The 72,089-nt window shown below is 32.3% G+C and overlaps 2 protein-coding genes across 2 annotated transcripts; one reads left to right on the top strand and one right to left on the bottom strand.

The window, feature by feature from the left end:
* The first annotated feature begins 7,923 nt into the window (after positions 1-7,923).
* LOC123689539 lies at positions 7,924-15,327 on the top strand. Its single transcript, XM_045629969.1, has 2 exons — positions 7,924-9,387; positions 15,205-15,327. The coding sequence occupies exons 1-2, from the start codon at positions 7,924-7,926 to the stop codon at positions 15,325-15,327; spliced, it is 1,587 nt and encodes a 528-aa protein (XP_045485925.1).
* Positions 15,328-35,067: 19,740 nt separating this feature from the next.
* On the bottom strand, positions 35,068-61,852 carry LOC110994147. The gene is made up of 4 exons (XM_045629968.1): positions 61,835-61,852; positions 60,931-61,104; positions 41,808-41,865; positions 35,068-35,342 (listed from the first exon to the last, which is right to left on the bottom strand). Exons 1-4 carry the CDS (start codon positions 61,850-61,852, stop codon positions 35,227-35,229), a joined length of 366 nt encoding a protein of 121 aa, XP_045485924.1. The 3' UTR covers positions 35,068-35,226.
* Positions 61,853-72,089: the final 10,237 nt, after the last annotated feature.

The following is a 72,089-nucleotide window of genomic DNA, read 5'->3' as shown; positions in this document are numbered from 1 at the left end:
TCTTAAGCGGCAATAAATTTTAGGCATTAATGCCGTGAATATTTATTATACAAAAATACATTTAATGGTATCGCACTTACGACAATATCTAGTATACGCAAACAATATAATATTTTAAACAGATTTAATGATAGTACAGCTGTGGAAGAGAGGTGTTATCAAAATTTTAGTATTTGAAATATATTTTACTAAAACACACAGATCAGTATAACACGTGCGCGATAAGTTGGGACCTTCTAGGGATGCGGCTTCCCGCCCGCTTCCCCTGCACTTCCCTGATGGCGCCCGTATTGAACCGTTCGCATCGCAAGTTTTTTACTACTAAATAATAGATACGAGTAAAATAAATGTAAAAACTTAAACATTGTATTTTTATTCATTACAAAACGTTACCTTCCTTCACTTTCTGTGATACATTATTAAATCTATTGTATTCAAATAGTGTTAAAAAAAATAAAGATAAGATAAAAAGCAGCATCATCCCTGAGTAACATAATAAATTAGGTTAAAAAAAACAAAGACGAAGCCGCGGCGGCTGCTCGTTGTGTTCGCTTTTTTGCGGACGGTACAAACACGCCACTGTGACGTCACCGCGCTCAGGTCCCAACTTATCGCGCATGGGTTGTGAAACTACGAGACCTATACCAGCCATGTGTAAATTGGTGAATACTGTAAGTGTGAACCGAGAGCATTGTTAAACAAAAGACAAAACAATGACGCAGTCCAAACACAGATACTACACGACATTCCGTCTGACATTAAATGAAATGCACAATCTCTTTAGTTTTAGAATTTCACTCACCCGTTTGATTTACAATTGGCTTGGTGAATTTTCGATAATATATTAAACAAAAGCTATCATGGTATGTAAGACTACACGGTATGTATTTTACAACAAAATGAAAAAAAAAAGTCTTTCAATTCACACTAAAATGTATAAGTTGATTATACAAAACATTTCGATGTATATATTATAATATATATAAGTTACAATGTTCATAGCTGACTGGAATCTGCAGTTTATGGTTTTCCTCCCAGCGAATTAGGTGTTCTTTGCGCATTTAGCCATTTTAAAATAACGTGCGTACAATATTTGTGGATAATCTTACTAAACTAACTAAAATCCATTGACAAGTACTATTTGACAAGATATTAAATATCATTTTAGATTTTGTCATATATTATAATAGACATACCTTTCTTGGACTCTATTCCACAACACCCCTGCCACTCGTTTCGTGGTAATAATTTTTGTTGTTATTTCCATTCCAAGGTTGGAGGAGGCCTATGCCGTCTGGCAAACAGATCTGCAAAAAACCAGCAAGATACAAATATAAGAATAGATATTTTCTTATCTTTTTAATACTTAGTTTCATTGTAATCTATGTATATATGTGTACCTAAAAAGTTGATCTGAATAAAAAGGTTATATGTATTATTATTTAATAGTCAGTCAACGGATAGTAATTGTTTGTAGTACAAAAACAGTTTAATATATAAAACAAATATATTTTATCTGTGGTATCAAATTAAGCTATGCAAATGAGACCTAACCGCGCGCATTAACAAATGGTTTTACATTTGAATACGATATTTAATCGACACTGGCATCGGCTTCATTACAGTTATGCTTGTTATATTGTTACACAGTCATCTAATAAATTTATAATATACTGTAGATTGTCAATAGTATTACATATTTCAATAAGATTAGACGAAAAGCGCAACCAACATGCTAACGTTGTTAATTCCTAGAATAATATAAATTAAAACTGATCATAAAGAGTTATTGTTTGCAAAAAAAGTCCATAGACAACCCCTGCATGTTTCGAACTCGTAACAAATAATAGTGGTAAACCAACTCTGTTACATTAGGCACTATTCCCTAGAAAGATACTTGGCAAATATCTTCCAAAACAATTAAAATTAGGCGGATGTTTTCAAGAAGGCTCCGATGGCAAACAGCCAGTAGATGCGCGATGCCAAACTCGAAATTCGTGCCTTAAATATTTAAGTGTGGTCAAAAAACCTTTATTAACATAAATTTGAATTCTAATTTTGTGAATTCTCTGGGTGGCGTTAAATATGGATAAAGGGAAAACATAAATTAAGGCGTCTTTCGTCGGAAAACTTTTCGTACTGAGATACCATGTACAATATAAATTAAGACTATTGTAGATTAGTTAAGGATTTATTCTAAGAGCTTCTTTTCGCAGCTTCAACTAAGTATATTATGACATTTTTTTGCAACCATTTTACCAATAATTAGTCATTATATTTCAAAATACAATTTACCCAATATACATTAGCTAAATCGGGGGCACGACATTAATCTGGCGGTCACGCTTTTTTGCTCCACTTTTTTTTTAACTAGGGGAAAATGCATTGCGCATACCTCCCCTGTGCTCCCAATAACTTAACCCTACGAAGACGTTCATTTTTCCATGCGACGAATAGAATGCAATCTCTTCGATCTTTATACCCATAATTGATAATCAATATAAACCAAATAAGTAGTAAATAAAACCGTACAAATAATATTAAAATATACATGTTTATGTTTAAAACAAATCACATAGTTTTTTAATTATTTTAAAAACTATTGAAAGTTAAAATATTAAATAGGATATTGTCACAATTGAACTGAAAAACTAAAAAAAATTTTTGAAATAAAAAAATAATTAATTTTAATTTAGGGTCCTTCAAGAAAAGAGCGTACCAATTCTTAAAAGGCCGGCAACGCACATTGGCGGCGGTATCACTTTACATCAGGTGAGCCTCCTGCCCGTTTGCCCCCTGTTCTATATAAAAAAAAGAAGTCTATCTCAGATGGTCAAAAATGGATTAAGATAGGATATTGGGTATGGACGTTATGGAACAAATAAATACATATATATACAGATACATTTTTACAAGTTATGTTTTCGATATTACATTGTGTTTATTCCAGATAAAAATATAAAAGTCATCATGGGTCTGTTTCACAATGTATGGATAAAGTACCAAATAGCAATGCAACACATAAATTATTCGAAAGATAAAAGTTGCGAAGAAATTTCGCGTACCTGACAGTCCTGAAACGCAACAATAGTGTTTATCCTACCAATTAGTAATAAATAGCTTATTTGGAACTTCTCCGGACATTATGAAACAGACCCTTACGGTGCTAATTATTAAATTTCAATTTTAATAATTTTATACTCAGTCCCATACAAAAGGTGGTATCTTTTGTATGGGACTGACGACATCGTTAAGGAGGCTAGCTCCCAGAGGGTACAGATAGGAATGAGGAAATGGAGAACGCCTATATCCAGAAATGGATCAAGTAAAAAGGCTGACAATGAAGAACTTTTAAATTGTATGTAGTATGTACGATGTACTGAATAATTAAAAAAAGTAAATTTACATGTATATATACAAATAACTAATAGTATAGTGGCCAATTTTGTTCCGGCGTTATTATTGCGTATTTTATACTAAGACATGTTATCGCATACTTTTTTGTTGGTATTAATGTACTTTCAAAACCATTAGTCACTACATTATTCACATCACTAGAGCAAAGTGTTGGTCAGTAGTCAAATATTTCCTCTTTATAACTACTTACTGTAGACTTCAATCCTTCCTCTTTATGTAACACAGGGTAAACGGGTAGGAGGCTCATCTCATGTTTAATGATACCGCCGCCCATGGAGACTGACATTGCTAGTGAGCTTGCAAGTGCGTTGCGTTTAAGAATTGATACGCTATTTTCTTTTAAAAAAAATACGTTTATTTTGGAACATAAGATCATCTAGGTATCACTTATTCCACGTCAATCAATTCGAACTTGTAGGCATCCCTACTCATCGGCAAAGAAGACAGAGGGTGTAGGTCGAGAGAAAAAGCCGGCGTAAAAAACTCTCGGTACTCTTTTAAAAAAGCAAATCATCAAACAATATTTAAAACAAATATATCAAATTAATTAGAGGTTCTTGAAGGACCCTAAGTTGAATTGGTTCGGAAATACAATGGTGGGCAGCTGGTTCCACATAGTGCGACATAAACTATCTTAAGAAACGCTCAGTTGTGGAACGACGGACGTCGAGCTAATACGGGTGGAATTTCGTATTTTGTCTTAACGTCCGATGGAACTCATCTGCAAGTAATAATCATAACACCTCTTCAATCACTACGTGGTAAATGCGGTAGAAGATGCAGAGAGACCTGACATCGCTACGCAACGAAATGGGATCAAGTCGCTCGGAAAGTCTGAAAGACTGGTCGTCTACGTTACAAATAAATCTATAAAACTATATACGTATAACATCAACCGATGTCAGAATCAACGTATGTATGTAGCACATATAAATATTTAAAACTATAAAAATCTTAATAAATGTTTTACATTTTTATTTGTCTCAGTATTTCAATTTATGAAAATATCCTTAATTAAAACTCTAGTTAATTTTTACTTTAACAACATTTACACTGTCATTGTAAAAGTCGAAATATACTACCTCTTAATACTTTTAGAGTTCTCACGAAATAGTAATAAAGATATATTAACGTATAAAAATTCGTGCCCACTGGTCGACGTACGTGCATAATTCTGCCTCTAGAGACATAGGTATAGTAGAATCAGTATTTTTGTTATAAAAACGCTACTTTTTACCGACTGGCTCTAAGATTAGGTTTAATAATACGTACAATTAATAATTACAAACTTATGGAGCCTAAATATAACATCTTTTCAAACTGCCCTATGCAGAAACAAAAAAATATTCTTATAGTGCATTAATAGTTTTTTGCTTGCGCTTGTTTTATATAAAAATAATAATCATATATCGTGGAGTTGTAACACTGTCTTATATTGGATACTGTAACGATCAAAATAGGCCCTACTACTATGGTTTTACACTGTGCATATGGTGTTCAATTTGGCACGTCGCCAACGTGTCAGGTGCCACGCTACACTGCCTATTATAACGGTTTTATCACAGAGGAGATAATTGCGAATTCATATATTTATTGCAACGCATACATTGTACTAATAAATTAAATTTTAACGTTGTTATTCAATCATTACGTAGATTACATATTAACAATTCATTGAGGTAACAAATATAAAGGGAATTATAAATCCATCAAACTAGTGCTTTAGGAGGTTTTAGTTTGAGGTTTGTGCTTTAGTTTTAGGAGGAGATGTGATACAATACGGTTTAAAAGACTTTCGTTTCTGGAAGAACCTTTCAGTCGGGGAAAAAGCCTCAGAGCTTATACTTAGTAGCTTTATCTGTGAAGATTTATAATCGGCAATGGCAGTACAGGACCTAGTATGACTGCTTTAATACACCAAAAAAATACGCATTCACCACATCGATACGAATCTTAATCCTAATCCGAATCCGATTCCTTATTCTAATGCTAAGAACCTTCACTCAATTTTATAACTGGCTTCGAAATCTGTGGGAAGGAAAAGATGCCTCTGGAGTGAGGGAGGAGGATGTTTAGACGAAAGGTCTGCATGTATTAAAACTGATGGGATTATGACAATTATTATATAATTTTTATTTAAGAGTATCAATGAACGATACAAGAAATGATGGAGTTTCGGGAACCAGTTCTATTTGTCTTGAACTGGATTTTTTTAAATTTGAAAGTAAAGTTATGGTCTGGTGTCGGTGTAGGTGGTCAGGTGAAAGAACGCTGTGAATATTTTAGTGTCTTTGTGTATCTTTGTTTTATGTATTGTTAATCCTCGGATTGTAATAAAACAGTTTTAACATAAGTCACAAGTTACTTATCCATGCAATATAGATATTATGCACTCCGCGATGACTCCGCGATTATAAATAGCACCAAATAAAAACACTTAAAATAGGATAACAAAATAGAAATAAACATCTGCTCAAAAATGCATCAATAAAAGAACTATGGATAAGCAAGCGCAAAGAAAAAATAGCTTTAAATAAAAAACGTAATCCTGATTCGAAGTAGGTATTTAGTAGGTATCTAACCTTGGGGGAGTGTATTTTTTAATACACTCCCCCAAGGTTAGAAATGGCACGTCTTAGGGAAGTGCTGAAATACAGTCTTTTAGGGACTGCTACCACATACATGCCTTTGTTCTATTTCTCCAACTTACTCTGATAAATATAAATTCGATTTATTATTTAGAGCATAAATTATGTCTTTCGATAAATTTTAAGCAACGTGTCCCCGCATTTTCTCAGCTAATTAGCGGCTTACTGCAGCGGAAAAAACGCCGACCGTAATTTTTCATTTAAGCTGTGATTAAACAACGCAAAAAAATTTGAAGAGAAAAATTTATTGAATTATAATTTTATGTGTTGAAACTGAAATCTTGTTACCCTCTAGTCTACAGGCACTTAGCAGATATTCTATTTTATCGAAATTAGTAGTATGAATGATAGTTAGAATTAGTTATACATTATTTAAATTTTCGTGCAAATTTCATTCAAATTTAGTTTGATGAAGTCAGCTACAAGTAGGAAACTACTTTTTCGACACTGAAGGCTCTTGTCGCGCACCACCACTACGGAACCAGCTTCTCCCAGTCCTTCAAAAAAAAGAGTTTACCAAATGTGTTGATGTTGTTACCATGAGTTTACATGGACATCTTTTAACATCAAGTGAGCCTATTGCCCCTTCTAGAAACACTTGTAAGAAATAGTTGGATAAGGCTTTTTTAGAATTTAAAGTGCCTGGTTATTTTGTACCTAAAATTTAATATATTAAATTAATTAGTAAAAAAGGATTGTTTATAAAAGTAAAGTATTATATACATTATATATGTATAATAATGTATATTATCTGTTTGTATTTAAAGAATGCTTACGCTTTCCTAGATATGGCAATTTAATATTATTAATATTTAGAAGCGTACTGGAGCATATTTTGCGGATTTTCACAGGACATCCTCAGGGGATGCAGGCTTAGTCTGTCTACGTACTTGGCAACTTAGATGCATACTCCGAATTAGTTCATAAATATGCAATACAATCGGTATTACAAATAAAGTATTACGACGTTTCAAATTATGTATGTCTCATTTCCTACGGTACGATCCTCAAAGCTCCCATCATAGCGAAAAACGATTATCGTTATTATTAAAGATTGAGCCTGCTCAATTCTGAATTACAGATTAATTGAATGACGAACGATGTCTCCTTCAGGGAAATATTATATATTTTGTACTACACTGATCAAAGCTTGTTGAAGCTACATCAAGTGGCTAGCATGTATACAGTGTGGTGGTTTTAATGGTCAGAAAGGTAATAAGGTAAGGTAAGATGGTAGGGTTAATCACACGTCCGTCGCGCTCAAGAACCCGAATGGTACGGAATAGAATTGGTAAAGCATGTGAGGTTGTCAGCTCGCAATATCCCATCGTGTCAAAGTCGAAGTATTCTGCAGGCCATCGTCCCTTCCCATCAAAAATGACAACAGTGGATGTAGTCAGCACACAAAACTTATATAGTAGATATTAAACAGGAAAGGTAGGAAATAGGACTTTAAAAACAAAATACTATCGAGACAAACAATCATCTAATTCGGGACAGACGTTACACAGCATAACACATACGCCATAATTCATAAAAACTGAATCTGTGTTCATTACCATTTTCCTCCTATCCTGTATCCGTCAATGTGTATTTACGCTATGATAAAAATAATCATTTTATTTACCTTGTAGGCCAGTATAATTCAGACGGCGTCGGGCGCTCGACCAGATAAGACGTGTTGCCGGTTGAGCGCTGCGAGCGAGTGAGCGTGAAAATATTGCGTTGAGTACGCGTATTAATTAGTGAGTGTTTTAAAAATGTCGGTAGGCGTTAGCTACCGTCATTTATTAATGAAGGTGAATTAGTTGGAAAACTATTGTTGTTTTCCTTGTGTTATACCACACAATTATTAAAAATGGAAGACTTACAAATGAGTGACGGAACCCGGGAGATGACAGGTTCAGACACGGAAACAGAGGAGACACAATGGAGAAAAACTATCCAAGTTGCTACTGTAGGCTTGAGTAAGGCACGTGAAGCATTAAAAGCGACACAGGAATCAGATGTACAGGAAGAATCTTCGGTGGAGGAAATAAAGGAATGGGTTTTTCGACTTTCTGAAAGAATTGGCGTGCTTGCATTAAAATCGGGAAACACAAAACCAAAGTATGTAAAGGAAATGAAAGCAGCAGCGAGGGATATCAAAGAATTAGCTACATATCTTCCTCTACAAAATCAATCGGAGGAAGTTATTCGCCTAAAAGCGAAGTATACTGGGGTAAAGATGCGCTTGGAGGAATCAAAGAAAGAGATAGAGGTACTTAAGAAGGAGCTTCTAGCCCGGTCTGATAATGGTGCTGAAGGGCTAACGGAGGTTTTAAAATCATTTGGGAAAGATCTGAAAAGCGAAATTATGCATTCAACTGAGGAACTTTTGAAGAAAAAATTGGCGAATATAGAAAATAGGCTTTTACCTAAACAGTTAAAGTCGAAGTCGGACCAAACAGTAGTTGATCAATCGATAAAGACGTTGGATCTACAGACCTCACCGGAGGGAACTACACGCCCAGGTTGTTGGGCTAGTGTTGTTTCGAGGAAAGTAAATAAAAAGAAAGTGCAACATGAGGCGATCCCACCCAAAGGAGGGGCATTGCTCACTGTACCCCGGTCAGCAGCAGTACTAGTGACATTAGAAAAGGAAGCTGAGGAAAATGGTGTTACATATGCTGAGGTTATTAAGAAAGCAAGGAAGAGTGTAGCTTTACCTGAGTTAGGCATAAGTCACATAAACATCAGGCGGGCAGCTGCAGGTGGGCGTCTTATTGAAATAGAAGGCGAGGCATATAAAGAAAAGGCAGATTTACTCGCCAGTAAATTAAAAGCTGCGCTTCTTACAATGGCGAGAGTTAGTAGGCCAGAAAAAATGGTGTGTCTCAGGGTTAAAGGCCTTGACGATGCAGTTACTGCCGAGGACGTAATTGCTGCCCTGTCGAAAAAGGCAAACTGCGCAGCAGATTTAATAAGGTGTAAAGACATTGAAAGGCGATACAGAATAAGAAGTGTGCTTGTTCATTGCCCAGTTGCAATAGCAAAAATAATTCTTGAAGGAGAGTGCATAATAGGATGGAGTTTGGTGGAGGTAGTTCTTTTAAAAGTACCCCCATTGCGCTGTTATAAATGTTTGGAATTAGGACACACACGTTCGTCATGTACATCCACGGAGGACCGTAGCAATGTGTGCTATAGGTGCGGAAAAGCTGGACACAAATCTGTCAGATGTGACGAAGCACCACATTGTGTTATATGTGCAAGCGAGAACATGGTGGCGAATCACGTGTTAGGTGCAAGAAATTGCAACCCTACTGCAAAGACTTCTCAGGTGATGTCAATGTAATGGAAGATGGTTGCTACAGCAGCCAGTCACGGGGTCTCTTGGTAGAATGCTTACGCGAGCCCAAGTTACCCCAACAGTGACTTGATTGGTGGGAGGGGTTTAGTGGGTAGGGCTTTTAGAGCGAGTCCCACACTCTGTGCGGAAGTGCATTCCCCTCAATAAACAAAAAAAAAAAAAAAAGGCCAGTATAATTAAGTGAAATATTTTTTTAATATAATAATCTTTATTTATTTTCTCACAAAACTTCATACATGATAAGTTACAACTATTTATTAATGTATGTAAATAATTGTCATTCTTCTTTTGAGGGATAAATTATTGTCATTATAGTCAGAAATAAACAATAATTCAATTTTAGTTTGTGATCTCAAGTAGGCTCTTTTCCGCAATCGTACTTCGGGGTCATTCGTTTGTTTTCTGTAAAATAATATTATTTAAAGTACCCAAAATGTAGAGTGAAGTTGTTCAGATCGTCAACAGCCTTAGTGGTTGTTGTGTAATCAAAAAGTTTTCAACTAGCCTCATTATGCAGTCTCCCAAAAGCGTAATGGCAAGAATAAATTAAAGCAACTTATGCTACGACATCTTTTATTGTCGTATGGAGACTAGTTTTTATTTGACTTTAAAATACGCATCAGCTTTTCCTACAGTTTATGTATAATAATAAAACTCAGGAAATAAATATGTGCATGTAACACAAATAATAGTATATGAAAAAGAGTGATGTTGCTTTACATCCAAACTCTGTCGGCTTATCGAAGATGACCACAATACAAAATAACGAAGGTAGTCGAAGAAAGAGGCTTACAGAAAATGAGCTTATGTTTTGAAATCATAAAGCAAGCTTGTGATGATAAGGTTACATCGACTTTCGACGTATGCCGTAGGTTTTAATCAAGATTTCAAACTATAATATACCAAAAAAACCGCACAATTTAAAGAAGTGAAAATGGCGTAGTACAGACGACTTTATCACTAATTAATGATCACCTTTCCGATACGAAGGGTCGATCGCTTATGAATAAATTACTTTGTATTTATGCGTCTATAAAAACGCCAAAAATCTGTCAATTTACGTTTACATTGTTTAGCTATATTAAGAAAAAAAAGCAAGCATCACCATCTTAAATTAATGACGTATAATTAGAACATCTTTTATCGCTTTTAAAACTTATATTACTAAATCACCGTGTTATATGAGTATATTATGCATGTGTGTACTTTAAACACGTAATGAACCTTTTCAAATAAAGTATTAGATGGCGTAAAAATAACAAGCGTCTTCATTATATGTTGCTTGAAGGAGATGCGATTATTTTCGTAGTTATAAAAATATTGAGCACTTATAATGAGGCCAGCAAACTTTCTGTATCCGAGAATCGTAGCGTTTAATACAACGATATTTCTAGATAACAAGTGCAATTTAATTTTAAAAAATACCTATAGTAATATAAAAACAAGTTTTTTAAATTCTTTCGTCTCATATATCAATCAGTTCCGTGACAATGAATAAATATATCGACGGAAAAAATATATCCTAAGAAGAGAACGATATAGAATATTTAATTCTAAGTTAGTGAGTTCGCGGTGCGTGGCATGGTGCCATGTCAAGCAGTTTAGTTCAACAAAGCCGTTTATATGAAATAAGTATAAATAGAAATCATTTTAGGGTGCGATGAATCAAGCTTGTGATTAGTGCGATCTCCAATGTAATACGTGACGTTGCAGATGTATGAGATGTTGAAAACCTTGTTGTTTTCTGTAAGGAGAGTGTGTTTGAAATTTAAGCTTTATCCGAGAGACAGAGACCGAGAATTAGTTGAAAGAAAAATGGTCTGAGAAACAAATGCATGAACGCTTAATTATTTTCTTTAAAAATAGACGTCCAGTAAAGTCCTCACAAAATGAATACTAATCTAAAAGTAAAATAGTGATAAATATACTAAAATTGAACAAACGCACAATGTCAATAGTCGGAACAAACGCAGGCTGCAATTTCCCCGTATTAGTAAAGTTAGTCATTATTTTTTGGGAGAAGGGATACTCTTTTTTAATAAATCCCAGAGGATCTTTTAACTCTGCCTTTTAAAAATTTAAGAAATGTATTAAAGAATAGGCTTACAAAGTTAGCGATTATCTAGTTGATAAAAGGGTCTGGGACTAGTGCTGGGCAGGCTACTTCTAATTAATTTGCTTTATTTGTTTTATATGTTGTAGTATTGTTTGATGATTTGCTTTTTTAAAAGAGTATCGAGAGTTTTTTACACCGGCTTTTTCTTTCAGCCAATCAATTAATTTTAATCAAGTTATTTAATACGTAATGAAGATACATATAATTACGTATTATGTAATGATATTCTGTACAAACAGTTTCACATCATTTTTAAACATAGTGTTGTCTTTTATTAATATAACTTTTACAGATTTAAAGAAAAACTTTTTGAACGGATTAAAGTTATGTAAAAGATGTAGGATATAGGGATGTATCTAAAGGATGTTGCTGCAGAAATTGGTCACGGTGTCCTCCATTTTCGCGAATGGAGGAAACCGTGAGCAATTATGTATAAAAAATAATAAGTTTACAATAATACATAACTTTAATCCGTTAAAAAAGTGTTTTCTTTAAATCATTTTTAAACCTACTCTGTGTGAAAAACACGACAACTTTTACTTTATTAAAGATGAACTTTAATAAAGTAAAAGTTGATATAATTAGTACACAGAACAGCTTTAATTTCTAAAGCCAAGTCTTATACAAATTTAAACTGTACTTGTTTGTATTATATATTTAAATCACTCCTATTATTAACTCCTATTATCAAAATGGAAAGTTCATAACCATTACTGAGAGTCCCACCTGCAAACTGTATAGCGGAGGTTCCATTTGTCGAATTAGAGCGAGGTAGTTTACCGGACAGCCTCAAAGCCTTTCAATAAGCCTGTGATGAAATGGACTTTATTCTGTTTTATTTCAGAAGCTAATATTTTAGTGAGGAAATTAATATATTTGCCTTCATTGAAGATTACATACTTATCTTACGTATAAAATAAACATCGTTATATATTTCTAAATAAATATTTTGAAATGAATTTATTATGTGATTATTAGTACAGTATATTTATAATAATAAATTATCACCATTGCTACATAAACACAATAAGAATAATATTAGAGAAAAAGATTTGTCATTTTTCAAAACTATACAACACTAGAAAACTGCATTTCGTCAATGAAACGAATTACTAACTTGTATCCGGAAAGTTAAGGAGGCATTTTTGTGGTTTTAAACTTTTACGCAGTTTCCGTGAACTCCAAGAGTTAACTTTTTATTGTTTTTAAATAGTTCTTTGTAAGGCAAAAGACAGTTTGGTAAAAAAAAAACATTTTTAGCTTTAATTTAAAGCTGGGTTTTAATATTGACTATTGAGTAGTCATTTAAATAACCATAATCCCTTAATATTACTCCGAGTGTGACTTGTAACTAACAACTCTTCAAGGTTTTAGCATAATATATTCATCACAAATATTAATTATGGTATATTTCAATTTTGTAAAACAAAATACTTATATCATATCTTTTAAAAGTCAGTAATGTACTTGCAAGCTTTCTAATAGTGTGTTCATGGGTATGTCACAGGTCTTACCTGTTCGTACTGTTCTACATATAAAAATCAAGTATCTGAAGGAAACCATCATTTATTTCGTGAGATCATAAGTATCCTGAATAAGTAATGTTATTTTAATGATCAATTATTATCGTTAGTTTTATAAACCAGTGCTTTATCCGTTAATTGATTAATACGCTTAATTTTACGTTAATTTAAATTATGTAATCATACCAACAGTCAAAAATTGTAAATAGAATACTAAAATAACTATTTAATTAAAACGAGTGAATAGTGTTGATATGAAAAGCTGAAGTCCAAACAACTGATTTACATAATACTACTTTGAGGGTTTCTATATGAGTAGGCTGTTTAAACACGAGCGTTATGCAATTATAAAATCTTTCTCTTGTCATATATACGCATATAAAAACAAATAATTATGTTTAAGACAAACCTAAGTAATGCAATATGAAGACGTTAAAGTTCAGCCAATATATTTGAATTACACATTAACATAAGAACATCTTAGTTGATTATTTACGTTATTCAAACATTTCTCATATACAGGAGGCAAACGGACAGTATCACCTAATGTTAAGTCCGCCGCCCATGGAAACACATGCCAGAAGGCTCGTAAGGCATGGAGGATGGCAAGAGTTGGTAGGGCTATTTTCAGTAAGGACCCTTAGTCAAATTGGTTGGGAAATACTTCAGTAAGCAGCTGGTTCCACATAAGTGGTACGCAGCAAGATCTGTCTTAATTGACGCTCAGTTGTGGAACAACGTCGAGGCGATACAGATGGTATTTTGTATTCTGACTCGATGTCCGAAAATAAAAAAATAAAAGTCTCGTGATAAAAATACAGTTTTGTTACATTTGCCTCCCATTCGTTGGACAGATGACCTGGTAAGGGTGGAGGAAAGCGTAGGGGAGAATCCAGCAGTGAATGTCAACATGCTGTAACAAGGATTTTTAAAGGCGTTAAAATTGTAAAATAAATAATACTAATATTAATGTATGAATTTTGTCATAATGTTTTCTCAGAAAACTAGTTTACCAAGTCTTAATTAAAGATCATTCTTTAATAAACATTTGTATGAAGTGTAATTGATATCCACTAAAAGCGCTGTTTGTATTCAACCTAAGTATTATTTTAGTCTATACGAAGTGTTGAGGCTTAACACGAGACGTAATGAATCCCATCACCAGACACTGAGATTCATTACAAACTTCTAGCTAAATTAATGAAGGTAGAAAATAAATTATATATTCACATTTTTTGTAAATAATTCTTACTTTGATTTAATAAAGGGTTTTTTTACTTCAACAAAAATATTGATTTATAATTGAGATATCGACTTTACCAATCGTTTAAACACAGAGTTGAATTTGTATGATATGTTAATTTGGCGACGCGAAGAACATCGCAAGGAAAACAGAAAACAAAACTTTTTATTTGTGTTCTGTATTAAAGACGCCGAGAGGAAGAGAGATTGATATTTAATCGAATTAGATGTTTAGCAAATCAAATTTAATATTCTAAACTTACATTTATGTAATTACAATTTCAAAAAAAGCTGTATATTTATTTGCTCAGATGAGTGTTGTCAGTTTGTCTATGGTATATTTAGCCTATAAAGAGCCACCAAGTATACAACGCATGACGTATAATACAAGCTTAATTAATATTGTTTAAGCTGCTTATAAACAATTGCTAATTACATTACGCTCAGTAATAACACCTGTGTACTAATTAAATCAAATAGCTATCTAATACCAGCCAAGTCGATCTAGATATGATCTCTTATTTTTGTGTTAGGAATAAAAATGCACACATCCCACTTTAATCGATTAAATGTTGTAATGATAATGACAAGCCTGTTCGTACCAAAAAAAACATTTCAGTAAAAAAATATTCTAAACCAACAAGTACTTGTAATTTGTCACTAGATCTGGTTATATATTTCCGAATATTATGTTTCCTTTGCCTAACGCACACCGTCGAATTTTTAAGTCTAAAGCAAGCCAGTTTCCTCACGATGTTTCCTTTACCGTTTGAGCGAATGTTAAATGCTCACATATAAAGAAATTCCATTGGTACACAGCTGGGGATAAAACCTACAACCTCTGAGTTGAGAGTCGCACACTGAAGCCATTAAGCCAACTAAACTAAATGAATTAAATTTTCATAGAACAACGCTGTTAACTCATGCTCATACAGTGATGTTGAACGTTGTGACGATAAGAAGGCTCTACCAGAAGGCTTTACAAGAAGGCAGGCAGACAGACACTTAGGAAGTAAGCAAAGTAAGTAAAATTATAACGTCTCCTAGGGTTTACTATGGTAAACTATTGCAATTGAATATCTAAAAGAATACTTTATTGTTGTAAATTATCTATAAATAACGCTAAAATTATTTATAAAATATCAAAAACATTTCCATATGAAAATATCATTTTTCCTTATCAGAATCTATCTAGCTAAGTTTCATAATCGCAGCTTCGTTCTATTTGCTTTATAGTTGGCACTCTCAGGTCATGTTATAGTTTAATTATACTTTTAATTTTTCTCTAATCTATCTATTGTCAGGCGTATAAAATTAAAATGTATGAGTACATAATATACAACACTGCTGACACGATCCACAGGGGACAGTGGTTAGACTGCTTTTCCATTTGCCTTTAGGTTAAAAGAAGAGCATCATTTTTTTCCTACTCTAACTTTCGGTGCCCCTCCGCCCAATCCCCACCAGGCTCTGTACCTACACACTAACCAGCTCACATCACACACTACACGATACTTATAAAGATCTCTCTAGGACAAACATAGGTAAGTAGCTGGCACACCCACAGACCGAATACACTATCGACCTGTGGACATAATGTTACATATGAACTATTTAAATAAACAGCTTTCTATTCTGTTTATTCACATCTATTCCCCACCAGGTGGCCTTATTTGAAATTAAACATAAACTAATACATTGTTAGAATAGAATCCGTGTAGTAAATGTATGGTTATGTATCTGACAGACACCTCAATATTGAGATATCAACGTGTAGCTAACTATAAACGAATACATGACTAAAAAAATTTGTAGTGGAAATAGTAATACTGATTTAATTGTTCTGAATAAAGGGATAAGTTGTGTAAGCCTTGTGATTCAACGTCTCCGTTAATGGAATTGTCAAAATTATCCTAATAATAAATATCTTTGACGTCGTAGGTATATTATGTTTTATTAATTTTATTAACAACAAGTTTAACGAGACGTTTGCTTGAAATTTAAGTTAAACTGTAACATGAGTGCTTTCGGTATTTCTGTACTATTCTGTGTATACTTTGCACTCACAGATGTGATAGAAAGGATTTTTATACTCCATGACTTTTGGAAATGCTGCTCTGAATTATTCAGGTGTAAATGGCCAAGTCCCGCCATTGGCTTTCTTCGCTCGCTTGGTGCCAAAGCCTGCAAAATATATCTGAAATGAGAAGAAAAGTGAACGTAGTAAACTAAGTTCATTAGTACGGTTAAGAGATTTAAATATTTATTTTATATTTTAAGGTATATTTTCTTTTATCACAAGATATGTTTTTTTAATTTCTAAGATGTTTATTTACATATTAAAACAACACTGCATTTGCAGTGAAAGCAATTTGAATAAGAAATGATTGACGATTTTTTGTTAGTCTCACCTTGGATAGCGTTTATCAAGTCATATTAGTCTTTATTACATAGGAGTAAGGTTGATACTCCTATTAATTTCTATCTCTTTATATTCCATGATAAATGACGAATAATGTTGGCAAAAAATTTTCTTATAGAGATTTATTATGTGCGAAAATAAGGGTTCGTTTCAGTTCTATTTTGTTGTAAATGTATCGAATTCTACTCCACTACTCTATGTATTCCACTCTTTACGACGGATTATAAAAATAATGCTTATATTTTTTTACCAAAACTATTGTAATAATGAAAATAGATTGATCTAACATTTTAGCTATGTACCAGTACGGTTCATAATTTCAAAAAATCTTTTTTTGAACAGCAAATAGTATGTTTTTCGTTTCGTAGTGAGTCGAAAAAATACATATACTGCATGTAGTGGAATTATATTGCTGTTCGTCTGTCCCGCTGAAACTCGAGAATAGCTGGACGGATTTGGTTAATTATGACCTTGAAATATTTGTTGGAAGTTCAAAAGGGAAACTAACAATATATAATAAGTAAAAAAAATATAGCGACAGTTGAATTTTCCAAAAAAAACTATTCGTAGCTGGAAAATATTTTTAAGAATTTATGTTTTTAGAAATAAAAAAATGTCACTTGTTTACCAGATATTTATGGATCATATCTGTAATATGAGGAGCGAACGCTATGGTGTATTTTAAAAATTTAGTTACCTATATGAAGTTCGTTAGTCTATACTAATATTATAAAGAGGAAAGGTTTGATTTTTTGTTTGTTTGTATGAATTGAATAGGCTCATAAACTACTGGACCGATTTTAAAAATTCTTTCACCATTCGAAAGCTACATTATCCACGAGTAATATAGGCTATATTTAATTTTGAACAAAAATAGGGTTCCGTAAGATATTAGGGTTTTTCGGACACAAGGTGTAAAAAATCAACCAAAAAGTTACTTATTTTGAGTACCCTGCCTAAACTATTAAAGATAGAATCATAAAATGTTCTAAGTAACTGTAGATCTTATAAATACCTACAAAAAAGTCCGCGACACACTATACCTATCTATGTCGAGTGAGGCACAATAACCATAAATGATATATATGGCAAAACGACGTTTGCCAGTTCATAAGCAATAAAAGTCTAAAATATATGTTCTCCGAATGTCAACCGTGTTCAATTCTAACCGGTTGTCGACAACCGTGTGCTTTTTTAACAGGCAAATTTACTGTTAAAGGCAGACGTTTTTTTATTATGATTGATTGCTTCAATAATCCCTAGGGCAACTGACATCGAATTTTCGCTCGATGTGAATATCTGCATGAACATTTGTTTGTTGCTCACAACACTTGAATATTCCCATCCACAGTTGCAGTCAAAATGGCGGACGTAGGGATGGTGGTGACTGACTTGTAATGTCACATAATATATTCAAAGGGATTCGCCAAAAAACTGACAGCCGAGTGGAGGTGCTCGGCTGGATGTACTGATATGCCGAATATTCAACTTATTAATTAAGAAAAGAGAAGGCGGAGAGCCTCGTGCCAGATCATATTAATTTAAAAATTGGTAGTAATTATATAAATAATAATAATAATAGCCTTTTTTATCGGACATTGAGACACAATGAGATACTAAAGCAAACGAAAGTAACAGTGGCCCCGATACTCACAGAAATTTTCAACTACGTGATCAACACAGAAACCATCCCAAAACAGTGGACTGAATCCATCAATTATATAAATAAATCATGTTTTAATATTCACTCAAGTTTCCCCGTCATATTTTTTTCACTTACAAAAACTTAGGTATTTTGTAACGATCACAAGTTAATTCAAGTAAGTCTAGTTTCTACACTAACTTAGTTGTAAGAAATACGAAAAAGCACCGGTGGTTTTATATACGTAGGTATATGAATATCATATGTACTGCGAAAGCCATGTGTAGATTTCAAATAAAACTTTTTCGTGGAGCAGCAAAATATAAAGCTTTGTTTGTTATTTTTTATTTCAATATGCCTCAATATTTTTTTGTTTTCATTTTACACAGACGACTGATTGCCAAAGATTTAAATTGCTTTTTACTTTTTGTAAATTTTAAATAGTCATATGTGTGACTTGATTTCTTTTGTAAGTATACAATATTCAGAACCGTATTTAGTCAAAGAGAAAATTATATATTTTTTGCGAATTCAACCTCTTATACAAAAATGTACCTTTTGGTAGTATTTCACATGTGTTTACGATCTTGGGCACCGACATCTAATCAAGTTAAGCTGTTCTTAGGTATTTTCAGAGCTTGTGAAAATTCATACACAATTTTTAGGAAAATGAATATTTTACTCACGGGAAATCTCCTGTTCATATTAGATTAGTGATCAACCTAGTTTAATTACCTAAAATCAGGATATACGTTTATAGAAGACGATTCATACTCCTACCAAAAAAAAATTTGTCACTTGCACACTCAACATTTTCACTTTCACTACTAGACGGCTGTGATAAAGATAATTTACCATCTATTTGAGGTTAATTATGCTGTTATAATTGCGTATTAACTAGATTTATGGACTTGCGTCTTTATGGTCGTTATTTTTATTACAATTATTACGGTTCTTAAATCAAATTGCAAAACTCATGTGAAAGTCTATCTAACCATATATAGATGATAGATATTATGTCATTAAGTACTATCCCCTCATAAAGTTTCAGAATACGTAATCTGTTTTTCACTTTGTTAATAGCATTCACTTCGGAAACAAACAATTCATTATTACGTAAGATATTATTGTTAAAACAAAATAAACTTGATTACCATAAAAACACATATACGTATCTCAACTGAAAACGGCTTTTATTTTTACGTAATACATTAATAATAGAATTATTAAAGTTAATAAAAAAAATGAAAAACATAATAAAAATGATATTTTTTTTAACTCCCTGTGTCGTTGGCAGCTGGTTTCTTCCTATTGGGACGTAAATGGTATGTCACAATAATTTCTGCGTAATACTTTCATTTAAAAATAAAACTATTTGATTGATTAGAAAAATTTAATTTTAATTTCGTCATAGGACAGATTGAGAATGTTGTTTATGTTTTTTAGTGTATGTGTAATGCTTTGAATCGATATAAAACTTATTCTTTGTAAGAAAGTGGTTTAAAATGAATTGGCATCTGGAGGAGGTACAAAGGCTTAAATAGTTACCTACATACCTTTTCAGTCGTCGATCGTCAACGATTATTTAAGAAGTTTTGCATATATTTAAGAATCACCAATTCCAGTAAACTAAAAGTGGTAGTCGTATCACACTTTATTATATTTGCAACTTCAGACCTGTATCAGGTAACATTATGATAATTATTATTAAAGATAAATGAAATACAAAAATTAAAATATACGCAAATTGATTGTATTGCTACAAATGGTTTATGATAATAAGATGTAATTTAGTGAATTAGAAAAGTTTCCCAGAACATTTCACGAATTAATACAACAATAATTCCTTTATGATCACTAGAACCAAGTATACTTGTACCACATTTTGAAACCTCCAATATCTATTAACTATTTATTAAGAAAACAAATACTCCATGTAAATATTAAAAACCTTTATGATAGTAAAAAGTGCAAAGCATTCATTTCATATAAATTATAATATGGGCTTATATAACAAGTCGTCGTCGTCGTCGACGCGTAGTTTAAATCGGAAAATTAGGTCACTTATCAGTGGCACTAAAACCGTTTTAGGTCTGGGGCTCAAATTTATGTAACTGTTTCACGATCTGTCACTCTAATAGGCAAGTGATCAGCCTCCTGTGCCTGAGACACGCGGTCGACTTTGGGTCTAAGGCAAGCCGGCATAAATAAAGCAATATCAATATCACCAATACATTAAATCAATTTCACTCAATAAAATGCATAATGCATCAAACAAGATAATATTTACATAACCGGTGGCTTAACTATATTTATTTAACCTACATGCAAGCGGCTTATATGCAACGTTAGCGAGGGTTGATAGGACTTATGTAAATGAACTATTGTACTCATGTTAATATAAAGCCAAGTCTAGGTTTATCATGGGATTTGAATAGACGGTACTACGGTTTCTTTTTATAGTTTAGTATTGTAAAAAAATGTTATGAGTATAGTAACAAGTAAACAGAAAAAATATTTTACGATTAGATGTGTGAATAACATGTGCTTATTTCGAAGCAATAAAAAAAATGTCAGAACAAAGCCCTTATTTTAATACTTCTAACAGAGACAATAATGAGTTGCGAATCTTGGAATCGCGCGGTACAACATCAGCACAAAGGCTTTTGAGAGGACTACATGGAACCTGCATATAAAAACGTCTGTATCGGAAAGGCGATCACTACCAGCAAAACTACGCTCGCTAAAGCAGCCCGATCTGAGCTGTCAAAGACCTTCAGATAAAAACCAAAAACGTTACTGGAAGTTACAGAGTCTTAGGTATAGATACTGAAATGCACGAAGACGCGCCCCACTATTCCTCCTAACGGTTTATATGTGTGCAAGCTTTCGTTAATGTTTGAGTGTTATCGATACACACGCACACTACAATGAATAGACTAAGTGAAGGTCATAGTCAAAGTAAAAGATGCTCTCTGACGGTTTGCAACTGACGCTCGGAGCAAACTCCCCGCACCCCGCGATCCCCTCAACCAAAAATTGGTGGGGCGCGTCTTCGTGAATTGCACTATCTATAGTGTCGACCACTCACTACCTGTCTACTTTGGTAGTATATTTACTGAATTCTATAATCGAAAAATTGGCATTAGCTGTGTAACAAACAATACATAAAATGAATGAGTTAAGAAAAAACATTTTCACAATAGATATTGTAAGGTACACTTGAGCTAAAACTTTTTGCAGTAAAATTTTACAAATTGAATAGAAAATGGATGCGTTCAAGCTGTCAAAAACTGACATTATTAAGTTACGTATAGTAAAAGTGTTTTCTTGTTGTGTTTTTTTGTTAAGTGAAATAGGCAATTTCAAAAACGTTTTAATACTTGGTTGAGAACTAGTATGTATGAGAAAAACAAATAGTACTTAGATTTAAAAGTATGGATTAAATAATGTGTTATTTACATAAAGATAAATTAAACAAAACGGAACGGAAAGATTCGTACCTGGGCCACGCGTTGCGCCATGCCCGCTACCACCTCCTTGTATTCAATATTAGTGGCATTTTGAACTGAATGGTTTATCACTTTAATATCCATAATTTTTAAACTGAATATAATGTAATCTTTAAAAGAAATCTTTCTAAAAACATTAAAAAGATATCTAATCTATTACACCTTGTCTAACTTTATTACCTCTCAAACTCCGTTGAGGATACAAGGAAAAGGATTACTGACATAAAACAAATGGAGACCCCGAAAGGTTCAATCTCTAAAACCCTCAGGGGTAAAAGAATCCTTCTAAATTAATTCTTTAAACTCAAGCCTATGTTTTGATTACCTAAATAAAATATGATATTCTAAAGTAGTTGCAGGTATTTTGCTAATCAGCTCCACCTATAGCTAAAAAGGTCATTAGATTGGATAGGAATTTTAAATAAAAATTGTCAAAGTTTTTTAATTTATTATCGTCGTAAGTACACAGATAAATTTAACATCATTTTATTAATTATTAACAGATACAGTTTATTATATTATATACATTTTATGTGTTCGATCTTTATTATTTTCAATGATCTTCTATTACATAGTCTAAGTCCAAGAAGTAATCGTCATCATAGGGATATACTGCAAAAATAAACTTATAAGAAACGAAATTATATTTTAATTATTTTAATATATTTAAATGTGAATCTTACATAAATATTCTGTTAGGGGTGTAATATTGAAACATGGTCCCATGTGAACAACTTGCCATACTGTAAAAATATAATTTTTCAAATTTAGTAGAATAATAAATGAGCAAGACTGTAGTTTTAGCAGAAAATCAATACCGTTAGATAAAGGTTGCCTATAAAAATAAATGAAGCAGATACAAGAATCTCAGCCCAACATTTATATGATAGAGTATTTTATTTGGGATAGAAGTATTAAAGTGCAAGACCAGTTCTTGCTGCTTCAAGAAATCTTTATTATTTGAATATTACTATATTTACTAAATTATAACAAAAACAATAACATTTGTGCCTTTTATCTTACGAAAGGAACAAAACTCTCCCAAAACAAAGTATTTTGGGATGGAAGGCACTTAAACGTATTTATCTTAGTATGCTATTTATCTTAAAAATCAAGGAAAAGGCCTTAGAGATGCCCTGTTCTTTCTAACCCTCACAAAGGGTATCCCATTAATTAATTCCCGCTACATTTAAATAAAATATTTAATATAAGTTTATAATAACCTTCATAACGCTCCATGCAATTAACGAAATCCATAAGACAATAGTTTTTAAATGTATAGTATGTATAGAATAACGTCCGAGCGCATAATGTTCCGGTCCTGTGGGGTACAAATTTTATTACAATATAAATTCTTAATCAATACATATATTTTTAATTTATTAATATTTAAACAGATGTACGTCACTTATAAGATTCATATTACGTTACAGTTCTTTACTATAAACTGCTGCATTAATGCAATCAATCTTAGGTTAATTTGAGGAGGTTTTTGAGATTTGAGATTTCACTACCCTCCATAACTGCAAAAGAATTTCATACGGCGAATTTTGATTAAGTAAATATAAGTAAGTATATACTTATTTATTTTTATTAAAAAAAATGTTTATCGGATCCGAGTATTCGGCATACATTGGGTGCCGAATACTCGGATCCGAGAGGACATTTGCTTCGAGTAGGCTGCACCGCTACTATAACCAAGCTTCATTCGTATCCGAAAAAAGAGCCCTTATTGGTACTTGATGGTAGACAGATTTTTATCTAAATTTCATAAAAGGGCTTGCATACATACGAGTACGCTCTGAGGCAGTAGTGTACGAGATAATCACAGTCTTCGGCGAATGATACCCGGTATGGAGTAGTCCGTAGGAGCCTCTTTGTGGTCGTTGTCGGTAAGGTAAATCTGCAAATACCGAATGTAATTCGAAATTTAAAAAAAACTCTTAGTTTCACGGAAATAAAGTAATTTGAACTGGTAGAACCGGGATACAAAGCTAATCTACGCGAATTTGGCTTACAAAACTATTAATGAAACAGACATAGTGTCTCATTGATAAAATGCTACTTTTAACGTTTTTTTTTCGCGAGTATTTTTTAATGGGTATTTGAACGTACAGTCAGACACACTGCTTTTATTGGACGCATAGCAAGATATAGTGGCAGCTTTAAAATGTATTCTGTACAAGTTAATATATATTTTTAAAGTCTTTTAAAAATACATTATTAATAATAGTCAGTTAATATTTAAACCTAGTAAAAATGTTTTTTTTTTATTTTGTATTCGTTAGGTTTACTATTTCATAAAAAATAAGAAAAAAATGAATTTCCTAAATTCTAAATAGATCTAATGATTGCCTATACCTGTTAGCGGCAATACCTGCAGCATCAACCTCCTGTGTTACCAACGTATTGAGGCCTTCATCTTTGAACTCATCACCGACATGTTGCCGTCTCATCTTATGACACATCGTAACACATATTATACTGAATAGTATGGGTACTGAAATTAATATTTTCATTATTTTCCCGCTGTTGCAGATTCGATACCATTTCAAAAATCATTTGTCATAACAGAAACATATACAAATAATTAAATTTACTTGACCATATAATTTTTTAAATAGATGTATGTAAATTATAAGAACATTTAAATAATTAGTTACAGTACTTAAATATATTTTTAGTTCTTCATAGGTACTACATTTGTTAACATAAACATTTATTTTTCTTTCAACTACAAAAAATTTGATTCAATATTATTAAATTATTAACTTAAAATTCCGACTTTTTAACATATAAAAATATCATAACATACCTGAGAATCGCGATAGATTGATTGCCTGTATTTTATCGTCCATGTTATTAACTTTGGGAAATAACTGAATGCAAGTTGCATGTGATTTTCATTCATATTTAATTCACTGCCTAGTCACATTTGATATTTCAACTTTAATTTAATGTAACAGATGTTTTAAATAACACACGATGATTTGAGTTTTTGTATTAATAAGTTTCTATCAAAATAATTCGTTCATTTGTGAAAAAAAGATGGCGTACTTCGCTTCGACCCTAAAATATCTCTGAACTTTTGACTGGCTCAGTGGCCCTAGTCATTAGCCGATAGAGTAACTTTGTTAGGGAGTTTCATGGTGACGTCAACGTACAGATTTTTAGCAGAATTTTAACACAATTTCTAAATGCACAACATATTTAGCAAGATTTAATATTATTTTCCCCTATAAAACAAAGAATGGAGCGGGTACAAAACAAATGCTTCAGGCAATTCTATCTTAGGATATACGTTGTGTACCCTTCATGTATCCGACCTTATTTATTCCAATTTCTTGGCTTCAACGAGCTCAGAGCTTAGTGTGTATGTATGCTCAGAGAATTTGCCACGTATTAAAAAAAATGTTGGATGGCAAAGCAATTTGACAGTACTAAAAAAAATTAAATCAGTGGTCAGTAACGAATTTAGTTAAAAATATAATAAAATAGAATTTCTTAAATTCAAAATTGATCTATCAATGGTCAGACATTTTTAATAGTCAGTGAATATTTAAAACCTACGAGTAAATATGTTTTTTTTTATTTTGTGTTCACGAGGATCACTATTTAATAAAAAAATGAATTTCCTAAATTCTAAATAGCTCGAATTGCCTTTACCTGATTGCCTATACCTGTGAGCAGCAATATTTGCAGCAACAACGTCCAGTGATACCAACGTATTGAGGCCCTCATCTTTGAAGACTGAAGCCACTAGGCTGGTTTTTGTATGTGTATGAGCTATTTCTTATAATGAATATACTTTGTTATTCCTTATTTCTTGTGTATGTTTAGGGACTTCTGTAAAAATACATTGAAAAGTGTTGTTATCTTTAGTATTTTAATTTTACTAAATAAATCAAATTGTTCCAAACAAGAATTCTTGGAACATTTTCTAAGAGCGTTTTGACCAAAAATAGCTGAAATTTTCAAAGGTAAGCGTGGACTGTATCATCCAAGACGTTTTAAGCTAGATTACACTTCTATTCCGTTCCAATATAGCTCACAGTAACCATATTTCAGCCAAAAATCTGTCTCGTGATAAAGTATTTTAAACCTTAAATCCGAACGATAGAGTATACTTCTAAATGTAGGCTATATTTTCTGTGTGTAAGCCAACAATCTAAACGACAAAGACTTAAAGGCGAATATAGAAATATTTTGGATAAATGTTTATTTTTAAACTGATCCTTTTTTTATAGTATTATTGATGCCTTACTCTTAATCAGATTACGTATACCTTTAAACATATCATATGTAAATGGTCTAAATGTAGTCATAAAATAATACGAGCTTCCTGTCCATTTGTTTCCGAGTATTATGAACAAAATAAATATATTAGAAAAAGTAATATAAAAGAAGCTACCCGGAAAAACGCACTAAAATATGTCTTGTTTTCATTCAAAGGAAATCAACGGACCAGAAGATTAGTTAGGAAAGTTTGTTAAAATCGCTAAGCATTTTGTATATAAAAACATTTGTGAAACTGGGCGTTTTCCTGCATTAAAATAAGTAATTTTTATTAAGCTATTGCATAGATTTTTTCGCGGGCTTTGAGCGCGGCGACCGGATCAAGAAATTCCGTAACGAAAATAAATCTAACACACGATGATGTTATAGGTCGGTAGGCGGCTAATGAGCGTTAGAGCTGGACAGAACGCATGCTTTGTCTCATATCGGTCTGGAGTGACCGGTGACGTAGCGTAATCGCGGCCGGTGCAGCCGGTACGCATTTGAGTGAGACAGACTATATAGGTGTGTTAGTCTGAGTCTATTAAATTGAATATATATATTTTAAAAAAATTGCATAAGTTGATATAAAATGCTAAGCAATAGCTTTACCACGTTTTTTGTATTCGCCGAGGTAAAATGGATCTTCAAATCACACAACGTAAGAGTACATTGTCCTATTTATTCTATTTTGCCTTGTAACTAAGGTTCACCTTTTTTAATATGACGGACGCTAAAATATGTATTTTTGAATAAAAATTGACGTTTTGGACTTCTTCTATGTAATACGTATTATACTTGATGTTTATTTTTCCATACTTTTATCTCTGCCTACAATGTCATACAAATGAGTAAGCGACAAACGCCTCATCATGCATTATTCAAGGACTTTCGTGAAAACTTCAAGTAATGAGAATACTAACTAAAATGTACTAGCTTGGAAAATGAGGGATATTTAGAATAAAGCTTGCTTCTTGATGTTCAGGAATACATATTTGCTATATGACCTACGAAGAAGCAGTAAAATATAACACCACAGTCTAACGGTTCGAATAAATTATAGTTAATATTTTGTATAATGAGTATACTTCTTTCCTTATAGTTTAATATAGGTTTTCATTATAAAAAGGAGGGTAATTTGAATTTACCGTGTATAGTTATAGTTCATAGTTTGATACGACTTTATCTTAAAATACTTTTAGTGCGTTCACCAGTTATGTTAAAAATAATAAATAAATAAATGTGTAACTTAATAACATTATATTCATTTGCAATGTTTCGATATTAAGACACAGTTGAGCAATTAATTGCCTATAGCTTAGTTACGTTGAGGTCCTGGTTTAATTCCTGTAGTCAAAATAGTTGAATATTCAAAGTCATAAAACCCGTTTTGATTGATCTAAATACAAGTCAGAATTCTTAGTAAAAGTAGTTGATTAGCTCTCTACCTACAACTCAAAGACATTCATTTTATTATTAAAATCAAAACTAGTACCTCCTACTAACATAAAGGTACACTAAACCACTGCATCGATGTGTAGAATACGTCAAAGGCTTCGTATCGGTTGATTGTGATTGAGAGACGCAATCACACAAACGATAAATTTCTTCGTTTTTCAAAAGTGCACTTTAACCAGGTAAATTGAAATCAACTTCAAAAATCTAACTATCACAACCTTCTGTTTCCAAACAACGATATCTATCTCAACTATTATATGTCTTATTTATTACTTAAATATTTCGGAGACCACAGGCGGCCTTGTCTAACGGTCTCTTCTATGTAAACCTTAGATAAAGATCAGACAAATGCTTATTACTATAAATTATCTGAAAATAAATACTTGGACATCGAATGAATTTATAATTTTTATATTTAGATATATATACATATGTATATCCCTATTAAGGGATAAATTATTTTTATGTTAATTATGGTTTAATGAATTATATGCAATCCTGAGCCTCTACGGGATATTTAAATATTGTCAATGCAAGTCTAATCTCTGTGAAAGCAATATCGGTGCTAGCGTCAATAAAATGCAAATGACTGCATAATCTGTGCGGTTTTTGGTGAATTGCATCTATTGGATTAAATCACTGTTCACTAAAAGTTAAATGGTTTTCAGAGACTTCAGCTGGAATGTTTCACTATTTTAAGACCTAAAATTATTTTATTTGTATGATTGCGCCACTTTTACATGTAAAAATATATAGGTTGAATAGTACACAGACACTACAGAATAGATAAAAGTGTGTATCTTGTAGTCACTCTCTCATATTAATGATACAATTTTTTCACTTTAGTATTATGACATGACAAAAAATAATTAACGATTCTCATGAATTATTAAGTTCACTGTTTCTTGATTAGTTCCTTCACTGAAAAAACAAAAAAAAACAATAGGTATATTGTTGTAATATAGCATGTAAACCTACTAATACATACAACCAACACATTTCTAGTTTAAATAAACATTCTTCTTCTATATTTGAAATCTAAAAGTACCTTTACAAAGAACTAAATAAAATCCTAAAGAACACTCGTTTGTGTTAGTGTTAGATAGTCAAAAAAATACCTATTCCGAATTCGGCGATACAAAATTTGAAATTCACTGCGGAGTTACGCTGGCCTACATTGCAATTTGCTTTTTTTAATCTTTGCATGCATACAATTTAACATATAAATGTTACATGGTTACACATAAGTGTAAATTAAGAAATACATTATATAACATATTATAAGTTAAATACATATTATAACATTTGTTCAAAACCGTTAATAAGTTTACTTAAATTATATTCATCTTTTATCTAGACTTTTATGGTGATTTGTATGTTTTCATACATACTACAAAAATACTTGTTGTACAGAAGTGTTTCACACGCCCCGCAAGGGGCTGATTTGATTGTTAAGGGGGGCTATTATCATAAGAGTTTTAGGAAGGCAGGTGGGGCATGGCCCGTTAGTACACACTGTACAGCCTTTTAGTGTCATGTCATCAGTTCCGAAACTACTTTATTTTAATTATGAGTAACTAGCTGAACCGGCGGAACTTCCGCCTAACAGTCTAATAATATCATGTTAACTTTAGTTACTTAATTTAGGATTTCATTAAGGTAATGATATTAATTACAACTTATCTTGCAAATAGAGAAATGTTTTACTGCTTGCCATTGCGAAAGTAGAATGGCAGTTTTACACATCCCTTTCCTCTAGCGCCAATACTGCGATACTACGCAGCACTTTCTGATATACAACATTTTTAATGAGGTAACACATCAAAACCAAAGCGTGGTTCTGTATCTCCTAATTCACTTCTCACTTCAAGATCGGTATTTATTGAACTAACAGGAGTTCGATAGTTTTGTCAACATATGGCACCACATATTACACAACTATTTATTGTTATTCGATAACTTATCCGATATATTATTCTGCTTTTCGGAGCGGAGAAGAATCCACTTAAAAAAGAGATAACTAACATCGATCCAACCTATCTTCAGTTATAAGTGGTGTATCTAAACCGACTTTGTTTTATATGTTATACTTAAGGTTACAGTGAGTGAGCAGTGTTGATTATCTTTCTATGTGCGGATTAAACATTTGCTCGAACGGTGAAGGAAAACATCGAGAAGAAACCTACATGTCTTAGACCCAAAAAGTCGACGACGTGTGTCAGGCACTGGAGGCTGATCACCTACTTGCCAATTAGATTTAAAAATTGTTCATGAAGCTGATTCAGAAATCTGAGGTCAAGACCGAAAGAGGTTGTAGTGCCACTCATTTATTTTATTTTACTTAAGATTACAACGTAGGTCTACCTTGTAAATATTTAATTGTATGAGCCAAACGAAATTAAAGCTGTTATTTAACACTAACGGAAGCGTTATTTACACATTATAAGGAAACATAATTTTTCAGTAATGTTTAGATATATCAAAACGCCTGAAAGCTATAGAAAATATTATAAATTTACTTAAGATATGATTTATAGTTGGCTTATATCGTAGCTACGGTCTTAGTACCAACAGTACTAGTAGTAGTCTTGAAATAATATATTCTCATACATTTGAAAGTACAAAGCATTCAGACACATTTTTCATTTCCACAGAAACAACAGCACTGATCTGAAATGCATCGTTGCCAAATGGGTACAATTTAGATCAAATAATACATTTGTCATTCCCATGTATCACCATTTTATACGTCGGTCAAACGACGTGTCGTAGAGATTTACGATCATTTTGGTCAGACCTACACTGAAATTTGATCGTAAAACTTTAAAACCATTATGCTAGTTCTTTGACACTCTGTTGGTACCAAACCCCTCTATTGATATTGGCAACTTACTTAGGATCGGGCTCTTTTATAAGAAAATAAAATAAAATAATGTATGGCTTGAACGGTGATTTCATTTTTTTTTAGAAGTAAATTATTTCATAAGGAGTTCGCTAAGTTTTGAGTAACACCTCAAGAAAGTGTGGCGAAATGTTTCTTGCCAGTTCTTCTTGCCCGCTCTACGCCCTTGCCTTGCGAACTGGTAGTAAATGTAAATTTACAATTAATTTAATTTTTTTGACGTTCATAAGCGTACTTGTTTACCTATATGAATAAAGATAATTTGAGTTTTGTTTAAACCTAAAATAAATATGTTATGTTTTTAATAACTGGGATAATATTATACTATAGTTTGAAAAGGCAAATGTCTGATTGATAAATTGGTCTTTATTTTACTAGGAACAAAATCTAAAATAGCATATCTATAAATGTCTATAGCACTATATAATAAAAAATAATTTATTACAAAAGCCAGTGCTTATATTTTAAAAAAAAAGACAATTAGTTATGACTAGAGCTTTATGTACACATATTATTTGTAAACAATTAATATGCTCTTAACAAATAAAAAAATACGCATTTTCTATATTTTTCTGTACCATTAACCATATAACACTTTTTAATACCACAATGATTATGGTAGTCGTACAACTTTTGATACATTATGATTCAGAAACGACACTTTGACTATGGTTATCATATTATGTCAAAATCAAATACGGATTGACATTCGAGTCACACTTAAGGCTAAAAATGACATCCGTTAGGCGAATCCAATACGTTAACATTGTGTTACAGATACTGGCAAACATCTTGAACAAATGTTTTTGCCTGCGCAGACGCGATATTTAGGTATCCCTGGGAGAGTGAAGTGTCGATCACGTGATTTGTAAATCAGTTGACGTTTGTGTCCTGCGTATGTGTATGATGCGCAAACGTTCCCCCACTCCCTTGTTTCATGCTCAAGAAGTTTGCCGGTATCTACATCGAGTTTATCTCAGGCGGGTACACGAAAAAATTACCAACGCTTATAGTTTCAACTTAACCAGCACTTATTTTACAAACTTCCTTCATAATTACAGGTTAATAAATACATATATGAGTTTTAATTTGATATTCACTAGAAACTTAAATGGTTAAACTGACTTGCACTGAATGTTTTGAAAGCATTGACAAAAGGGCTATTCCAATATACATATACATAATTATTATATATTTAAATTTAATAAAACAATATCACGGGAAAACTTACTAAAAATCTTGTACCTACATTTTAGAATATTAAATTCCCTTATACTATGTGACTTAAATTATCTATCAAATAGATTTATATTATAATTTAGAATTATTCAGTTTTTAATGTTTACGTGCTACATAAAGCGTTATTATGTATTTCTATTTGAAAGCAATATATCTACTTAAGATAAGCGCACACTACTTTAAGTTACATAAGTAGTGTACATTTACCTTAACTCTTAATCTACTTAGGGATTATATTACTTAATGTCTATTGAGAATTACATTTTTTTTATTAAGAGCCACGTTTTGTTGCCGACTTCTACCGTTTCTGGCTTCGACATATTATGAATTACGACTGAGCCGAATCAACTGCCACACCCCGCACATAGAGCATATGGAATTGGAAATATTAACTAAGCCTATTTCTGGCACTTCTGTATGGCGATTTAATAAAAAAAAGAGCAGTGGTCCAAAGAAGAATGACAATTATTGTATATGTTTTTGTGAGAAATAAATCTGTTTTCCGTTTCTGTATCTAAATGTAAAAATAAAAATAAAATAAATAAATACCTTAAAAGCCAATAAAAAAGAGAAAAATGCAGATAAATAGTACCAATCCATCAAATTATACCGAAATTTTTGTGAATGCGATAGACTATTATTGGCTCGCCCTCGCTTTGTTTTTTTTATTTAATATAATGTATTAAATTAACACTTTTCTAATTTATATTTTATATTTATTTCTAGTATTAAAGTTTTTACGAATCGTGAATACAAACAGAATACACACAGTTATACGGACTGAGGCGCTTTTAAGCTTCAACAATAACAATAGCATGGCTTGCGTTACGCTCGGCTCAAGCAATCTGAAACAGCCTAAGCTATTAAGCTGTTGGTGAGACCGTTTTACTGTTTTGCGGTCGGTCTGAGAGAGCGGATAAATGAATTTGAATAATTTAAAAACTCTGCAATGTTTATTTCTGTATAGGATAGAATTTCTATAAAACTTTGCATAATGCGTTGTGCACTAATCAAATATAAATAATATGCGAGATGTAGTCTAGAACACGATAGTTTTGTATAACTCTTATTTTTTTTTTTAAATTACTCTTTGGGACCTATCGTACCCCCTTCACTCGAAGGTTGTTTCTAATTTATTACCAAAAATCATAAACTTGATTCTATTTATTACTAATTTATTAATAATCTAGTAAAGGTTCAAATTCTCTTATTGGAAATATATAACTATAAATACAGAATGCAGTATCTCCGTAACAAACATAACAACAAAAACTTATCAATTCCTTTAGAATTAATGGGTAACAAAATTTTCAAATTTTACAACTATGTTGTAAATGTTACTTCAATCATTATCGTGAATGTAATTATAATATACACATATAGTACATACATTAGTGATACCTAAAATTAACACTGTTTTATTTGACACAATAAATACATAGATGGAAAAATAAATCGAATGTGTAATTCTTTACTTAAAATAATTATAATTATGCGCTTCAATAAGAATAATTATTCTTCAACTGCAAAACCATTAACAGTACTTCACTTACACATCGAAATTTTTATTTGAAACTTGTGTTAACGTTTTAACTTGGCTAAAAGTCTGTTTTAATTGCTTTTGAATCAGCATTTTCTTTTGAAGAGAAATGGAACTAATTGAGTTAAAACTTTTATGAGTGGCTTCACTTCTTTTTTCGATGAAACTGTTGATTGTTTTATTTTTAATACCAATGCTGTTACAATATATTAAGGAATAAAAATATAGAATTATTAAGCGCACTTGTTTATACAAATTTATGACATAGAATTATTTACTTCTTACTGGTATGATGGTAATGTTTGATAATGTGCATACCATTAACAGAAATACTTTCGTTAGAAAAGAAAGATAATTGAACCTGGTATAGTCCAGCATTGCTCTAGTTATATTCACGATCCTTGCTTTTGCTGACCTAGCATATTATATTATACGCAGGTCAGCAATTTAACATACATACTAAGGGTATAAAAGTACTATCATTTCATTATTAAAAAAAATATCAAAGTGCGCATTTTTTTAAATTATTTAAATTCCACGAATTGTAAAGTATGTATTAGAAAAATTGTTAAAGGAATTTAGCAAGAATTAGGTTATAATCTACATATGGACTTTCTATTTTGAATGCTTTAAAAACAAAAAAATATAACGCCTCATGGACAAAGGCAAAGACAATAGAGTAATGTTTCAATGGGCACATTATTTTACGGCTCATTGTTGCCAGAAGCAAAACAATTTTCGCTTTCAAATAAATGTGACCATCGTATAATAGTTCTGCGTTTTACGGACTCGACTTCATGTTAAGATTTTTATATCACGTGATCTCAAAGCATATGTTAAGAAAAGTATATGCAAATTGCATCGACTTGCAATCAATTGCATAAAATTTTTGGATCGGTATCGCCATTGGAAGTTAAAGAAGACAAATTTAACTTGAACAAGAATGTACTGAACTATGTACCGTAAAAAATCCATTTATTCCTGCTGCTTCAGGAAAAATCCCTTTTCGACAGGCGTGACCCCCTAACGCTAAACTATTTTTACGGGAATGACGTTAGGACACTTTGTTTCGTGTAAGTGTGTTTAGTAGTAATGGTAATTATATCTCAAGCCTTTATCAAATAATCTAAAAGCTGCACGAGAGTAGCGCATAATTATAAAATCAATTGTTATTTAAAAAGTTTCAGAAGAATTTTACAGCTGTGTTGCTTACCTGTTTTTTAGAGAATAATTAAGTTTTTTCTAACAATAAATATAAATGACGCCTACAGAGTACGACTGTAACATATTCAATAAAAAGAAATAATGATGGTATGTAATAAATATAAAAATACATTTATATTTAAGGCGTTTTCATTCTACAAAGTTTTACGATAAATTAACGAATTCAATACATATGTCATCAGGGGAACATTCTAGATGGCATCTAGAATAATCTAGAGGACGTTAGAATAAAAAAAGCAACTGTTAAACCTAGTGGCGAACTGACCTTGTTATGATCATTAATTTTTTTGTAATTTTTATTTAACCGAAAACATTAATTAACATTTAGGCTTCAAATATGATTTTGGCTTGTTTAAATTTACTTCTACTTGATTTTATAAGTAGCCTTGTACCAACTTTGAACTAAAATTCACAAAAAGTAAAAGTTTGAAATATTTCAATGAAATAAATAAAGCTACGATAAAATGATTTTAAAAATTTGTTTAATAATCGATTGAAGATAATAAAATATTAGCTGTTTAGACTTTAAATTTGTAGATAACAAGTTCTCTAAATTATTATTCCAATATTCATTGTGCAGGGAAAAATTCAGTTGTTAATGTAATCTGTACTTAAACAATTCGTGAAAAAGATAAAGTCTTAATTGAGTAAGACCAAAGGAGGTTAAGATAAATAAACCGCATTATACAGTTCTTATACAAACAAAGGAAACAGTCAGTGAAGGAAAAACGCTGCAACAGTGATCATGATTAAAGCGAATGTTGGATTTGTTGAGAAGGCTCCATTACACTCGTCCGATTCACAGCAGAACGTGCGGGCACCCCACCATTCTGTAAAAAAATATTATTTTATTATTACCACAATAACAGACTTCATTATGTCGGATTTGTTAATAATAATTGTTTTATTTCTCTCCGAAAATAGCAAAAGTGTTTTTTATTTCACATATAGAACAAACTTTATTAAGTTAGTTAATAAGCGAATTTGTGTATGACGCAAAATCTGAAATACAACTGCGATAGTATTGTCTTTTATTAACATAACTTTTACACATTTAATAAAACACTTTTTTACGGATTATAGTCACCGTGACCACGCACGCTGTAAAGCACGCGAAACGTCGGTTTAAATTTAAAATTATGTCCAAATAATTATAAGTTTAAATACAATAATACATAACTATAATCCGTAAAAAAGTGTTTTATTACAACTGCGATGTTCTTTTGTTTAAATTAAGTTTATATAAATAAAAATGAATCGCTAGATATAGCTAAGAGCAAATCTTGACGGCTAGAGTAATTCAATTATTTTTTAAATTAATTATTTGAACGCTGAGGAAGGTTTTATGTAAAAAAATATAAAACCATCGCTTTACTTTCTTATGTTTTTATTCTGAATCGCGAAATGTCCCTATATGGTAGCACAGTAAAATGTTCCATATATTGGTATGTACTAAAAAGGTAGGCTATGTAAAAGTAAGGAAGTATGTTAGGATAGTTACTTATATTTCGATACTAGGAACATTTTAAGTAATAATTCAATTACAAACCTACGTTACGTGAATATTGCTAGATTAAAAGAAGAAAATTGTTGTATTTTAACACGAGACGCTGGGGACAGTTTAATTCGCGTCTCTACGTACGGCCATTGTGAATTCCGATGCACTTAATTTTTATTAGTCTTGTCTCCCACTAATTGTATAAATGTGAAAGTTGTTTGTACAACTTTAAAGTCCTTGATTTTTCTTGAGTTTTTTTTATGTTTAGAGCAGTGTTGGCTTCAGCGAGCGACTCTAATCCCTGAGGTCGTAGTTTTGATCCTCGGCTGTGCACCAATGCACTTTCTTTCTATGTGCGCATTTATCATTCGCTCGAACGGTGAAGGAAATCATCGTTAGGAAACCGGCATGTCTTAGGCCCAAAAAGTCAACAACGTCTGTCAGGCACAGGAGGCTGATGACCTACTTGGCCACTCAATTTAGAAATGATAATAAAACAGATTCAAATGCTACATTATCATTTAGAAAAAAATATTGCAGGCCGACACACTGTGCTACTATTGACTTGAATTAATTACATTACATACTATAAATGAAATGTTTCTCTCAAACAATTCGGCTTGTAAACCCTATCTAAACGAATTCCACAAAATTGCTCTTTTATGGCTAATCCAGTAATCAAACGTAAAGGTCTATAAAACAAGAATTACTATCGGTCAGCGATCAAAGGGGAGTTTTCCACGCTTCTTACATTGATTTACAGCCTTTGAAACCATAGCTTTGTTTATCGTTAAACGAATTGAATCTTTAGATTTGGATTTTACTTGGATTTATCCAACAATTAGACTTAAGTATTGTTGCATATGTGGCCCATACTTCATATAGGAGACTAAGAAATTCAGAGATTTTATTTAATCAAAAACAGCGTCACTTTGAAAATTATTCGAGACGAACTTCAAGACACATTTGTATATTGTTGCACCCTTGTTGTAGTTGTTTGGCCGAAATGGGTTATTTCCAAACTTCAATAGTGCAACTATTACTAACGAAACAAAAATCATTGTAGCACTAATACGAGAATAAAGATCCTTTGCATTTTTATTTATTTACTTTGACAATGAAATTTGTATAGGTAAAATATTTGCCAGGTATGAAAGTATCTATTTTTTATGTATTAGCGATGAGGCAAGAAGCTGTAATTTTTAGATCTTGGACGAGAGATTTACTACCCGTTTCCAAGTTGGAGCACGCCAGAATATATAGTCACGACCACAGAATTGAGACTAGTCCGTGCCCCAGCTAAAAACGATTTCTCCTAAAACCAATGAAATCAGTATACAGCCTCTCCATCTGTGAAAATAAGTCCGGCGAAGGCGTGACACGGCTTATAAGTGGGGATATAAAATTTTTAAGATATTTGAATATTCTGAACGCACGTGACCTACATGTTCATTGATATGATAAGTTATTCCTAACGCTGGGTTTGGAGCACACGAAAACTGGCAGATGGCCCCAGAGAACATATTATATATCTAAAATAGATGTAGACTATACATATTTATACAGATTTTAGTTTATGGTCAAACGAATTGTTTACATTTTTTTTGAGTTTCAGTATTTGTTACTAACATATAATTTGTGAGTTTTAAAAGACTATAATTGGAATTAAAAAAATAATTTTGACGTGATTTTAAAAGTCCCATTTATGTAATAACAGAACACCTAATATTACCAATATTAGGTGTTCTCAACGTGAAAGTGATAGTAATATTCGTTTTAAAATAACTGTGAATGGTTCACAATTGATATAAAATCAATTTAGATATATTGTCTTATCAAAATCCATTTAAATAACGCTTTAACGGCGTTATCGTTAGATGTCGCTTAACGATTGAACGCCGCTAAAGGATTTGTGGTCATAGTCCGAGACGGCAATAAATCGTTGCTGACAATATTGCATTTTAAAAGGCCAATATTTTACTTAGTTCATATTTTATAGCGGATACTTGACATATAAATAACGTTATAGAAAAAGCTAAAGCCTGCTATTTGCAGGCTTTATCAGGGGTCTAGGCTCCGAATATGATTTTGTCTCTTTCGGTATCGAGTCCCTTGGTCCGTGGGGTCCTAGGGCTATAAGGCTTTTAAGGGAAATATCAAAAAGGTTAATCGACATCACAGGAAACGAAGAGTTGGCAGCTACCTCGCACAAAGAATTAGTCTAGCTATTCAAAGGGGGAACGCTGCCAGTATCTTCGTAACCTTGCCTAAAGGGACTCCTTTTATTATATAATAAATTTTAATTATTACATTTTAAGGTTAGTTATTATTTTAGAATTAATATTTAGTTTCTTACTAACGTTAAATATCAAATAAAATTGTTACGTAGATCTATACTTCGTACTATAATAGAAAGTAAGAATTAAAGCGGAAACACATTATTAAAACGCCACGCGCCCCGAAACGCGACGCTTGGTGACTGATTTTCTAGTCATAGAAAATAGTACAATTTGATTGGACTCGCTTGCATTAACGAATTGCTCCATCACCGCTATGAAACAGAATTGAATATGAAACATTTAATAAAAAATTCATCAAACTTTAATATGAATAAAACGCATAAATTTTTTTTAATGTTTGTTAAATATGTTTATATTTTATTATTACCTTTATAAGCCCACCAAAGGCGTATTCTATTAATCTATTTTTCTTTGTTACATTTTAAAACACAGTGGAATATTTGTTCAATTTATATAGCTATACCGTCTCTCAAATAGTAAATCTGGAATCTGTCAAATAATTCTCAACCTACTAAAATACATTTCCTATGTATTATTTATATTGGAATCGGTAAATATTCAGTGTCGAATCTTGTGGCGAGATGCCAATGCTGAGCGGGCAATTCACAATTTGCCAATACTGCAGATATGAATAAAACAAAATGGAATAGATCATCATTATTACATTCTTCATGTATTTTTTCAATAAATTTAGGATATGCTAAAAGCCTAAACTTATACTTACCTGCGAGTGAGCGTAATTTACGTTCAAATTTGAATTGAGTGTTTTTTTTCTATTTAATTTTATAAAGTTACACGTTTTAATTTAAATTAAGATGGATCTACCTAGAAGTTATTAATTTCACTATTCTGTGCTTTATCATCATAAACGACTGATGAGCATTTTCAAATTAATCAGGAAATAGCAGATAGAAAGAACAAACCAAAAAACCCGATTGACGCGTTTCATCCGTAAAATATCTCGTCTCTGGTGATCGAAATGAAATATCATTTTTTAGAACTTTTGTATACTTATGAACAGTAATAAAACCACTCTAAATTTTACATTTACTACCTCAAATCAACATGAATGCCATAGCAAGAAACTCTCCGCAACTCATTTCAATAGCAATTTATTTGTTTTACAAGATGCTTGTATGGATTTTAAACCTAAACACGAATACGAATGAGTTATAATTCAATGAAAAAAATTGATTTCTAGCATATCATCATACTACACTGAAATTAGTTCTTCAAAAACAATTATCATCAAAAGTACCCCAACTATTTCTTGTTGTTATTGACTATCACGTACGGTTTAATAGCAATAGATAAAAGTACGTGTTACTTAAGTAGTTTTGTTTATAGTGACCGCAACTCGAGGAAGACAAAATTGTACCATATGCTGTTATATAATGATACCTTTTTCTATGGCACATCTGCTACACTCGTATGAGCCAGGCCCTTTAGTAATTTACACCATTGCAACATTTTATGTGTGAGAGCAAGTGAATAGCCATAAAGCTGTATGTTTTGGATAGGGCTACATTTTTTACTGATTTACCACGTATGCACTCTACAAGGCTCAAGTACGACCTCGCATGATATCACATATCTGAGCTGGTTACGAGTTGTATTGGAAATACTTATATTTGAATTTTACAAATCTCAGAACATATTAAGTAATAATAATTGAATACAGAGGCTTTAAAAATTGTGAAAAATAGATGAATGCTCATCTTACCCAAAATATTCTAATTTTATTTATAATTTTTATAATATGTTTCAAATAATCTGCAGTTATTTGCCTTTAAGGAGATAGTCAGACCGGAGTAAAGTAATCATAAGACCCCGTACAGTTAATATTATTTAATCATGTTTTTCTTTTAAATTTTACATAAACCTATCTCCAAAACATTATGATTACTTAAACTTGCTGTTCAAGAAATTTTAATACTTATTAAGGGAAGAGAAGAAGAACTATTATTTATTTATTTATACTTACTTACATTTATAGAAAAACAAATAAAATAATATATTGAGAGAATACAAGAGATCTCTACTAAAAAAGGAATATGATGGTAAAGTGCAAGAAGTGCATAACTAAATCTTTGTATCTTTAAATAAAAAATAAAAAAATTAGACAATCACCAAACTCAATCTAAAATAAAAAAGCTAATCTCGCGGATACATGGATTGCGATGCAATACAAAAGAATAAGAAATGCAAAAATTACAAAAGTCTAAAAGAGAAAAAAGTTTAATGATTTGCTTTGACAATTTGAATTTTTTCCATCCCTAATAATTTAACAAGCATAAATTGGCGCCAACTAAAAAGAAGATTTGTATCAATTAAAAAGCACATTAAGAAAATTGCGCTCTAACACCATAGAACTGGGTTAAAATGTCGCCAACAAAGGCAATTTTGTTAAAGAATGTGTTAATTATATCATTATACACTGGCGTGCACATAATGAGAGGCGCTATTCCACTCTACTGTATTTTTTTCGGAAAATTAGGTTTTTTTTATAAACTGTTTTATATATTAAATAGAACATAAAATTCCACCATCTCATTAAATGTTTACACTCACTTATTCTAATATTTAGGTTAGAGTAACATTACAGAAAAATGAAACTATTTAAACAAATTAATGATTATTTTAATTATATATCAAAACTAAAATATTAGAAGCTTTATCACGAATTTGAAAATGTAGATGTGAGGGTACCTTCTGTAGTCACTGCAACTTGAATGTAATATGTGCCTTGAAATTAAATAATCATACCTCAAATATTTTGTATAGGAAATGGCCGCCAGTTACTCTCTTTTTCATCTTACTATGTTCAATTTTTATAGTGTTAATAAATAAATTATAAATAAATAAACATTATCTAAAAATCGAGAGAGAAAAAAAGCCTTTCAAACATCACTAGATTTAGCAATTATCCTGAAGCCAAATCAGCCTACCCCTAGAGTTTTCTCTCACTCATCAAATATATTATAACATTATTATTCCCAATAATGTCCAAAAGGCCGATTACGATTATTAATATAAATTAAAGTGTAATTTTGATTTAAAACCCCTTAAATAGGACATGCAACTTTTTTACATGGGTAACATTGAAAATTGCTAATGAAAACTTTTTGAATTTCTCTTTTAGAACTCGTAACCTTGGTAACCTTATGTAGTATATTTCATTCATTTGTTTTTTTGTTTTTATGAATTGGTGGCAAATCTAAAACTCTTGTTACACGTGAAAATGAACCTAACGGAAGAAAATTTTCTTAACGAAGCCGCATCTCGTGCCATTTACAATTGGTAAACCAGCAATCATCCGGCAGTCATGAGGAAATCCTTACGATGGTTTCCTTCACGGAGCAAGAGAACGTAAAATGCGCTCAAAATCCAACAACGACAGACAACGTCTCTTAATTTCTTCTTAAATAATTATTCGCAAAGAACGAAAAATGTCGTTATTTAATAAGAATGTATATAAATACTATGAAAATAATTACCCTTCTCGCTGCACGTCTCCACACAATCTCGAACCACTGTCAATTCGCTGACATATTTCTGAAACAAAAGAATTGGTCTTATTTTAAATATTTACGAGCTTTAAGCCTTGTGTAATTGTTTCCGTAGCTAACTAAACGTTTCTTCCTCTTAGAATGTTGCCCTTTAAAACTTACAGTACAAAGCTATGATCGTTGTGTAGTTGTTTCTTTATAGACGTAAGTAATAAAACAAATATATGGCAGTTCGTTAGGCCCCATTAAAACATGAAACGAGGTAAACGTGCAACCGACGTGCGTTTTGGTCTAACGTTCTGATCTTATTAGAATGCTTAATAGCTTACAATGCCCTATAGTTAATATGTGAGTAGAATTAAGAATTTTACATAAAAACTTTTTCTACTTTTTTAACCATTGTCTAATTATGAATTTTTACTATAGTCTCATGGACAAAAATAGAAACTAAACGGTGCTTTGAAACTCCGTCCCAAGTACTTTCCTTTGAATAAAAACTAATATATGGTTAGAAAATGTAGTCCTGTTGATCACAGGATGCCAATATCATTTTGATGGAGTGTATTCGGAACTATTAGAAAATACTATTCCATTTTGAGTTTGAATTTAATTATTTATCTTTAAATACTCGTAACTCTTTACATCTTATATGTATCAATAATAAATTTAAAAACACACTGTGTTCTCACTGTGAATAATTTCAAAAGGTATCATAAACGAGGCTAAGCAGGCTTAAGCGAGCGCTTTTCAACCGTAAGGTCGTGCGTTTGAATCACTGTGTACCAATTTAATGTTTTCTAATTTGTCCCATTTATCCCCAGGGACTCATGATCACCACTAACCGGCATGTCTTAAAAACCCAAAAATGTACATTTTTGGGTTAGTAGTAGGTGATCAGCTTTATGATCACCTACTTATTTATAAAAATAATATTTATCAAAAAATCGGATGCAATCTGCGGATGGTTGTACCGTCACTGGAATATTATTATTAAACGAGACTGCTTTTTATTATATACCGAATTAACGGATAATTTAGGATTCTGAGTAGGATTTTGATACTAAGCTTAATTAAGCTGGGTATCAAAATCCTCATCAGTCAAGAACTTAAAATGTAGGGTAGCCATGTGTTCTATTTTCACCGAATAATTGGGAAACTTTAGCTAGCTAACTTGGCTCGTTTAGACGAGAGCCCTTAACTGGTAGCTTAAAGTACTTCCTAAATCCATCAGACCTACTTGTTGTATTGAGGTTTATTTAACAGGCTTTTGGTGATTCGTTTGCGAGACTATAATAATTTATTCTCACTCATTTTTATTGTTATTCATTTATGCTTATATTAATTTAAATACAACGTTCGATTGAAAATTCGACCTCTTAAAGGGAAATTAAGGCAACACCGTCATTGAAAATGTTAAAAATAAACTTACGCGCGGGCAGGACTCGTAAATAGATAACCATTTTAATAAATAAATCTTCCTTTTTGAATCATTCAAATGTAAAATTCACTGCTGAAGGTTTAATCAATTTAATAAGCTTCCTTTTTCAGGGTCCTTTGTATGCAAATTAGAAGGTATGCTTAATTATTTCATGGTAGGGCGGCGCGGCGTGTTTGGAATTAATTATATTATAAATTTATAAATTAACTACAATGTTACACTATATTTTGAGAAAGTTATAAATAAATCAGTGGTGCTACAACCTCTTTAGAACTTGGCCTCAGATTTCTGAATCTGTTTCATGATAATTTTTTAAATCTAATACGTAGTACGTAACGTCGACGTCGTTTTTGGGTCTAAGACATGTCGGTTTCCTTCACCGTTCGAGCAAATGTTAAATGCTCGCATAGAAAAAAAGTCCATTGGTGCACAGCCGAGGATCGAACCTACGACGTATGGGAGGCGCATGCCACTATGCCAACACTGCTTGAGAAAGTTATACTTTGATTAATTACATACTTTCCTTTAACATTCGTATATGACGTGGCCAATTTGATAAGTACACAAAAACATGCTGAATTATTTCTCGACGTTTTAAAGTCACACAAAAATACAATAATAATGTATGACTCTCAGTTAAAAAAATCTGTAAAACATAAAAGATCACGTATAACTTAAAGAATGAAGAATATTTTGTGGGAATAAAATGTAAATCCTGATAAAGTACTATATCTCAAATGATTAAATTTGTGAAATTCGTTACTTTGATTTCTTTGATGTTCTTAATTCAATAAAATACTGTTGTACTAAATGAAAAACCTTGTAATACGTCCACGATAAATTTTTCAGATTTTCTAAACATTTTCTATTTTGATATAAATAAAGTATAGGAATTTATGTTATTTTTTTTTAATTTCACGCATAATTAAGTTCTCCAAACCAATTCAGCCACGGCGGCTTCTTTCTATTAAGTTATCATATACGCAAAAAACATAAATAATGCTTAATACTACTAATGTATATATACTTGGTGCCTGAGGGATATATTATAGTTTAATATGTATTTTAAAACTGTGATATGCCGTAGGGAATAAAGCATCGCCAGATTAAGATAGAAACAGATGAATGCACTCCGGAACGGAATGATTTTATGAATAGAAGTATCAGAAATATCTCGTGTTTATGTCTAAGTTGAAATAATGTCAATCGCGGAGTGACTATCACAGACTCTCTTTATTACGTGGATTTGTATTGCCAGAGTCATTAATTACAAAAATGACAAGGTTTTTTAACAGTTAAAGCTTCTACTCTCGCTTTACGTTGTTCAACAAATTTTCACCTACATTGAAAGTTCGTGTTCTAAAGTTGAAAACTGTTTAGCTGTTTCAGAAGTTATTTTCATAAGCATGTTTGGTTTTACAAACTTCTGTATGAGTAATATATTTGAACTTACAAATGAACATCTAAATAACAATAATAAAATCAATCAAAATCAAACTGGATCGTCTCCAAAACTTCTGTATCCGATTTATTTTCGGTCTAAGAAAGTATGATCATATCTCTGCGTTCCGTAAGCGGCTAGGTTGGTTACCCATTCGACAGCGACGTGATGCTCATATTCTCCATCTCCTATATTCCATCCTGTTCAATCCTAAAACTCCTTCTTATCTCAAAAATGATTTCAAATTTTTGGGTTCACATAACTATAGTTTACGCTCTTCCGAAAACTATGCCCTTGAAATCCCATCTCATAACTCCTCTTTTCTTGGCGATTCCTTTAAGGTTTCAGCAGTTCGGCTATGGAATTCACTTCCCGTCACTATTCGCTTAGCTCCTTCTCTATCTTCCTTTAAATTTCTGCTTTATAAACATTACCTGTCCATGTCATATCACTAACTACTAACTGACGTGAGACCGATCTTGAATTAGATTGTCATGATTCATGTTCACTGTTTACTTTTTGTTTTGTTTTAGGTAACTTGTATCAGTTTAGGTTATTTTTATTTCTTTTTGTTTCTGTTAAGTATGTTTTTTTTTCCCTTTTTTATTTTTGTACTTCTTGCCTACCTTATCTAATATACTCATAGTGGTTTTTTCCTTTACTAACAGTGGTTGTCTGGAAGAAATCGCTCTTAAGCGATAAGGCCGCCAGTTGATTGTCATTAAATTATGTTTAATATTTTCCTTTTAAGTAATGCAACAAAGTGTTAATAAATAAATAAAAAATAAATAAAATAAAATACGAAATAACTTTGATTTGATTGCCGTTGCGGAGAGATGTCGGATCTCTCTGCATCAGCTATAGTTACCATAGAGAGTCTTCAGAGAGTTGTTCGGACTAATACATGCAGCTGAGTAGCATCGTCAAGGCAGAATACAAAATACCATCCGTATCACCTTGACGTCCGTCGTTCCACAATTGAAGGCTTCTTAAGGCAATTTCTGCAGCGCATCACCACTATGTGGAACCAGCTGCCCACTGAAGTATTTCCGAACCAATTCGGCTCATCCTTCAAGAAATGGCGTAGGTATCAATATTTAAAAGGCCCGCAGCGCGCTTGCGAGCCTTCTGGGAGTAATTTAATAATTAAATTTAATTCGTGTCCATGGGCAGCGGTATTACTTTACATCGGGTGAGCCTAATGCGCGTCTGCCTCTAGTAACTTAACTAAAAAAACATTTGTGTGTACTTATGTACACGCGTTAGATGTGATACTTCTTTGGCGTAACAAGATAAAAATCTTTTGAATTAAAAAAATAGTAGAATAAAAGACACTAATAATAGAAAAAAGGTATTTAATATATTGAAAGTTTTATTATAACGCGTTTTATAAATAAAGTTTATTACAATATGACAAAAAAAATATTTCTACATTTAAAACAAATGTTGAGTTAGTTAACTTCAGGGTGTCGACTTATTGTAACGGTTTGCACGCGCATTGTACTCCCTAACGCCCCAAAGGAAGTATAACTTCAAAACTGGCCCGAGTTGAATTAAACCGAACCATGGATTATGTCGCTTGTCTGTAATTGGACCAAATATGTTCTTGACCAATATAAACGGCTATAGTAAAGGCATATGCGTTGCGTCAGCAATGGATCATATGTATTTTAATCTTTCTGGCTTTCTTTTTTTTTCAGAATCTCGGCAGCCTTACAATTTTCCATATAAACATTTATATGCTACTTAAACCTATTCAAGGTTGCTGGTCATCTCTTAAGCTAAACCTAACTTTCTGAGAAACAATTTGAAAAAGCCCTGAAAGTATTGTTTTGTGCGAAATAGAAATCAATGGCTATCGAGAAGTGGGTTAGGCGAGAGTGGTCACGAAGTTTTTCAATTATAACTTTTAGAATCAGCCTACAATCCGGATTCGAAGATTTATTTCTATATTTATCATTATATTATACTATAAATATTATTATATAGTTTGGTATTGATTAGCAATTATTACTGCATAATCATTCATTACTTATAAACACCTTAGTATTCGTTACAAAATAAAAAGTAATATTTTGATGTTATTTACGAATTTATCTGATTTATTTTATGTGTGATATGAGTAACTAAAGTATATAATACATTTTCATACGATGTTAGTTTACAAACACAATATATGAAACATATAACAAAATATATGATATATATTAAAGTTAAAATACATATATTTACGCGTATTGATTATTTAATCGACCTGCTTGCGTGCTGGCTGCTGTGACAAGATATTCTTCAAGTCTAAAATAAATTATTTATTTATTTTAGACTTGAATTATTATATATTTATACAAATATAGTTTTATTTGGCACAGTTAATTTTAAAATAACAATGCATTTTTACCAAACACATAAAGGAAAATATAAAACACAAGTTAAAAATGACTAGACTACTATTTACCTAATAAATACCCAAAAAGTTAAAAAAAATTACTGTCTCTACTGATTAAAATATGGCAGGTTTGTCATTAAAAAAAGAAATTTTCAGACAATCGCAAGCACAGACTTAATATATGTATCTAAAACAAGAAACTAAAATATTTCTCACGATAAGAATATAACATAAAGCATACAAAATACAGCAAGATCGTTTGTTCCTGTCTATGACACAAAGTGGCTGAAGGCGTTTGAGAGATTTGAAATATTGGTGTCTGAGTTTTATTGCTCTATAGACGACGTATACTAGTTCCTAGTAATACTACAAAATATTTGTTTAAATTCACAAAGTTACATATACCATTACATTACAGGATACCCGTTTTTTGTTATTCATAATATTAATACTCTTTTCACACTTTTTAAATAATAAATTTTGGTTTCATGTTATTAATGTGTTTTTAAGTTTATTTAAAGTGCTTGCCAAAATTTGTTGTTTTCTACCAAATTATCAGTGTGCTGAACGCACCACGCCCCAAATGACTGACTGACTATGTGCAGAAACTGACTCCACACTACACTAAAATATTACAGTTAGTATACCAGTTACTGTCTAACTAAAACACGTCTGTTCTGTAATTCTTTTTTAAAAAGCTTTCAAAAAATACATATTTGAAAATCCCGAATCAGAACTTTTTGATTGTTACCTAAAAGATCATCATCATCATACATCTCGTATATAATATCCTATTATTACAATATATAACGATTATATTCATTACTATTGATGGTCTTATGTTGTTCGGTATTATAGGACGTAACGATTTAAATGTGACCTTATAATAGTAATAATAATAATAGCCATTATTTTAAAAAAAAACTTTAAAATTTAGGAACGTTTTATCATTTAGTTAACTTTTGGTTTGTCCACAGTTGGACATAGGCCACCTCCATCCGGTTCCACTAGCGTCTGTCGCGGGCCAGAAATCCAAATGTGACCTTTCTAATACATAAATACAACAGAATTTCAAGACTCTTCGATCATAAATGTGTTACTTCATAGAATTTAGGTAAAAGATATTTATAAATTAAATCCACAAAGCGCTCATATGCTTCGTTTGAAGTTTTCGTGGCATCATAATTAGGGCTTTGAAGCTTTCGCAAGAGTCTAGAGATATAATTTAATTATTTATTGTCTATAAGACTACGTGTGGAAACCGGAAAGCGTAGTTTAATATATAGCGTAATATAATATATATAATAAACACACGTACTGTAAACTTTATTTTTAAACCCGTTTTATCAGTAAAATCATTTATGATAATCACTTATATGTATTCTATCGTGAAAATCTGTCAAATGTGTGAAAATCCATTAAATTTTACCCATCATATTTATTTTATTGTAAGTATATTTTAACATACGCTGAATTAGAAGTGTAGCAACATTAACTATCTGCGCTTTTAAATGTTGCTACACTTCACTTCTTCGCTGAATCAAGTAGTAATTAATTAGAAGAAACAAAGAAAGTAATTCCGCCTGCTAAGGGTGAAGAAGTTTTCCACTTTAACGGCCTTCAGGCCGGCCAGTCAGTGGTTAGACTGGTGGCCATCCTTTTAGGTTGGAGTAACAGTACACCATCCTTTCTCCATAAGCGGTACAGTGAAAAAGGTACCTACTATGTAGATACTTGAGACAAAGAACGCTTTTCCACCACCTTTGTTTTCATAAATAAGTAAAGTAAATAATTGTTTTCATAATAATAAACCTCATTAAGATACACATTGATTGTTTTCTTTAGCGTAGCGAAAAGACCACTATGGCTTATTTTTCAATAAACTTTATGTTTTTTAATGCAATGAAGTGCAATATTAATGCAATTGTGAACAAATAATGATGATGGTACAAAAAAAGTGTGAGGTTAAGGAACTTTTTTTTATTATTTATTAAGATTTCATCTGTTTTTGCTTAGTAGATATGTATTTTAATTTATTATTTATGCATTTCATAGATATTTATGTTTTCGCATACGAATCAGATTTGAAAGTAGTGTTCACATTGATATTTAATTTATGTCAATATTTTGAGATGACATTTTAACAGTTTTATTGATTGTGAGTTATAACGAAATTAAAAAAGAAAATATTTAATTAACATACAGCAGTGTATGTTAATTTAAACCCATTAAGTATTTTATGTTTTAAGCGTACTTTAAATTAAAAATACACGTTAAATACTTTTTTAATTTCATAGGAAATTAGGATATTATTACGCTCGGTGAGCAAAAATCTTTGCAAAACTATCGCAATTATCCAAGTTCATACACAAAATTTTCTTAATTAGCATTAATTTAAGATTTAAGGAAAAGATCTCTATACCTTAGAGTTAATATATAAAAGACTTCCTTTGTGAAATATTCTCGTGTTTTGTATAAATAGGGGTCGGTTTACCGCTTAAGTGTTGGGTCAAGGGTTTTGCAGATCTAATTTGTGCTTGTGAGATTTACTAGACTTAGCTGTTACGTACTTATGTGCAATAGTTGCCCGCGTCTTCGTTCGATAGGACATAAACATTTTTTGTATGTCAACATGTCGAAAATGCAAATATTTTATTAAAATTTGAATTTAAAAAAAATAAACATAAAAATGAAAAATAAAATACGTTTATTATGGAACATAAAATAGACAAATATCACGTCATTAAATTTGAGCCTGTAGGCATCCCTACTCATCGGCAAATAAGACAGAGGGTGTAGGCCGAGAGAAAAAACCGGCGTAAAAAAACTCTCGGTACTCTTTTAAAAAAGCAAATCATCAAACAAAACATATTTTAAGAGTAGGAAATGACGCCGTCCACTTATTAAAGACTTGGTTCAGACTCCCGTTGACGTAACCGGAAAAAGGACTCATATTCGAAATGCTGTGCTAAAATATTGCACAAATGGTAAATTAAATGTGGCATTTTTCAAAATTTATTTTGTAAAAATTATGAAAGAAATGAAGATTAAAATTATTATAAAACTTTGTTACGTAAAGAGTAAAGTTGAAGTTTGCATAGTTTATTTCAACTGTGTAAAACATTTTGCCATTCCTCTTAGCCGCAACTCAATTTTTTTTACTTTTCTCAGGCCACTCTATCGACAGTAAAAGGATTCCTTAAAAAGTATTTATTTTATGTACACCTGAATGCCTTTGATGTAGCAGCGTGATTAATTGTATGTTTGGCAAACAAAAGCGCTGTCGGGGCTCTAGCGAAATGGATTAACTCTACCGAAATCACGAATAGGGCTACCGTACACTATAAACTACAAAATATAATTAAATTAAACTCCTTAAGGAGTACAATGTAATACATAGTACGTTAACCAATGCCTCAGTCAGTTACATCAACTCATTTCAGATTTAATTTTTTTTTATATTTAAAGTTTTACTAATTAGCCTTCTGTATTTTAAAGCAATTATTTCGTCGGGACTGATCATATGGTTTGAAAAAAAATGCCGCGTATGAAGGCGTATAACATACCTTATCAGTTCCGTCTCGGAATAAAATATTTGTGTTCTTATTTTCAACCGCATAGATACACAATTAATCCAAAAAAACATTACAGTATAATTTTATCCAGTAATATTATCGAAATTAAAGCAATCAAGAGCAAGATTTATTAAGTAATACCTCGTCAGTCTTATCGCAGTCAAAGAGTGTAATTTTTTAATTTAAAATTTTTCCTACTAGAAATTACATTTTAATGTATTTAAAGAAATTTTATAAAATAAAGGGAAAGTAGTATTGAGAAACGTTTTCATAAAAAAGTTTTTATGCCGCAGTCAGACTTAATAGTACTGATTTCTTTTTATAACTTAGTGAAAGCTTTTAAAAATATTTTTCACAGTAAAGCTCCTTCAAGGCAGTGAATAACTTTTTATAGTTTGACGCATACTACTGACATGACTCAGCAATTGACTTTACGTAACACAATAGGTTCCGGTAAGTAAGAGAGTTAGTCTCTCTCTAACTCTATTAGAGGTAAAGTTATAGTGGTACTAAACTCATATTGTTTTAAAGTTCGAGTGACTTAGATTTTTTGTATTAAGGAGAGCTTTTAATTACCGATGGACATGGCATTTGTTATAACATCTACATTGGCTATGACATCTACTCAAATCTATCTATCTCACTAAATATTTTCCCTATTAAATTTATAAAATTATGGCTTTCGCTATTTAACCTCACGCAGAAAAGCTGGTATTCACGCCGACGGAACTAATTCTTATTAGGATGCGGAAGTAATAGATTTTTAAATGTGACAACCCTAATATCCCTGTTGAGAATGAATCGGCCCCTAATGAATTGAGGTCGTCATGGTGAATGGTCGGTTTAAAGTGAAATTATGTGCACTGTACAAACATATTGCAAGTCCTTTTTTTATTTTACAAATAATCTTATAAATAAACTTCTTAAATAGAAGTCTTTATAAAATATTTTTTAAACATTAAGATAAATATTTAGAGTATTACTATATTCTTAGCCTACACAATAATAAAAATATAGTAATGATAAAAAATATATTTTAGTTTAAGTGCACCAGCGATAGTTAATAGGCGGTCCACACAGAGCGAGCACGAGGCATTTGCCGCGCGAGGAAACTTATCGCAAGGCGGCCGCGCGCGGCGAGCCTACAGAGTCCGCACGGCAAACGACTGAGCAAATCAAAAAGCCGACACTCAGCAGCGCGCGCGTTTGCCCCTAGCCGAGTTGCTTCGCTCAGCAAATGCCTAGGACGGCTGCTCGCTCTGTGTGGACCAGCCTAATGATTGTGACAGATAGTTCCCGTTTCTAACGGTAACCACAAATAAGAATCGTAATACAGCGAGGAAATGTTTATTAAAGGTACACTGAAGTATTTCCGAACCAATTCAACTTAGGGTCCTTCAAGAAAAGAGCGTACCAATTCTTAAAAGGCCGGCAACGCACTCGCGAGCCCTCTGGCATTGGGAGTGTCCATGGGCGGCGGTATCACTTAACATCAGGTGAGCCTCCTGCCCGTTTGCCCCCTGTTCTATAAAAAAAACACTGGCGCAGAGGCAAGACTTTTAAATTTATTTTAGTCCTAACCAAGGAAACCTTTATTCATTAAATAACATAACTTTGAACGGTAGAAAAATCTACTACATATTAAATTTACATTTAATATGTAGTATGTGCATTTAACATGTTAGTTCTCAAATAAAGAGGGTCGAACAGACAAAACTATCTGGCAATACTCTTTGACGCCTATGCTATTTTCATATATTTTTTATTTTGCAACTATTAGTAATAACATGAAAACATTTTTAGTTTACTTATTAAATCCATTAAATTATTACACCTCAGATTAATTCATAACATTACTAAGTTAATTTCCGAGTCTAATTTAAAATTTATTTCGCCCCTTTTAAGATCCAACTTTATAAGATGAAACATGATAAATAGAAATTATAAAAAGACAATAGCATCGAACATAAAAGACATCTCGTAATAACTAATTACTTAACCTATATTGTGAGAGAATTATTGTTATCGGCGCCGCACTGCAGTATTGAAATGTCTATAACGCAAGTCAATTCAATAAACGTAATGTTCTCGTCTAGGTACGAATATACTTTACTGAATTAATAGTCCTAATACTTCTTAACGGAATTATCCAATGATAAATTAAATGCATAGCCAATAATAATAGTAGCCATAAATAGATTAGGGTAAAAAACCTTCACCGGTGAAGGCGAGGACCTTTGCTGCATACTTCGCTTCAAGCGATTGACCACCCCGCGAGGGCCCAAGCCAAGGTTCAAGTCTCACAGGTGACGCCCTTGCGCTAGTCGCGGGAAAATCGTCCGAAAAAATTTAGGCTGAGCCAAGCTCACCAAAACAGCCCGAGCTGAACTGTAAAGGCCCTTTATTCCAACAGAGAGATTACATACTAAAATCCTAATAGATATCATTTTTAACTAACGTGGCTAGAATAAAATTTTTAGTACCTGGAGTATTTTAAATTATATTTAAGTACGAATTACATACTAATAAAACATGCAGTTTAAAGCGGAATCGGTCAGACGGAATTATTTTGTTTTATAAATTTCATATATTTTAGCGTGTGTTGCGAATTTTGACACTCTTTTCTTGAAGTTTCCTAAGCGCTGCGTCACGTATGTGTGAAGGTGTACAGTATAGAATCTTATTTAATCACATTCCCAATATTAAAACAACTGTCTCTATCAACAACCAAGTCACAAACAACAAACAAAATTTACTCCAGCCATAAATAATAATAGTAATTTTAAAATGTTAAAGAAATAGTCATACAACATAGAATTTGATTTAGTTTGCTCTAAAAACCTTATTTCATATCGAACTGAGAAAGTTGGTCACTGCAACTTCAAATAATATCTTCGATTTTCTTTGCTTTTTATTTGCTATCTCTTTCTTCACTAGAATTATTGTAGGAAAGATTGCTATTTCGGTAATAATATTAGATATCCCAATAACAACAATTATATTGTTAATTTTGAACCATAATATCACATTGAATTATGTTCAGTAAGTTAATGATATATTTGAAATTGTAAGTAATAACTAACCTTAAAATTTAATAATTAAAATATATTATTAAAAGGAGGGTCTTTAGGCAAGGTTCCGAAGATACTGGCAGAGTTCTCCCTTTGAATAGTTAGATTAATTATTTGTTCGAGGTAGTTGCTAGCTCTTCGGTCTCCTGTGATGTCGACTAACCTTTTTGATATTTCCTTAAAACCCTTACCGCGCTCGGACCTCACGGACCAAGGGTCTCGACACCGAAAGGGACAAAATCATATTCAGAGCCTAGACCACTGTATTTGCAGGCTTTAGCTTTTTCAGCCACATCAAAAGTCGCATCAGGTCTGTTGTTGGTTCCATGAAGATGGGAAGGGACCAGTGTGTCTGAACAAGTGGCATCCCATTTGTTAGTTATTAGGTATATTAGAATTACTATATATGTACAATTTGTTCAAATATATAAATATGTTCTCAGTGCATAATAATGTAAACATATAAATTGTATTACCAATGTTCAATGATTTTGAAATAAAACCTAACCAAAACTACTGTACCTGTCGCTTTCTGAGAAATTAAGGGTTCGCTGGAATAATAATTAAAAAATTTAAAAGAAGGAGGTAAAGAAAATTAAATACATATAAACCACACACATTAAAAACAGCACATTAATTAATATGCCAATCGTATAAGTTTTACATTATTTTACTTTATCAAGAGTTCTGCTAAAAGGGTTTAAATCTCAACACTGAGGAATACATAACACTTACAAGGTTCGCTTAACAATATATAAAGAGAGGTAGGCCGATAACCTAATTTATAATGTAGAATTTTGAATATGCATATATTTAAAAGTTAAATATTCAGTCGCTACAATCTGAATAATATACATCGAAACTTACATGCAATTCCAAATTAATATTATAAGACCGGATTATTGATGCAAAAGTTCAAACAGAAAATCTTATTCTTACAGTGCCATTATCGTCTTGACGTGTGATATTTTTAACGGATGGCCTACAGCACAGTTATGACAATACCTCAAAGAGGCATCTCATGTCCCATTGACCTGCTTCCAGTCAGCGATATTACAGGCTTTCATTCGTCATGTATCTTGCTATGAATTATGGCTGTCCGCGACTTTTCGTAGAATTAGGACAAGTTGCAAGTATCCTTCACCTTATTTTGCTTTCATAGTTGCTTCGCTAACATTTTAATTATTAAAACTGACATTTATAATGATTATTTCCTAATGTATGTATTTATACATTTAAAAATTCATAATACTGACATTTGGTTTTTTAATATTTCATATATTTTTACACAAGAAGAAGAGTTTTAATAATTATATTAACTACTTCCTTGAGAATATAACTTATTTTTTAGTCTCTATTGGCCGTCTTGTACTCCTATTATTCGACACATACATAAACTACTAACCCGTGGAGGCTATTCAGTTCACATAAGCACATATGCTTACAGAATTTACAATAAATCCACATATCTACTCTTGTTAAAAATTGATTTAACTTTACAATTATTATAAGGTTAAATATATTAGCATATTGGTTGATTTTTAATCAGGCGTATACAAAGGTCTCTCGATTTATATTTGAAAGCGCTGTTTAATATAATTTCCTTATGAAAATTTATTTATTTAATGAGACGTGAATAACGCAACAAAAATCGTTATATACAAACATCGCCTGAACTTTTATTTTAAGATAATTGCTGTAATTACTTGTTTATTTGTTAAGGATAATGGGGAGCTTAACGACAATCATTAGTCGAGCGTCTGTTACACGCTTTTGTATTTTTTTTTAGTGACGTAATAGCTATCCCATATATATAATGTGTGTCTAATTTAAGTTAATACCGTGGATCACGATGATTTCTTAAAAGCAATAGCAGGTGCTAATTACGCTCAGAGAAAGAAAATGCCACTGCTGTATAGCCCAATCAAAAATGAGTACATCGATTTGTCCTGATATAATGTGTAAAATTGGTTTTGATAAATATAAAAAAGCATAAATACATAACAGAAAATATGCAGTCTATAAACAGTACTGACAATTATAGCGAAAACAAAGATTTCTTTGCTACGTGTAGCATTGTGTAGCACACTGTAGCACTACGTAGCATTATGTAGCTAAATCGAGGTTAGTCTACGACATAGGAAGACATCGATGACGTACGTCGGAAAGCAAACGGAAGTTATCTGCAATGTATGATACACGAACCTTAATTTTATTTATAAAGTATTGTATGCATAATCGCATTATTATCCACTAATAGCATAATGAGCGTGTCAATGTTATGGAGTGAGTAAATTACGGTTCTGACCATATCGGCGTTCGTTAAACGCATGCAACCTCAAATTGCATGCGAACATGAATAGCCACTATCCGTAATGAAAACTTAATATATTGAATAAATTTAGTCAAAAATTTACTTATTGTTATAGTAGAAAAAAATATTTATTTAAAGCTAAGTCACTACTTGTAAGGCAATCCTCAAGTGTATCGTGATAAAGACAGTTAAAACTCAAGATAGCTAATGTTAGATAAACACGCCAACTCCATAGTGGGAATTTATCTTGTAAACTATACCCATATATTCCAAATGTACCCAAGGCACTCAATAAAATAAATGATCTAAAATAGTATACGATAAATGTTCTTAGAAATCGGAAACAAGCTGACGTTTGGGTACTATTCAAGATAAGGATTTAGGGGCGAGTCACGCGTCAATTTCCGCGCGAATTCTCTTATCCGCCATTTTGTGACGTCCACAAAATGGCTGCTATCTTAACTGGCGTTAAGATTTAGATTTTACGGAATTATATACGATGGCAAAGCCGCACGATAAGATGGACTTAGGTTCTAATTCCAGTACAGCATAGGATAATTAAAGTAAATTTCAGTTGTTTTGGTTCCTTCTTTTATATGCGTAAATCATTTAAGTGCATTTCGTTCAGTTGCGTGATTGAAAAAGAATATGGAATGAAAAGGGTAGTTTTGTCGTTAAAGCAATTTAAAAAAAATAGTATTATTATTCGCCGATAGATGTCAGGAAGATTCATTTTTCAGTTTAAATTGGGACTACTCAAACACCACCTTTTTGTTATTTTCTATCATTTATTCCTAGCTAGATCGATATATCGCCCCCCAAACCCCCCGTATACTAAATTTCATGAAAATCGTTGGAGCCGATCCCGAGATTCCAATTGTATATATATATATACAAGAATTGCTCGTTTAAAGATATAAGATATATATATTCAAATAAAACTAGATCTTGGTGGATTTCCTAAATAATAAGAATAAAAAAATTCAAGATACGCCATTGCGTATACGTCGTGGGTAACACTGAAAATGTTTAAAAACAATAAAAGTAGTGGCAACTTTCTACATGAAGTCGTTTTTCATTTTCTAACATTTTCAGTGCTACCTAGAATCATAAAATATAAAGAAACCAACGAAAATTAATAAAATGTAAAGAAGTATAATCAATTGAAGACTGTGTCAAATAGTGAAGATAGGTAAATAATAGCTAAATATGCATAGTGATAAGTGCAATCATTAAACAAATATTTTACGTATAAGTTTTACAGTGTACTAAACAGAATAGCGTATTAAATTTACTTTTAAATCAGCTTTAATCTGGGTTAAGTGTACAAAAATTCTAGCAACTTTTAATTTTAATGAAATAAAATGTTTAAGTGTTCGTATTGTAACTACATAACTATGACCGGTATTGGGCAAAATAATGGAAAAAATGCTGGTGAAAAGGCTGAATTGGCACCTGGTCCCCCGACTCTCTTCCAAGCAATACGGTTTCACGCCGCAGCGTGGTACCGAGGACGCCCTCTATGCTCTAATGGAAAATATCAACTCGGGTCTAAAGAACAAAAAAGTCGTAACACTAATATCACTAGACATAGAGGGAGCCTTCGACAACGCTTGGTGGCCGGCCATTTGTGTGAGATTGACTGAAGAGCAATGCCCATTAAACCTTGCACTACTAGTGCATAATTATCTAAGCGACAGGGAGGTCCGCGTCGTTTACGGAGGAGCTGTAGCGACAAAACCAACAAACAAAGGCTGCGTACAGGGATCCATCAGCGGACCCACTTTCTGGAATCTGCTGCTGGACCCACTACTAAAAACATTAGAGAGAGCCGGTGTTTACGCGCAGGCCTTCGCGGATGACGTGGTCCTCCTGTTTGAGTCCAACACGGCGTTGGAAACAGAAAAAGCAGCGAATGATGCACTCGCACAGATCTGGGAGTGGGGGCACAGAAACAAATTAAGATTCGCCCCCGCGAAAACCAAAGCGATGCTCATTACGAGAAGATTAAAATACGACACGCCACGACTCAACATGGGTGGCACACAAATTGACATGTCGGACAGTGTGAGGATTTTGGGTCTGACGATAGATCGCAAAATCACATTCAGCGAGCATGTCAATGCAGCCTGCAATAAAGCCATCGGCCTTTACAAACAGGTTTCCAAGACAGCTAGGGTCAGCTGGGGCCTCAGCCCTCAGCCCGGAAATCATTAAAATAATATATACGGCTGTTGTCGAACCCATAGTCCTCTACGCGGCAAATGTATGGGCTGACGCGGCAAAAAAGAGGTACATGATCAAAAGACTGGACACAGTGCAAAGAAGTTTTGCTATTAAGATATGTAGGGCTTATAGGACAGCTCCACTCAGCTCCCTCAGAGTGCTGGCAGGCTTACTCCCCCTAGATCTGAGAGTACACGAAAACAAAACATTATACCAAATTAAAAAGGGGCATATGACCTGCGAGTACTTAGGGGGAGCTGAGGTGGAAACGAAAACACCTTTTCATAAAAGTCTTCACCCGGCAAAGACAGCACTGGAATATGTTATTCTAACAAACGAAGAACTAGCGATAAATAATGAAAGCATTCAAATATATACGGATGGTAGTAAGACGCAAGAAGGGGTGGGAGCTGCGATCTCCCTTTGGAAGGGAGAAAAAGAAATAAAGAGTCAAAAGCTGCCTCTGGCACATTTCTGCACCGTGTATCAGGCAGAACTGGTGGCGTTACAAAGAGCGGCGCAGATAGCGGTGCAGCGGAAGGAGACCGAGGTCCTCATATACAGCGACTCAAGGTCTGCATTGGATGCGGTTGCGGGGGGACGCTCTTTCGATCCCGTGGTCACCGAGATCCGCGAGCTTCTTACCCAGCACCCAGAGAAGAGCGTCAAACTTTTCTGGGTAAAAGCACACGCGGGGAGAAGAGGGAACGAAAGAGCGGACCAGTTGGCCAAAGAAGCCACTAACACAAAGCGGAGGCCAGTCTACGACCGCTGCCCGCTATCATACATTAAAAAATTAATACGCGCAGGCACGGTGCGGGAATGGGTCAAGAGACAGTCCGAAGAAACAACCGGGGCGACAACTAGGATGTTCTTGCCCGACCCAGAAGCTGCGTACAAAATCGCAAGGACCAAAGGGTTTAACCCTATAATGACCCAAATTTTGACAGGGCATGGAGCCTTCGCGGAATACCTCCACCGTTTCAAAATAAAAACGAGTCCCGCATGTGAATGCGACGAAAACACAATACAAACGGTGGAGCATCTCCTAGTGGGGTGCCCCATATTCGCCATTCAAAGGCACGATCTGGAGCAGACCGTGGGGATGCGGATGACACGCAATGTGCTGCCCGACATCCTTGCGGGGCACAGGACGGCCCTGGAAAAATTTTGCGAGCGGATTCTGCGGAGGACGCGAATATTCAACGGCGCCCGGAATATTGCTACGCCCTGTAATTAATTCAAAATGACCAAAATGCTAAATTTTTATGAAAGTATGTAAAGTGAATGTAAATAAACAAAGAAAATAAATATACAATTTAAAAATGTAAAATGTTAAGTAAATGTGAATGCATAAAGCTGCTGTAAGAAACACAATATAATATAACATAACAATATTAAAATAAAACTAAAAAATTGAATGAACAAAATAAATACAGCAAAAAAGGACCCTGATAAGCAAAAGTCAGCGGTGGGTTCGCAGCTCCATTAAAAAAAAAAAAAAAAAAAAACTACATAACTATGTACGTATGTAGTGGAATAAAATAAATAAGAAAATAATGTATGTTGTATGTAACATAAATTACACTCTAACACGCACTCTGTTTATTTAAGAATAATTAAGGTGTCGTGTGTCGAAAAAGGTAAGCAAAAATTGTCTTTGGTAATGACTTATGCAAATAAAAATGTTAACATATATTTTTTCTTAACTCAACCACTCCAGTACTTTACATCACATATCATTCAAAATCATTTATTTTAGACCATATGGTAACAAAATCTAAGACTTGTAGACGGATAAATTAAGTAAAAAGGTTATGTATGTTAAAAGGTTTTACTTAAAAAGAAAACATTTTCCAAATGGAATCTGAGCAGGCACTTACTTTCTCGCAAATGGAAAATATTTTGAGTACGTCATTTAGTTTGATTATAATTCTATTTATTTTTAAATTCTTTTATGCATCCATTTAGTTACATTCTTTCTAGTTTATTCTACATTAGTTTCTCGAATAATATAGTATTACTCATATCATAATTATGAAAGTAATAATAAACTTGTTTCATGACAAAATATGGTTGTGATATTGGTCTGACGCTAGAATGAGTATAAAAATAATTTGTAAAAAATGTAGTCTAATGTTAAATGGTGAGAGTGTTGCTGAGAGATGGGATTATTATATACCTTATAATAATTAAAATTCAACTTTCATAATCTAACGATTTTTTATGATCTTTGTGTTTTATCGGAGCAAGTTATCTTTTTCATGATTTAACTAACTGATAAGCTATAGAACCTGTATGACGTAACTATATGATGCTTAATTTTTAGGTTATTTATAAGCTAACTATAAAAAAACATATTCTTATTTCTATTATCGATTTTATTATTGAAAAACATGCGTATATTTTTAAGCTAGCAGGCTGTCAAAATAAATACAGCTACATCTTAATCAACGCCTGACAATATAAGCTAAATTGCCGATGCTTTCCTATCTAATAGACTTAATTAAGCAAAGGAAAGGATCATAAATACAACAAGGGGTAGCATAGTTCAAACGGTTTTCTTTTTTCCAATCAACGTATATTTTAGAGTATTTAAATCCCCGTACGAAACGAAGCAACCTAGTTCAAATATTTTCTTCATAAATAGAAATACTCACAATACAATATTTAGCGTTGGGCGGGCACATTTCTAAGCGGGTAGCACTTCTATTGTTACACGGAGTTATGGAGCCTACACCATCACTGTATTGTCCACATCGCCAGCAATGAAGACCACTGCATACGGCTACCAGCGCTAACAGAACTGCAACGGGTGTTAATGATGGCATCGTCTGAAAAAATACATAATGTTAAATGATTTTTATAATATTTATACCGGATTAAAACGATGATTCCATCTGATTCTTATGTTCTAATTTAACAATTATGGATCTTGGCGTCAGATTGAACCTACTTCTTGATAGTTGTCAGATGATAATCTTTGTCTATTTTCAGATCATGTCATGCCAGTCTAAGTCACCTTTAAAACGGCAAAAATTATAATTATTTTTTTATTTCTGTATGTATGAAGTCAAAGTGACTAATATATTTTTTAAATGTAATTGACTATCAGTCGAAAACTTTATTTTTAATAATCTAATAATGCATACAATTTAGATTTTTAAATCCTTTAAGCATATAATAATAGGATTATGGGACTGTATATATGTATAGGACACTGGTATAGAAAAAAACAACGGAAGGATCACGAAAATATTTATTTCCTATAAAGTGCTGTGTGTATTTATTCCGATATGTACTATTACAACTAAATATCATGTAACCTAAAACATGGAGGAGCAACGTATATACTGAATAATTAAATTCTAAATAATCGTGAATCGTTATATATTGTGTAATAGTAATAATTCTTGTTACTTTTGCACCCAAAATAGCAAATCTACATGCGTCTGGTTCGGACTCGGGACCATTACTAACGTTTTAAAACAAGGGATGAAAAAGTCCGCAACAATTACTTTAACATGGCAAAAAATAAAAATCCAAGATTTTTGCTAAACAAACAGGGCATTGTCTCGCCATTGTTCCACGGTCTAACGCAAAAAAAGCATGCGAGTATGAGCCGTGCAGTGAAAAGAAAGTTACAATTAAGAAAATCATTAAATAATGTACAAATTACACAATATAACGTTATTTAAGTTATTAAAATGCCACAGTGGGTGAAATATTTTTGGAGACATTAGAGAAATATCAAATTGAAGCAACTCTAAGTTTTTGGTTCTGTCATTGATACATGAAACTAACAATGATTAGATATAAGTAAAACCAATATCTATATAATATAATAAATAAAACTTTTGATGTCATTTTTGTTTTAATGTGTTTTGTAGACTCTTATTTAACCTTCCAGTTTTAACACATACCTGAATTTTCCTACTGACAGTTCTACATAATCAACTAAGCTGACACAAGTGAAGTGCTTAAGTACGAGCTTCGATAAGTCAACACGACATGGATTATATTCCTGCTTAAACATGAGCTACTTAGATGCCTGTAGATCTGAGTAGAAATACTTTATCAAAACTTAATTCATTATTAAGAAAATATATTTTCCTTGTATATAGTTTTTATGAATATAATGGTTGTTTGACTAAACTGAATATAAGCAATAATCGTTGTGTTATTAGTTTACTAAACACCAAATATAACTAGGACTAAAAATATGTCTAATGTTTAGGGTATTTTACCCTATTCGTCCGTTATTATATTAGTTTGTAATACTAGCATAAATTACGCAAGAATTAACCCTGATACTTAATCTTAACTGACGCCGTCTATTACAATAAACTGTTGTTTGCTATTAGCTACATATGATGGGAGAAGATTTTGTTTTAAAAAAATTGTTGAGTGAAAATCTGGAAAATTTGAAATATTACCTTACATTCTAGCACTTAACAAAAGACTAAAAAAATAAAATAAAATAGTCTTAAAAATTCATAAAAATTTTATGTCAAAAATTTAAAAATAAATAGCATTCTGAATTTTATTAATTTCCAGAGAAATAAATAATGATAATGCACTAATGTGACATATACAATGACGTAAATGAGGATATAAGGGCGAGCATTATCCACTCTCTGTTTCATAACTCTCATAGATTGATGGAACGGATGTCTCCGACACAAGGCGGGACAACCAAATGTAAGTGCTAATATTCCTAGTTACTATCATAAACTATGGATCGACACGACCGGAACGAGGTCAGTTCCTGGACGGCTTCTTACTATTCTCTGAGGTGAGCCTTCGTGTGGCTATAACTCTTGTCCTAAAATGTTGCTTTTCACTTATTGCTATATGCCGAAACCACTAAGCTACGTGAATTTTTAATAGATCGGAGAGTAACGGAGAAATTATTTCACCTGTTTAAAGGAATCAAATTAATACTTAGTAGCTTTTGGCGTTGCGGGCCAATGTAGTACATATTGAATTCTAGAACAATAAAAATAAATGATGTAAATTTTGCAGTAAAGTATTTAATTAGAGAGTTATGTAATTGAATCTCTAGACAGTTAATTTAAGATCGATATTCAATTAAGTCGCTAAAGTTCTGCAGGTAACTTTAGCACGAAGCGTTTAACGAGTTTCCTAAACGTTTCTAGGTAAAGATTTAATTTGAAATAAAAAACACTCACACAACAAACCAAAGTTTGCCAAAGGAAAGACTCTAAAAGTAATCAGATATTGGCGTGACCGCCACCTTATTTTACATTATTAATCAACACGCTGGCTTTCGGTCAGCAGATAGTTTAACGTTTTCGACTCTGCTTCATTTAAATCAAAAACCTAGATACTTGATTGAATATCGATCCTTAATTAACTTCAAAGAGATTCAATTGACTCTCTGAGTTACTGCCACATATAAGCATTACATTAAGGCTTGTCTAAATAACTAAACGAATACGTTACGATTTCTATACGATTTTATTGAATTAGAAATACATACCTCGCTATTCCAAACGATATTGCATTACAAGACTTTTTACTAGTAGTAAACGCACATATAACTAATTGATAGGAGATGTCATACGTCATTGTTATGACGCAACTTTCCAGTTTGTTAAGTTTGCTTATTACGATGGACTAGCGGCCTTCTTCGTACTGCAATTTTATTTTATTTTGTATTTTTTTAATGGAAATGTTTTTGCTAAGATTTATATGAAAATAATAATTCAGAACGAATTCTAGTTTACTACTATTGACGTTCATAAGTGTACTCGTTATTTTGAGGTGAGTTTACTACTTGAATAAATACTCATGACGCCCGTTAAGAACTCTGACTGAGGCTTTAATATGCAACGCCCCAAGGGTTTTAATATGTAGTACCAGTACTCTCAGAACAGGAAAGCTCCTTTGGGGATACGATAAGGTATATCCTCACGTAACGTGAAGGCTTTAATAAATATTATTACTTGGTAGTCGATCTTAAAGGCTTTTATTCAACTGTTTATTCCAAGAGATAATTTAGGGTAAAATACGATAATCACATTCACTATCACAACCCGCACATTCATTACACGTTTATGGTAAACGAACCTGATATTATTCCAATATCCCGGCACATTATAAAAAAAAACAACGTTCTATATAAATTATAAACTAAGTAAATACAAAAGTAAATAGTTATTTTTTGTCTCGCCGATTATAACCTCGATCTCGATCTAGTAATATTTATTTATTAATTATCACTTCATTGCATACAGAAATTTAATACAACTTATATAATTAAATAAAAAGGAGAGCAACTGGCAAGTTGCAAGTTCAAACTTTAAACGGAAAACTTAAAGAAGAATACTAAGACTGACAATTGAATTTTCCAATAAAAGCCGGGAAATATTTGATGTATTATAAAAAAATTCACTTGTCGATCATTTATTTATAGATCCCTTCATTCTCCAAAAATATATTGATTTGAAACAAATATAGGTAGATGATACGAAAATCATATTAGTTATTATATTATAAGGGATGGTGTAACCGTATTTTATAAACGTATTTTATTTTATTTTAACCCGACTACTGAAATTAAAGTTTCTAGCGACTTATTTCGGAAACCAGTAGAAGACGTTATTATTATTTTTTATTTTGGAACATAAGATCACTTATTCCACGTCATTGAAATCGAACCTGTAGGCATCCCTACTCATCGGCAGAAGGCTGGTATAGTACACTTATTCAAATATGAAATGGCTTAATTAACTATTAGATAACAAAAGAACCACTGTTAATCTTGCAAAAATTACGTTGGTGATTACCGATACAAATCCAACAGTTTTATATAAACTGGCTACGTTTAATTAAAAATATCATGCATCGTTACTTAATTATCTTATCCACATATTGTGTTTAAACTTCATTAACTTGGTAAACTAACCGTGGTCAATATTATGTTAGCCCTAGGGCTGAGAAAAATTTAATAGAAAAGTGTTGATTTAAATTAAACTGCCAGGTGCTCTATTATAGGGTTTATAATTAGTGTCTTATTAGTATAGTGTTATTTAGTGACTTATAAGCAACATGGAAATAATTAACTTTTTTATTGTTTAAGCCGATTCTTATAAAAATACATTTAAAAACTTTTTCAAACGTTTTGCCTTATTCACATTAAGGACAGTATATGTTTTAAAAAAATATAACCGTGTTAAAACGTGATGTTACTTCCAAATTATATCAAAGTGTAAAACTATAATGTTACGTCGTCGTCCAATTCGATTTAAGTTCACGATAAACTCACAACATCACTAGTTCATAATTTGTTTGTGCAAAGTTATGTTCTTGTATGCTTATCAAACAAAAACTACACAGGCAACTCAATACATAACTTTACAATGGAATGTATTTTTATTTTAATATGTGTCGAACTGTCACAGTAGAGCAGTGTTAGCCTAGTGGCTCCAGCGTGCAACTCTCATACCTGAGGTCGTAGGTTCGATCCCCGGCTGTGCACCAATGGACTTTCTTTCTATGTGCACATTTAACATTTGCTCGAACGGTGAAGGAAAACATCGTGAGGAAACCGACATGTCTTAGACCCAAAAAGTCGACGACGTGTGGCACTGGAGGCTGATCACCTACTTGCCTATTAGATTTAAAAATCAAAAAGATCAGAAATCTGAGGCCAAGACCTAAAGAGTGCAGAATTACTTTTATTGAAACATATTTAGCGACACCTAGAATCTGCTGAAAAAAATTGTACGATGACGTCGACTATCACCGACCCAAAATATATACGACTTCTTAACCTTATACTTTGAGGAATAAAGATCTATTAAAAAAACGCTCTTTAAACTGCCTGCCTTAGTATGTAAGCATATAGTTAAAAATAAAACTATACCGTTTACAACGCTATTAAGATATTTTTATAATTTCCTCATTATCGAAACTGGGTGGACTAAAAATCGACGCAATATAGCCATTTGGCTGCGATAAACCTGTCATAGATGAAAGACAGACCCCAAGAGAATGATAAAATATCCCTATCTATCTATATTTGGCATATTTCGAAAAGTAGAAAAATTGTTTATGATGATGAGGTTATAATTTGCATAGATAGCATGCTGAAGATGAGTCTGAAAATATTTAATTCTTCCTGAAAACGAATGTCCCTAACCTTGAAAACACGTAAGAGACATTTTGTCCAGTAAATTTCTTTCTTCCCTTTCAACAATTTCCGTATTGTACCTTTTTACATCAATTTCTTTTTTCTTTATTTAGTTACTTAAACGTTTAGACTAGACAAAAAAGACAGGTAAACAGATGGAAAGTGTTAATGAGTAAGTTATCATTTTCTGTAAACTCATAATTAAAATGAATGTTAAATTAACCTGCGTTGGCAAAGTAAAAGTTTTAAGTGATAAAGTAATCTGTCACCAAAAATTGTTTCCATTCTTTCCCAGATATTTCTAAGAAAATGAAATACAAAGGGTTTCAAATCACTTCGCAGTTATCAATCATTTCGCAATCATTACTCACTCTGAATGAACGAAATAATGAATGATTTGAATAATAAGTTCGAAAAGGATCAGTGACTTAGAGACAATTTCAGTTGTCCTTAATTAGCCATTCGAATTGGATTTGCACAAATTGGGTATTTGGAATCAGTTAAAATTTCAAAGGACTTTTGGTACAAGACATTTCTTCAGCATCGCACTATTAAATAACGTCTTATAACAATCTAATATCAAATAAATATTTTGTTACAATTCAAATCAAAAATATACCGTAAAAAAGAAAGTATGGACTAAACACTAATTAGTCGTGTATGGTCATTACGATTTTGTTATGTTGCTGTAGTCATTATAGACATTCTCTGACTATTTGATTGATTTTATTCAATAACACTTTATTATTGTAGCTTAAGATATTACTGAAGTATTGAATATCTAAAACTAGCTGATGTGATCTCTGGCAGAATGACCAGCGCTGTGGGACGTTCTGCTCCTCAGCATAATGCTGAGCCAGGGCCATTTACAGCCACAGCACACACGCATTACATGCTTGAAACGAACCGAATGGGAAAAGGAAAAATAAAATTATATACCTCTCACTATATCTTTTATTTAATTTTTTCTCTTTGATTATTGTTATTTTGTGTGTTTATGTGTGTGTGTTTTTGTATGTAATAAATAATATGTCTATGTCTATGTCTAAAAATAAAAACACATCATCCATTTTTGTCACAAATTTAAATTAAGCATCATGATTCAAATATTAAATCACAAATAAGCCGGGGCAATGACGAACTTAACAATGTTTATTTCATTAGCCGACCCTGTAAAATTAATGTTATGTATTCAAGCAACCGTAAACATCTTTTTTTAATTTTTTCGTCGTTTTAAGTGGCTAATTATACTTACAGAAGCCTACGACTTTAACTGTGAACGATTAAATACATGTATGTATATAATAAACGAGCTTTTATTAAAATTAGGGCTTAGAAGACTTTAATGTTGAAAACATTAGGGTGCATCCACATTTGCCGAATATGCCGCGAATGTCCTTTATTCTAGTTCTATAAAGCCAGCCAGTACAATAAATATTTCTTTGATGTAAGTGCAATTTTACAATAGCCTAGAAAATTGAAACAATTAACACAAGTGCTGCAATCACAAAAAACCTTTATGAAGTTTCGGCGAAGCAGTTTACTTCGGCCTATCGCTTCTCCAATTTGGCTCCAATCCAGTTTATAATACACGCGATTCCGACCCCTATTGTTCATAAAATAAAGCGCGTTTGCTATCTTATTGCTTGTTAGAAGTGAACATCTGCTTTGTCCCAACTGATTAATGTGGGCAGTGGATATTGATAGTTGTTGAAAATTTTAATCATAGTCACGCTTATCTCGGCGGATCACTTCATTAGATAGACATGGATATGTCTGACATATGCATGTCAAACCTGGAAATTTACAAATAAAACAAAAAACAATATATAAACATGTCAACGAAGCATGGAAAGGAGCATGCTGAACATTAAAAAGGTAGACAACACATAAAAATAAAATCAGAGACCAAATCAAATGAAACCACGCAAAAAACTGAAGTGGAAGTGGGCGGGTAATGTAACGCGCCTTAAACATAACCGGTGGACGAAATAGTAATCTAGTACGTACATGGAGAGGCCTACCAGGCAAACGGTACAGAGGCAGAGCCTCGCAGACACTGGATGGGATGATGATATGACAAATGGCTTGGGATAGAAAAAGATGGCAAGCCTTGAAGCAGGCCTTTACCAGAGAGGTTTCCTGATACATACCAACTGTTCAAAATATTTACTAACACATAGGATAACCAGATATTAGTGGACCAGGAAATAATTTAAGGCTAAAAATAAAATAATAATACGCGCTCTCTAATTATCCGTTCCATGCTAAAAACAGGTATACTCTCAACTACACAGATAAAAAATTAATAAAAATTAACCTCAATAAAACGTAGAACTGGTCGGTACCAAGAAGTGGTCAAGATTGTAGCTACGTCAAGTATTGCTTGACTTTACCGACCGATCCATACTACATCTTTTATCTAGATGCCTCTTATAAAAACAACAAAAGCAAAGAACAATCCAACCCCTTGTGCAGCTAGCTCTAAACATCTCAACACGGAAACTTCGTACATAATTCAGACAGATGTCAGGACTTTGCGTCTCATGTTAATGGACGAATACAAAAGGTTTTGAAATGTAGATAAAGGAAATGACTATTATATTATAAAAATATTATTTATACAATCAAAATTGAGCCATTATGTTAGATATATATGTATATATATATATATATATGATTAAAAAACCCAGATGGATTGCATCCACAAAAAACCTAGAAAAACCGAAATGAAAGTATTGGCGGGAAAACCGAAAACACGTAATATTTAAAAATAATTGAAAGAATATTGATTTTATTCTCCTCTTTTTCGTGTAAGGGGTAATACCATCACATGTAAATATTTTAAAAAAAACTGAAAAGTAATAGTCGATACACAATTGAAAGCAATTGTCAGCAATTGCTTTATCTATCCCCCCCCCCTAAACTTATCGATTTAAATATATATTTTTTTGTTTAATGACTTTTTATACTTCTTATACTGAGTGATATTCCTCAACTCCTTTAGCATTCTATAGTAGTAGTAGTAGTCGTATACATAGTAGTATATAGATTATGATCTTTACAAGTAACTAGTTATGTAAACTAACGCATGTATTGTAAGGTTAATGTGAGGTTCCATAAATATATTTTAGTTAATAATGCGCAAACGAAATGTTATCAATAATCGCATACTTAAAGCCAAAACGAGCCCTTAAGTTTTATGTGTAGTAATATGTATTTTACAATTTATGAGTCCACACTCATAAATTGTAATATAACATTCTTGTATCCAATAATGCCCAAAAGGTCGAATACACTTATATTGAAGGATCCTTAGATTTAAGAACCCTTCAATAAGCCAATTTAAGTTTGTTGTTAACGTCGCAACCCCATTACCCGTAATTTTATCTTAGTTATAAATTAATATATATTTGAGCATCTATTTTTTTTTACTTGGGGAAATACGCATACCCTTCCGCGGCGCGACTGCTTGGTGCGGAAGGGTTATGTGGGACTCGCTATTGTGCATACCCACTAAAACCCCAAGGCGCAACCAACAATCGCCTAATGCGGGATGCGGTAACAGCAGAGCCTTATCTATTTCCCGACATACGTCCGCCTCTTCACACCCATTGTTGGCTTGTAAAGATACTTGACACAGCAGTTTCACAGAACGGGCCAAACTCATTTACAAATAACTAGGGGAGATTGGGTCCAGTACTTGCAATTATGGGTCATCATGACTTTTTTTAAACGCATGGAACCCTGCTCCACATTATTTGAGCATCCATACAACAACCACCACGGAACCTTACTCGAACCTAACAGTTTTTTTTACCGATATTGGAACCTAGGACCTTGATCCACAACTTGGATTTATTGTAGTTACTAAACCAATTAAAAAATTATTCTGTTTATAACATAATTTGATATAGTGTATTTGTATTTCTTCAATTTTCACGACAAAGTTTGGAGGCACCCTATTTCTATATTGGGACAAATATTAAAATAGTTTGTACATTGCGTTTAAAATCAAAAATATTTGTAACGATTTAGAAATCCATCGCCCGAATTTCATGATATTATTTATTGTTTGGTTAGGTTAGGTTAGTATATTAATATTTAAATAACTGTTTCCGGTGTGTGAAAGTGGTTAGGGGTTATTCTTCTAAAGCTTGCTAACCATTAATTTTTTGCCGCGGTGGCGTTAATACTTAAGTACCAAATATGCATACCGGTATAGTATATATAACGTACCATTTGTCCTAGATACAAGTAAGTGTGCTTGCTAGAAAGATTCATCATTATTGATTCAGAAACGTTTGCATAAAAACATAAAAATACCACAACCGGAAAAAAATGCAGCAACTATTATTTTATTGTTTCCACAAAATGATTTAAAAGCGAAAAGCTCACAACTACTCTAAAATAATATTTGATGCTGGTTTTATAAGAGCATTTTAAATTCTCCGCACATTCACCAGTCACTGTTAGACCACTTGAAAACCAATATGAAATTGGATCGCACTTCTAGTTTTCATTCATTTTGTAAATTGACCAGACTTAATCGACAGTATGAAAACGATTCTACATTTTTGAAGGATTCAGATAGGTACATTATTACATCTATACTGTTTTACAGTAAACGGTATTAATCATATTTGTAAATTTAATAAAAATAGCTAAGCAACTCAATTTTAACACACCAAAAAATTAACACAGTATCTTTCTAATTTGAATAAGAGTACTCAGTTGTAAAGACTTAAAATTTTATTTTCTACTATTATTGTTAACTTTATTTAATAAGCTTGCAGGAAGTTTGAATATTAAAATTAACGATTATATGAAAAAACGTGTGGCATTCAGAGACTGCCGCGGTAAAGCTAAAAGCATTTTATCAAATTATGTTTATTGTTTATCTTTATTGCAAAATAAAAATAAGATAAATTTCAATTGTATAATTAATTATAATAAAATACGATTGAGTAATTTATTCGTATTTAAATCTTAAACCAAGCTTCACCTAGCCTCAAGTTGAATCAAAATGATAAAGTTATTATTTCTGTCACCTGACAAAAAACTGGATTGTCTTTAGATTTTGAAATACGAAAATGAATACACGTTCAAACGCAAGATTTGTGAGGTTCTTGAAAAAGAAAAAGAGGCCAAAAATTATTAGCCAATTTCCGTAACATTTTCAATTATAACGCTAAATTGAAATCGTGTTTCGTGTTCTTGGAATAATCTCAAAGTTAAAGAGGAAAAGCTTGTTATAAAGAACGAAAATGAATGTTCGAATTTTATTTTTGAACGAAATTTTAAGTCAAATAATTCGGAAAACTCTGGCTTATTTAGAACTATTTGACTACCTTTTCTGCATTGAGACAGACTCAATATTATTTTGAAAATAGTAATCACTTAATCGATTTCCGGTGATTATAAATTTTAACGTTTTAAACAGTTTAACTATGACGAATCTAGAAAACATTTTAAGTGTGATTTACACTCATACTAATACGTAATTTATTGATCCTAACATTAAGAATTTTCATTTACTGTAACACTACTAAATTGAAGTTGTGGATTGCTTAAGTAGATTCATATTCGAATAGGCAAAATAATTAAAAAGAAGCGTTAATTCAATTATTACGGACTAATGATTTGCGGATTTAAGCTCTA

The sequence above is a fragment of the Pieris rapae genome, chromosome 11 (assembly GCF_905147795.1).
Source record: "Pieris rapae chromosome 11, ilPieRapa1.1, whole genome shotgun sequence".
NCBI classification, from domain to species: Eukaryota; Metazoa; Arthropoda; class Insecta; order Lepidoptera; family Pieridae; genus Pieris; species Pieris rapae.
The sequence above is the reverse complement of the archived record's forward strand: the minus strand, read 5'-3'. Positions and strand labels throughout refer to the sequence as shown.

Coding starts and splice junctions, on each gene's coding strand:
- LOC123689539 (XM_045629969.1), top strand. CDS start 7,924: ATGGAAGACTTACAAATGAGTGACGGAACCCGGGAGATGACAGGTTCA. Junction 9,388..15,204: donor CTACTGCAAAGACTTCTCAG/GTGATGTCAATG, acceptor AAATTTTCATAG/AACAACGCTGTTAACTCATG.
- LOC110994147 (XM_045629968.1), bottom strand. Junction 41,866..60,930: donor CCAACGCTAAATATTGTATT/GTGAGTATTTCT, acceptor CTTTTGTTTCAG/AAATATGTCAGCGAATTGAC. Junction 35,343..41,807: donor GGAGACGTGCAGCGAGAAGG/GTAATTATTTTC, acceptor ATTTTTTTACAG/AATGGTGGGGTGCCCGCACG.